Genomic DNA, 72,089 nt, shown 5'->3' with positions numbered 1-72,089 from the left:
GGTTTGAAGGTTCTTTCCAGGGGGTGCATGCGTGTTTTATGTTTTTTGGATTCAACATTATGCACATGTAACAGAGCCTTTGTATCAACTTTTGAGAAAGAACCAAAAGTTTCAATGGGAAGAAATGCATACACATCCCATGAGGAAATTAAAGAAGTTGTTGCTTATGTCACCAACTTTGAGGAAAGTAAACTATGATTGTGGAAGACATGTGATTGTGAAAGTAGAGACTAGCCCCACATGAATTGGATGGGCGACTGGCCAAGATGATGAAGATGGTAAGCGATATGTAGTGAGATTTGGAGCAAAAGTCCTAAGTGCTTGTCAACGAAATTATCCATAGGTGAAAAGGGAATTATGGGGAGCAGTTACAGTGTTGAGATGTAATAAAGAGTATTTGATAGGTGCAAATGTAATAGTGGAGACTGATTGTCTACCTCTTCTTGGAATAAACACAAGCTGCTCAACTCCTGACATTGCTATGTTGAGATGGATTGCCTACATAAAGTCCTTAAATCTAGAATTTAAGCATATTGTAGGAAAAGATAATCCGGTCGCAGATATGCTTACAAGATCAAGGTATGAAAATGAAGAAGACATGGTTGTCGAGGGCGATGATGTAGGCACAAGATTCTATAATATCTCTCATGCCAAGGGTGATCATGTTTTCCTACCAAATGCACTCAAGTCATTTACAGAGGACCTATATCAAGGTAATTGGTTGCTCATTGGACATTATCTGAGCACTCTAACAAGGCAAGAAGGGTGGACGGATCAAGAGTTCAAAAGAATACGCAAAAATGCCTATGGATACTTGTGGAAGCATCCAAAAGAAAGAAATGGAATGCCGTTGAGAGTCGTGAATGATAAGGACAAAATGAGCTTATGAAAAAGTTTCATGAGAGTCTTTCTGCTGGACATACAGGGATGTGGGCCACCTTTACTATAATGAAAGAGAGGTATTGGTGGAAAGGTATGTATAAAGAGGTTTCTCACTTTGTGGAGTCTTGTGAAACCTGTCAAATGTATCAAAATGTACGTCATCGTGATGGCTTGCACTCTACTTACCCATTGGCCATGCGTTATAAGTGGGTGGTAGATTTGGTTATAATGCCATTGGGTTTATGGAAAATGAGATACATAGTGCGAGAAGACTTAACTAATCAGGTTGAAGGTCGTGCTCTAAGAACAAAAAGCACAGAAGGGATATGTAAGCTCCTCTTCGATGATGTAATTAGCCGTTATGGCTGTGTTGGAAAAATAACAACGGATAGGGGTGAGTTGGATGCTGACAAAGCAAGGGATTTTTTCTCTAGATTGGGCATTAAACTCGCTCTCACTACTGCATACAATCCTGAAGGGAATGGTAAATCAGAATGTGGACATCCTCCTATCATTGAAGCTTTGGATAAGGCTTGCAAAGGTAAAATGGGAGAGTGGCCTAGGTTATTGCCTTATGCTTTATGGGCTGATCGTACAACTCATAGCTCAATTACTGGTTATATGTCTTTTGAGTTGATGTATGGTCAGAAACCTATAATGCCAATTGAGGATGTAATTCCCACATGGAATGTATTCCCTTGGGAAGATTGAATGAGTAGGGAAGACCTTCTTGCTTTGCGCATACAACAATTAGAAAGAAGGCCTCAAGATATTGAGATTGCAATAGAACGATTAAAAGATGCAAGGTTGAAGAATAAGGACAGATTTGATAAAAGGCACAGGCTTAGACCTAAAGCTATTGAGGAAGGTGATTGGGTGTTGGTGTATGATAGTAGTCTTGAAAACCAATATTCAGCGATACGAAAGCTTTCAAAGAGATGGTTTGGCCCTTACATGGTTAAGCATGTACATAGAAATGCAACTTATACCTTGCATGAGTTGGATGGTACAGAAATGAAGATTCCCATTGCAGGGAAAAGAATTAAATTGTTCAAAAGAAGAGGCGATACAGATCCCTTTGTTTCACAAGAATGTCAAAATGAAGGCTCTGATGAACATGTTATGGATGAGGATGAAGAAAGAGATGATGATGCACTGGACTTTGCTTCAAGTGATGATGAAATCGATATGTATGCTGACTTAAATGAGGATTGAACTTGCAAAAGCTATGTGTGGCACATGCTGGAGAATGTGCACGTTTAGAGGGGGTGGATGTTGTACCGTCCCACGTGCATAATGTGAAACTAAATTATCTACCTCACTCTCAATGCTTTTGCTATGTGGGACCAAATTCTATTATGTACATAGTGTGATATATGCGTCAATAGATGCCACGGTTGCAGCTTTGTATATACCTTGCAGGGACAGCGAGGCCCTCGATGTGGCACTATGAAATGCTTTTTCACATAAATATATGCCTATTTTTCTTTAGGAATGTATGAATGTCAAGTGTATCAAAGTGGCACGCTCGTTTTGCCTAGAAAGTTCAATGCGGGCGATATCGACCAAAAATAGCAGGTTTCATGCGCGGATGGAAGAGATGCATCCAAATTGCTTGGCAAGATGAAATTTAAGCCCAATTTAAGATTTTCCCACAATGAGGCTCAAGATGAAATTTAAGCCCAATGGGATTTTCCCAACTCGTTTGGACTTTTTACGGGCAAAAAAGGGCATTTTTGGGCTAAAAATGACCACAAATGGTCAAAAAACACCTGAAATTGGTCAAAAATGGCTAAACAATCCACATCACTCACGGTGCCGTGACTATGAGAAGTGAGGGATCATTTTAGAACATCAATATCAGCACTACAACCTCCTCTGTGAAGGGTTACAAAGCCTACACCTAAGGTATGCTAGTGCAGTCCCGTGTTGTTCCAACCCTGTATTCGAGGCTGTGAGGCCACCAATTAGGGTTTCCCCTTTTCAGATAGCCACTTGGGAATGAATAATGAAGTTTTGAAGCTTCCATGAAATGGCTACGACGGAGAATTGAAGCGTTTGTGTAGGGTTTTTATGAGGGTGAAAGAGCACTGCAATTGTGTAATTGGCAGTGAGGCTACACCAAATCATCACACACACAAGAGTTTTGAGTTGATCTTGGTTCTTTTTCAAAGAGAATCTTTCATGGCTAGATTTTTGTTCTTTTTTAGTGTGTACCAACAATGCCTCTTATGTGGTTCAAGGAGTTGGAAAGATTACTGTTGCAAATGGCAGCTCTTTCACACTTCTTGATACACTTTATGTACCTAGGATCAAGAAGAATCTTTTGTTTGTCTCTGTACTTGCTAGACTTGTACTTGTAGTCAAATTTGTGGATGACAGATGTACAGTTCATGATCTCAATTTTGGTGATGAAATTGTTGATTCTTGCCTTTTGTGCCTTGGGCTATATAAGCTCATTTTGCATGACAAGTATGGACAAAATTTTGCAAATGTAGTTGCTTATTCAAGGGCTATTTCAGATGCAAAATTGTGGCATGCACGCTTTGGACATTTGAATTTTTCCAGTTTGCTGCATTTGCAAAAATCTGATATGGTTGCTTCTTTGTCGCCTCTTGAAGCACCTGTCAAACATGTATGTGAAGGCTATATTTTGGGTAACATGCAGCATGCTAAGTTTCCAAAGGATGGGTCAGTTCGTGGTACATGCAGATTACAACTTGTGCCCAGTGATGTTTGTGGGCCTATGCAAACTCCGTCCTTGGGAAATTACTTGTACTTCGTGCCTTTCATTGATGACTATTCCATGCATGCATGGGTATATCTGTTGAAAGCTAATTTTGAAGTGTTCATGCGCTTCAAGCAATTTCTTTCTATGACTAAAAATGTCTCGAAATGTACTATTTGTACCCTCCGTTCCGAGGGGGGGAGTATATGTCTCATGAATTTAATGCATTTCTGGCTAGTTGTGTGATAAAACACCAATGTACAATGCCGTATACGCCTTAGTAAAATGGTGTTGCTAAGAGGAAAAACAGGTCTCTTACCAAAAAGGCAAGATGTATGGTCAAGAGTCAAGCTTTATCACATTTATTTTGGCTTGAGGCTGTCATGTGTGCCACTTATGTACTCAACAGGTGTCCTATGAAAGCCTTCCAGTCTATGATTCCATATGAAGCATGGAATGATAGAAAGCCATCTATTGAGCACATTCGTGTTTTTGGTTGTTTGGCTTATGATTTAGTGCCATACGTGCAACGCAAAAAAATGGATGATAAGGTTGTCAAATGTGTTTTTTTTGGTTATGGTGTTGAAAGCAAAGGTTACAAGTTGTACCATCCACCAAGAAAGTGTATTTTGGTCTCCCGTGATGTTGTGTTTGTGGAAGATTTTGTTCAACTTTGTTGTCATGTACTAGAGACAATCATGTAAACTCACTGGACATTTATGAAACTTTCTTGCCTCTTTTTAGTGGTGTAAGTACAAATGTAAATTCCAATGAGGCAAATGTACCTCATACTCCCTCTATAATACGATAATTTGTAAAGGGGTTCTTGCTTATTTTGGTGAGTTCAATTTTGCTAGTGGGGAGAGCTTCATGTTGCCTACAAATAACCGCCTCATTAATATCATTGCCTACTTCTATGCATTCAAAAGAGAAATATTAATGAGGGTCAAATCCTTGACTCGTTTTATCTAGCGACCACCTTCTACAATAGAAGATTTATAGAGAGAGTGTGTAAGAGAGAGAGAGCATGGCCATTGGTCTACTTCTTTATTGGTCACACTCATTCCTGTTGTTCCCCTTGTTGCACCATCGCTATCCCCCCCCCCAAACGCTGCCTCCCACCCCCGCCAGCCCTCGCTGCCCCCTCGCTATCCCTGCTTGTCCATGCACTGCCCCCCTGTTTCGCGCTGCCCCTGCCCGCGCGTTGTCACTTGTCCCGCCGTCATCCCCTCCCCCATCGCCCCCGCCCACTACTGCCTCTGCTCCCGTAATTTCCGCCTTTGCCACCCCCAACCCTTCCCCCCCCCCCCCCCCCCCCCCCCCCCCCCCCCCCCCCCACCCGCCTGCTTTCCTTCTTCCCGGTAGCTTCCTACAATTCGGCACCTGCAACACTAATTTTTTGGGGCAATGCTCGGCGCACCCAGTTACAGAATCTCCCCACCGCCCTTTCTTACACCACAGCAGTAGACACAGATGGAGGCTCCAGCTCTGCCACAGAGAGACTCAATCGAAGCCACCTCGCCCGACCCCGCTGAGCCCACTATTCGATTTGCTCTTTCGCTGACAGAGCAAGCGAGCCTACCATAGAGGTAGAGCGATTTCAGGCGACTTCATTCATCTGTAAGATTCTCGGCACTCGACCTAGCAGAGGAGAGATGCGTGACCTTCTCGAGGCCTGCCTTCTCATAGAGGTGGGCAAGATCTTGGACGTACAGATTCTCGGACGAGGTTACTATCAGACCAAGTTTGAGACCTCCCAGATGGCGTCCAAGGTCATCGCCATGAGTCCACTGACCATCCCAGTAGCACGTTGTCGTGCCATGGCACGTTCATAATGTGAAATTAAATTATCTACATCGCTCTTAATGTTTATGATGTGTGGGACCAAATGCTATTATGTACATAGTGTGATATATGCGAAAATAGATGCCACGGTTCCAACTCTATATATACCTTGCGGGGACAGCGAGGCCCTCAACGTGGCACCATGGAATGCTTTTATACATAAATATATGCTTAATTTTCTTTGGTAATGTACAAATGTCAAGTGTTTCGAAGTGGAACGCTCGTTTTGCCTAGAAAGTTCAATGCGGGCAATCTCGACCAAAAATAGCAGGTTTCGTGCGTTGGCATGAAAGACGTGTCCAAAGTGATTACCAAGTGGGAAAATGAGGTTCAACATGAAATTTGAGCCCAATGGGAATTTTCCACAATTTTAGGGATTTTTCCCAGCTCGTTTGGACTTTTTATGGACAAAAAGTGACATTTTTGGGCTAAAAATAACCTAAAAATGGTCAAAAATAGCCTTAAAAATGCCCAAAATAGCTCAAAATGCCACATCCACGATGCTGGAGTTTTTTCTCAAGTTGTGTGGGAATTTTTAGATCCAAGAATGAGCTCATTTGGGCACATGAGCAAGAAGATAGAGCCATTCCTCTCCAGTGCTGCTTCCACTACATGGTTGAGGCTGTGAGGCCTCCAATTAGGGTTTCCCCTCCTCAAATAACTACTTGGGCTTCTCCAATGAAGTACTGAAGCTTCCATGAAATGGTCACGACAAAGAATCGAAGCGTAAATTTAGGGTTTTTAGCAGGTTGAATGAGCACTGCATCTGTGCAACTGGGAGCAAGGCTACACCTAATCTTCACACACACATGAGTTCTGAGTTAGTATTGGTTCCTTTTCAAAGTGTATCTTTCATGGCTGGATTTTTTTTCTTTTTTAGTGTGTTTTTGGCTTCAAATCATCTACGCCTTGCTGGATTTTGCAACGAATCCTCACAGTCAGAGGCCCGACGCTTTCCTAGTCGCACTACACACTTCTTGACATGTTTTTGGTGAACCCGAAGCGAAGTAGGCGAGGGTGAGGGTTCAAAAGCTTCATTGAAGGTCTAAAAAGAAAGGTTTAAATCTATGGAGCAACAAGAGAAACAGGGGGTTCGGTTTGATCCAGTCACAATGCAAATGTTTTAAGCTTTTGCAGTGTTTATGCACCAGCAGCAAGCTGCAGAAAGGAGGGAGCTCTCCTCAACCAAATTGCTTCAATCTGTGGTGAAGAAATTGGACCAATTTAAAGTCAAAGATGTAACAAAGTATCTTTGTGGATATGTAAAGGAGATGGAGCTTCATCAAGTGCCTGAAGCAGAGATGGTGCAAAGTTTTGAACTTGCTGTGGTTCCCGAGATCAGAGAGCATGTAAGGGGAATTAGAAATGAGCATGGGGCAACTTGGGAAGCATTCAAATTATCCATGAAGGAAGAGTATTTCATGGAGGACTCCGAAAGTGTAACAAAGAGGACTTTCTTAGAGTGGGTAGTTCGGCCAAAAGAGGGGCTCTCGCCTACCGAATTGCTAAGGGAATTCGAACACCGTTATGATCATCTTTTGAGAACTGAAAAGGCTACCCTAAACTCGGAGAAGAGAGAGTTCTTTTTGCAAGCCTCAGGTAAAGAGATTCAAGAGAAGTTAGAGCTACTACTTGAGGATAAGGACGCGGAACAGGGTTTGAAGACTGATTGGAATGAGGTCAAAGACGCCATTTCACTACTAGCTAAGCGACAACGATGAAGAGACAAGATGATAGTCAACCCTACTCAATCCCCAAGTGTTTCTGAGAGTCCTATAAAGCCTGTGATTGTGGTTCCAAAGAGTGAAAAATCCATCCTAGATGATATTGTCAAAGGAATGCAAGAGCTCAAGTTAAAACTTACAAGGCTAGAAGAAAAGGGGCAACCATCAGGTCAATCTACAGGGCAAAGACCGCAAACCAGAGAAAGCTTTGCCAATAGATGCATATGGTGCGATAGTACATACCATGGAAGGAGGGATTGTGAAAGTTTTAAAGACGCTTTGACAAAGGAGCTTGTTTTCTTTAAAGATGGAAAAATTCACTTAAGTGAAACAGGTAAGATCTTGGGAACAAACTTTGGCAAAGGCGGGATGAAGAAACTAGTTGAGGACATGGCTACTAGCCATGCCATCTCAATGGTTGAGGCAGCCGCCTATGGGTTGAAGGTGGATCCTATTAGAAGAAAAGTATCAATCAAGTTTGGAGAAGAGGAATCTGATGGCATTGGAGAGCTATGGCCATGCGCTATAGATTCTGCTATGAAGGGTAAAATGACTACAGAGGTTTTACATGAAGCTGAAGATTGCATTCGGCTTGAAACAGGTTGGAATGACCCTGTGGACTCTTTGTCAGTGCATGCATATATTGCCAAATGTCAAGCAAATGAGGCCATTGTTGAAGAGAAACGTAGGCGTGAGAATGGGGATGAAGGGCCTTCAAAGCGGGCAACGAGGAGTGGAGGTAGAAATGACACAGTGCCTCCTAGACACCTTCCCCGCAACAGATGCCTGTCCCTGAAGTGCCTATGCAAGAGGCCTCTAAAGACAAGAAGAAGGATGCAGCAAGATCCAAAGCAAAGGGTCCGGCCTACAAACTCCAATCCGATATAGAGGCAGCAACGGATCTCAAAAAGGGTTTGGAAGAGAGGATTCTAAACAGTAAGGTGGAATTTACCTTGGGTGAGGTCCTTGGTATAGCAAAGTGGGAATTCCACGAAGAAGTAATTGATATCATAAAGAGGAAGCGGCAGTCTCTTACTGAATCTATCCATGTGCAGGGTGAAGAAGAGACTTTAAATGCACAGGGTGTACAGGTCTATGGCAAACAAGGTGATGAAACTATTGTTGGATGCTACAAGTCTAGGGGAGGAGTAAAACACGTTCGCTTCTTGGATGATGAAGATGAAGTGGAAACCACTCACAAGAGCTACTACTTGAATAGTCACTGGGCAAGAGCAACTACTGAGATGTTGGTAAAAGTGGGAGACTTAGAAGAGCCATACATTGTGTTGATAGATCATGGGTCGGAAAGTAACCCGATGTCAAAGAGTCTTTATCAAAAAGGAAAATGGAGAATTGATATAAATCGTGGTTGGATGATTCGTGCAGCAAAAAACTCATCAGGGGAGCTGTACGGAGCTTGTACAAATGTAAAGGTGACTATTGGGGATGTGAAAGATGACCAAAATTTCTTTGTACAGGAGATGTCTACAAATCCTCTTATCCTTGGGCAGCCATACATCACTGCTACTTGCATGGAAACCAAGGTGATGGATGATGGGTCAGCATATGCAAGAATAAGGAGCAAAGATGGAAAGCGTGCAGTACAGTTCCTTACTGTTTGTGTAGACCATGAAAGGAACCGTGAAAGTCTTAGAGTGCAACCCTTGCCAAAGACAAAAAAAGAGTTCAAGGACTACAGGGATATGAGGGGTTTTGGCCATGTACCATTGTAGAGCGGGATTGCAGTGGTACAAGAAGAGAAAGGTTCTTGCATGATGTATATGCAAAGGATACATTTTCTACAGGTTTTGTAGAATTATCAGACTATGGATCTATTGCTTTTACAGAGTGTGAGGACTTAAAGCGGGGTGAACGACAACATGTAAATAGTGTACAAAGAGGTTTGAAGATGGATGGTTTTCTAGAAGATGATGAATGCATTGCAGGTGTGTTTGATGAGTTTTCTTTTGTGGATACTATGCAAGATTTGGTGTCTTTAGTGGATCGCAATTTGCATATGGGAAGTGAGGTCGTGAAAGTATGCTCAATAGAAATGTACAAAGTCATTGAGGATTTCAAAAACTCTCAAAGTGTTGATGTATGAGTGGAGACTAAGTATAAGTCCGTGGCAAAGAAAGTGAAACCAGTGGCATTACCTCTACCAAAAGACTGCACAAATAAGATGGAACAAGCTGCTTTGCAACCTAGCCTTCATAACCCAAGCAAGATTGGACATAAGTTCACAAAGGATTCTTTGAAAGAGTTAAAGGTTGGTTGCGAGGACAGTTTGACAAAAGCTGAAAAGATATGCTTTGAAAACATGCTTGCCAAACATGGAAAAGCTTTTGCATTTGAGCCTTATGAGATAGGGTGTGTTCATTATCCCTCATGTACCTTGGAACTTGAGACCTATTCCTGTTCCAAAGGCTCATTTTCCAAAACTCATTGAGTTGCTTAATGAAAAGATCAAGATGGGTATCTTGGAGCCTTCTTGTGCTCCATATTCAAACATGTGGTTCACTGTTCCAAAGACAAATGGTTCTTTACGCTTTATTCAAGATATGCAACTTGTAAACAAGGTGACAATCAGAAATATGGCTATAGGGCCAATTGTTGATGAGTTTGCAGAGGCATTTGTAGGGAGGGCAATATATTCTATGGGAGATTTGTACTCAGGGTATGATCAGTGCCAACTAGCAATGTAAAGCAGGGACTTGACTACCATGAGGACACCCTTGGGTTTAGTAAGGATGTGCATCTTACCTCAGGGGGCAACGTATTCAGTTGCACACATGATGAATGGTATGAACAAAGTCCTACGTGACTTCATACCTCAAACTACAATGCCTTTCCTTGATGATGTGCCAATCAAAGGATGTGATGAAAGTGATAAAGATGTGGCTCTAGAATCGAGGGGGTTCCAAAAGTATGTGGCAAACCATATCAATGATTGTGATAATATCTTGTCAAGGTTGGAAGAGGTGAACCTTACCTTGTCTGGCCAAAAGTCAGTGTTTGCTGTGAATGAAGTTCTTATTGTGGGACATATGTGCGGGCCATATGGTAGAAGGCATTGTCCTGCAAAGATTGATGTAATCCAGAGAATGAAAGAGAAATGTATAAATGTCACTGACGTTCGAAGGTTCTTGGGTGCATGCGTGTTTTATGTTATTTGGATTCCGCATTATGCACATGTAGCAGAACCTTTGTATCAACTTTTGAGAAAGAACAAAAAGTTTCAATGGGAAGAAGTGCATACACATGCCATGAGGAAATTAAAGAAGTTGCTACATATGTCTCCAACTTTGAGGAAAGCAAACTATGAATGTGGAAGATATGTAATTGTGACAGTGGATACTAGCCCCACAGGAATTGGATGGGCGATTGGGCAAGATGATAATGATGGCAAGCGATATGTGGTGAGGTTTGGAGCAAAAGTCCTAACACTACAAGAGGTTGTGTGCTCTTGTGACGCTGTTAGCGACGGAAATACACTAGATTTTTATAACCCCCGACGTCGCTAAAACCGTCGCTAATAGCGTCGCTACGAGAGCGTCGCTATAGGCGTCGCTATATGCGTGGCTATAAGAATCGCTATATAGAGACGCTCATAGCAACGGTCATAGCGACGTTTACACAGAAGTCTATAGCAACGCTCCAGAGCCATAAATAGCGACGGTTATAGCAACGCCCGAGAGAATTTTTTTTTGGTGACAGGGCATTGAATGCCCTGCCACCCATCAAGCATATTGTACTTGATTCACTTTTTGAAAAAAGTGCAAGGGTAGATAATAGATCCAAAATAGTCACCCACAAGACGCATTGTTTGCAAAATTGACAAGCGTAAAATTGACAATTGTACACATCATAGGCAAAATGAATTGATTGGAAAATGTAATAATGACAATTGTACAACATCATAGGCATAAAGAATTGATTGGCAAAATGAACTGCGGTGACAAATGTAATAATATACATGGTTCAAAAAGACGTATAAAAACCGTCTCATGATACATAAGCTATGAGAAACCCTAAACTAATGCTATCTAGCTACGGCTAAACTGACGTCGTCTAGTCAAACGTCTCATCGCGTCCAAGCGGCGTATCTGTCGGATTCTGCAAAAAAAAGACAATAAGACAGCTTTCAGTAAGTATAAACATATAACGACATTTATAAAACAATACACAAAATAGAAAAGAGTAAACCCTAATACTAACCATGCCGCCCCGAGAACTGAGAATGTCCATCAGGGCGTTTAAGCCCTTCCTGCCTGCGTACTCGCGCTCGTACGGTGTGGGATCACGTCCTGTCATCGACCACTATAAAAACATACAAAGATTTCATTATGTTAGAATTAAAAAACTCATAAACCCTAAACTATCGAACATAAAGAGCAATGCGAAAACACTTACAAAATCGGCCTCAAATGATGCCCATCCACCGCTCCCCAAGTGGTGCGAGCTCCCTGCCTCTACTCGCGCTCTGGCTGCATCCTTTTGTTGCTTCCACTTGTCAGGATTCTCGCGCGCTGCTTTCTTCTCATTCTTCCAATCTTCTTTGGCCAGCCAATCTGGCCTGTTCCACCCATGCTTCATTGCTTTTTGCACTTCGGAACGCTTGTGTTTTCAGTATTCGCGCATTCGAATCTTCATCAGGTCTTCATTGAAGCGTTGATCCCGTGTTGGAACGGGAAACTCATCATAAAGTATGCTGATGACTCTGTTTTTTAAATCACTTGGTACTTCACTCCATTTTTTTAGTATGTAATGTCTAAACAGCTGAGAGCAAAGACCACACATGCGCGAGATCACCTTCTTGCCGTCATCATCCATGATGATGCCGCCGCTGAAGTCGACGGAGTAAGGCAAGCCCTCTGGTCGGTGACGCGTGAACCTGGGTGTCCCGGCAGGGGTCTCTAGCGGCGTGTCAATGGGGGTACGGATGTCAGGTGTCTCCACCGGCGTCTGGGCCCCGAAGCGAGGAGTGTCGAGTGGGGTGGCTCCTGGCAAAGTAGGTAGAGGTGTGTAGCTACTAGGAACAGTCAGCCGCGCAAAACCTGGCGTAGATGGCGATGCTGTGGCTGGTGTGGGGGCGGGAAAAGAAGGGGAGGGTAAAGAGCCTCGTCGAACACGAGGCGGTGTGGAGGCATCGGCGGCGGAATCCCCACAACAACCGCCACCGCCACCACTAGAGCGCCGGTGTCTAGACGAGTGTGAAGATCGTCTCGCCGACGTCGAAGCTTCGGAGCGCACCGAATGCTCTGAAAGAGAGGGAGATGCGGATGGAGTAGGAACGCGCGATGATGCGCCAGAGCGATGATGCTCCACGTACCACTGTCTCTGCTGTAGTGACAAAGAAGAAAGAAACTCCTCATCATCCATACCTGCATTAAACACACGAATATTTAAACTTAATATTGAATGAATAGAGTAGACAATGACGCAAAGATCGTTAAATACAATGACGTAATGACGCATATAAATACAATGACGCAATGAATTGAGTGATAGAAGAGGCAAGTCGAAAACTCAGAATTTTCAATCAAAAGATGTGAGCGCGAGTAGAAAAGAGCGTTATACACCATGGAAGGTACTTAGAGAGCCAGAGCTTTTACAACACGGAGCAAAATTGTTCAAATACAATATTTGTGGCTTTAAGAGATCTCTCTCTCATCCTCGCATAAGTCAACATAACTTCCTATATCTATATAGAGCTCTCCGTTTAAACACATATCCTCTGTTTCATTTTGTAGCTCCTCTGCATGCACCCCATATAGAGTAGTAGCATCTTGATGCTCATCTGGCACCACCGCAGCGGCTTTTGATTGAGCATCTTCTCTGATCTCCTCCATTGATGCCGTTGTGATTGGCACATGGTAGCCTTCATAGGTCCTTACACTACGAGGGGCTACCTCTATGACGTACCACCAGTTTGATGTAGACTTTGTAGGATGAAATATTACCTGCGAGAGCCACATAACTTACATGAGAGCTTTCAAGCACATAACTTGTAAAAGGGGGATGTTAACTATTTACATACTTACTTGTTCACAATGCTCGGGTAGTACGAAAGTGTCTCTTAGGTCAGTCCATTTCTTAGTAGAATCCACCTCAAGAAAACTAGACTCTCCTCTACGCACAGTAGCGTTGCGACCCTCCATGATTATCTTGAACCATTGCACGTCGAACAAGTCGACAAAAAATCCTCTGTAATCGATCCTCAAAATCTCTTGTAGCGTGCCAAAGTAAGTGAGTTCCGCCACCACAGGATCTGCATCAGAGGAACGTCGTCGACTAAACTGTTCAAATTTTGCCATGATTCCACAATCTTGAGTAAAACGCTTTTTGTCGATCCGTTCCACCCTAAAATGTCGACCTTTACACCGTGCTGCTGTGTATGACTTATACTACAACGAACAAAGATTATGAGTGGCCCTTCCAACGTTTAGAAATAAAGTCACTAGCTAGTCGTACATTGCAAACTTACCTTGGTCGCGCAACCCCGAGAGTACTCCCACTCTTCCTCAGTCACTTCGTCACCGCATTGTTGTGCGCTTTTCAATTGGTTGTGCAACCATCTTAAGCTCATGAATGTTGGTAGGCTCTCCAGAACCGTCGGATAGTGCATCGGTGGTCGTCTTCCCCGTCTCCACTCGATTCGTGCCCTTTGTCGCTCTTGCTTTGTATCCTCATATTGTGAAATCCTTTTGCATCACTGGATTGTGAAGCATGCAAAATCGGTTGATTTTAGCCTCTAGATCTTCCGTCATCTTCTTCTCAACACCAAGATTGCACATGACAATCCCAGATATGCGCTCATCATCTATGGTTCTCCATAGCGTGTCCCGGGCTTTATCAAATCCGTCTAGCCACTCTCCAATGTACACTAGGGACTCTGATACCAACCAACCTTCTGCCATGCTACCCTCCGGACGTGCCTTTTGACGCACATATCCCTTAAGCGTTTTGATGAAACGTTCTAAGAAGAACACCCATCTGGAATGAACTGTGCCAGCTATTTCCACCTCATCAACTATGTGAACAAGAAGATGCACCTGAATGGTTAGCATGGTAGTAGGAAAATGTTTCTCAAACATGCACACAAGCTCCGCAGCATTTAGTTTGGCAAATGGTATGGAGTCTACGTTGATCTCCTTTTGTGAGATCCATTGCACCAGCTTTGCAAGTTTGTAGATTGTGTTACGGATGTCGAGAGACAAACATCCCTCAATGGCAACCGGTAAAATAAATTGTAAAGTATGTGCAACAATGATATTAAAGTCCACATTTTATGAAATGATATTAAAGTCCACTATGAACATACCTGACACATTTTATGCCAATCGTGTGACTTCAAACCGGTAGCTTTCCTTCTTTAGTAAAACACGTTCGGAGCGAGTGCATTACGCCAGTGGGGGTCCGCAAAGATCGAATGGTCTCTTTTACTTTGCGTTCTTGGGCTCCTGTGAAAATCCATGGTGCTTTAGGGAGTTTTATCGATCCATCAGACGCTGTTTGCGGCCAATATTTCTCCATACGATCCAAATTTCTAAGGTCAACTCTGGCTCCCAAAGTATCTTTCTTGCCGGTCAGATGGTCCCATAGTAGATTACCCACATTCTTGAATATGTGCATTGGATCGAGCAAGTGATTGATCATGAGTCGGGGCCAGTATGGTAACTCGTACCATAGAGATAGTCTCTTCATCCCTGGAGGCAATCCGTCATCGCACATCTCCTTCTGCTCTAACCGTGCTTGTGCAGACATCCTTGGTGGCTCTCTTCCCAAAAAGCCATCGCGTAACACATGATTCTCTGGAAGATACGCTTGATGACCTTCGTAGATGAGCTTCTTCAGTGAGGGCGCCCTACGTGCATTCAGTCTAGGTCCACATGTGACACATGCTCTGTATCCGCTCGTTTGAAGCCCTGCATGTATCCACATGATAATAGATCAACTATGGGAAAAAACAAGATTTACAGTGTCTGAGTGAGGAGTGTCAATAGATCACCTGAGCATTCTGTTAGCCCGGGATAGTCATGCATGGTCCACATTAGAATGCCTCTGATCAAAGCATTCCGTCGTCTTGTGTGTCGGCTCATATCCACCACCTCTATGCCAATCCACAATTGTTGTAGCTCTTCCAATAGTGGACGAAGATACACATCCATATTCTCCACTTTATATCGCCCTGGCACAATCAAGCTTAGCCATAGGTGCCCCTTCTTCATAGTCAACCACGGGGGAATGTTTTAGTTGACGATGACCACGGGCCATACACTGTAAGATGTTGATCTTTGACCAAATGGATTTATGCCATCCATAACCAGGCCTAAGTGCAAATTTCGAGCTTCCCTGGCAAAATCCGACCATGTTCCATCTATATGTTTCCAGGCTGCGCAATCTGCAGGAATTCGTAGCACACCATGCGAAGATTTATTCTCCTCATGCCATGATGCTAGGGCGGCCATGGACTTACATTCGAAGAAATGCTTGATGCGAGGAAGTAGAGGAAAATGTCGCAAAACCGTTTGTGGAATTTTTGTCCCGTGGAGATCTACTCGATATCTTTCGGAATCACATTTCGGACACTTCTCCATGTCTATGTATTCCCCTCTGAAAAGAATACAGTCATTAGGACAAGCGTGGATAGAATTGTAATCCATCCCCAAGTTTCGCAAAATCTTTCTTGCTTCATCTCGGGAATCTGGCATCACATTTTCAGTTGGTAGTATGTGCTCTTTAAGCAATCTACACAACATAAAAATACGATACAGTCGTGTAAAAATCTATCAGATCATTATACATTTAGAGTTTTATTAACGTAAACTAATTGTAATAGATCACCTGAAAAGCGTTGTGACGCTAGTGTCACTCCATCCAAACTTTGCGTGCATGTTGAGAAGAACCAGGAGTGCTTTCAATCTAGACATACGTGCTCCATTATACAATGGCGTATCGGCTTCACTTTTCATATCATCATAGATAAGCCTTTCTGAATCCATTATTGTCTCGATCATTTCATCAATCTCGGGCTCAAACATTGCCTCGTTGGGAATGTGCTCTGCATGATCATCCCCCGAGCTCTCAGAGGCTACATCTTGTGGCCTCACATATGCTGCTTGACCAAAGCGCCTGCGAACACGTCTATTGGGTTGCAAGATTGCTGCTTGTCGGCCAGCGTCAGAGTCCGATGAGTTATAATTGTCAACAACTCGATCTATAATAGATGGATCGAACTCGCCAAATTTGCGAACGTGCTGCAAAGAAACACGTCTTGTCCGTCTCACAGCATGCTTGCATTGATTACAAGGACATAAGACCCTTGTTGAGAGATAGGTGTTTCGGTTGGACGGTCCCACATCCTCGTCACTACTCATAATGAGGATAAAAATCTTATAACCTGGACAACAAATTTAATATTCTATTGGCATTCTTCGTCTTATCTCTCTCTCTCTGTCTCTCTCTCTCTCTCTTTACCTCACATTCTCTAGTCATGTCCAATCCCCGCACACCTCGGTCTAGAGGTGCACGGAGATCAGAACCACCGGGTTATAATCTCGTCTTTATTGGTCAATACCTATATTTGTGGGTACAAGAAATCTACAGACCCACGTCTACATGATACTGCATGTAGTGGACAAAACCCCTTTGCCTCTTCTCTAGCTGTAGCACTTCACAGCATCTTAACATCTTTTCATAGTAGATCTTTTCACTGTTCGTCTAACTCTAAACACTAAACCGTAAGTAATTCTTGCGTGGACTCGATCTAACGTAAATAAGCGTAAATCTAAATAAACGTAAATCTAACTAAAAATAAACCTAAATCTAATTTAACGTAAGTCTACATCTAACCTAATCTTTAACGTCTTTTGGGATAGTTTCCTACGACGTTAAAACTCTCTTCTTCTTGTGTGTGTGTGTGTGTGTGTGTGTGTGTGGGTAAACCTAAATAAACCTAAGTCTAATCTAATATAACATAAATCTAAATCTAACGTAAATTATGTTATATTAAAAACAAAGAACTAAACTAACAGGGATTATAAGAACCTTAAAACTGATTTAACACATAATTTTTCACATAACTCGGCAAGAGTTGGCATTCTCATCACTAAAGATGTGAGAGTTAACTTCCGGCGGTGACGCTGCCTCATCTCCATCCACATCTGATGACAGCAATTGGCCCTTTGGACCGTTCTTGCTCTTGTTACTAACTTTGAAGTTGCTGTTGAATGACTAGAGGTTGTCTAGATGGTCATTGTCGGGGATGTAGTGGCTCTTGCCACCCTGAAGATCCACCTTCTTCCCTATCTTCTGAGGACATTTCACCAGTACTTTTGGATTGACGGAGACCACCATGAGTGAAGGCACCAATACCCTATATTCCATTGAGGGATTTCTTCACCCGCTTCATGTAGGCATCGCAGTTTATGGAGACCTAAATCTAATCTAATATAACATAAATCTAAGTCTAGTGTAAATAAATGTAAATCTAACTAAAAAAAAACCTAAATCTAATCTAATTTAACTTAAATAAACCTAAATCTAATTTAACGTAAGTCTACATCTAACCTGATCTTTAACGTCTTTTAGGATAGTTTCCTACGACGTTATAACTCTCTTCTTCTTGTGTGTGTGCGCGTGTGTGGATGTGTGTGCCAATAAAAAGAGATAAACCCTAAACCTTTCTATCATCCATGCCAAGTATGATAGATTGGTTATGCCATTTCCCTCTTGAATAATAGGTCTTGAGTTCAACTCCTCGTCGGCTAGATCTTTAGGTCTTTTAATTTTAATTAGTTTCCTACGATGTTAAATTAGTTTCTCTCTCTTTCTCTCTCAATGTGTGTGCGTGTTTTTGTTTATGCATGTTTTCTCTCTCTTTTCCTCTCTCAATGTGTGCGTATTTTGTTTATGCATGTTCTCTCTCTCTTTTCCTCTCTCAATGTGTGCGTTTTTTATTTATGCATGCTCTCTCTCTCCTTTTCTCTCTCAATGTGTGTGTGCATTCTTTGTTTATGTATGTGTGTGTGCGTTTTTGTTTATGTTTGTACTCTTCTCTCTCTCTCTCTCTCTCTCTCTCTCTCTCTCTCTCTCTCTCTCTCAAAAACACTATGTGTGTGTGTGTGTGTGTGAGAGAGAGAGAGAGAGGGAGAGAGAAAGAGGGGAAGGGAACATGAGAGTGGAGAGGGAAGGAGCATACCTGGCTCTCCTTCCTCTCCTCGTGTGTGTGTGTGTGTGTGTGTGTGTGTGTGTGTGTGGAGAAGAAAGAGAGAGAGAGAGAGAGAGAGAGAGAGAGAGAGAGAGGGAGAGGGAGATCGTTACCTGCTCCTTGCTTGAGGGCGCCGAAAAACTCAGATCTGAGATCTGAGTTTTTGGGCGCTCTCTGTTATTTTTTTAGCCCAGCCGGCGTCGCTATGAGCGTCGCAAATTTACTTGTAAATTTGCGACGCTCATAGCGACGCCGAGAATTTTTTTCTTGAGCGTCTCTATGTGAGCGTCGCTAATATGAATAGCCTCTTGTAGTGTAAGTGCTCGTCAACGCAACTATCCACATGTAAAAAGAGAGTTATGGGGAGTAGTCACAACTTTGAAATGTGACAAAGAGTATTTGATAGGAGCAAATGTAATAGTGGAGACTCATTGTCTACCCCTTCCTGGAATGATAACAAGTTGCTCAACTCCCGACATTGCTTTGTTGAGATGGATTGCTTACATAAAGTCCTTGAATCCAGAATTTAAGCATATTGCAAGGAAAGATACTCTAGTTGTGCAGATATGCTTTCAAGAGCAAGGAATGAAAAAGAAGAAGACATGGTTGTCGAGGGCGATGATGTAGGCACACAGTTCTATAGTATCTCTCATGCCAAGGGCGATCATGTTTGTCTGTCAAATGCACTTGAGTCATTTACAGAGGACCTATATCAAGGTGACTGGTTGCTCATTGGACGCTATTTGAGCACTTTGACAAGGCAAGAGGGGGTGACAGATCAAGAGTTCAAAAGAATACGGAGAAAGGCCTATAGATACTTTTTGAAAGATGGGTACTTATGGAAGTGTCCAAAACAAAGAAATGGAATGCCGATGAGAGTTGTGAATGATAAGGACGCTCAAAATGAGCTTATGAAAAAGTTTCATGAGAGTCTTTATTGTGGACACAGAGGTGTATGGGCCACCTTTACTAAAATGAAAGAGAGGTATTGGTGGAAAGGTATGTATAAAGATGTATCTCACTTTGTGGAGTCCTGTGAAACCTGTCAAATGTATTCAAATGTACGTCATTGTGATGGGTTGCACCCTACTTACCCATTGGCCATGCATTACAAGTGGGTAGTAGATCTGGTTACAATGCGATTGGGCTTATGGCAAATGAGATACATAGTGCTTTCACGAGAAGACTTAACCAATAAAGTTGAAGGTCGTGCTCTAAGAACAAAAAGCACATAAGGGGTATGTAAGTTCCTCTTGGATGATGTAATTAGCCGTTATGGATGTGTTGGGAAAATAACAGCGGACAGGGGTGAGTTGGATGCTGACAAAGCAAGGGAGTTTTTCTCTAGGTTGGGCATTAAACTTTCTCTCACTACTGCATATAATCCCGAGGGAAATGGTAAATCGGAGCGTGGGCATCCTCCTATCATTAAAGCTTTAGCCAAGGCCTGCAAAGGTAAAATGGGAGAGTGGCCTAGGTTGTTGCCTTATGCTTTATGGGCTGATCGTACAACTCATAGCTCAGTTACTGGTTATATGCCTTTTGAGTTGATGTATGGTCAGAAACCTATAATGCCAATTGAGGATGTAATTCTCACATGGAATGTATTTCCTTGGGAAGATGGAATGAGTAGGGAAGACCTTCTTGCTTTGCACATACAACAGTTAGAAAGAAGGCCCCAAGATATTGAGATTGCAGTAGCACGATTGAAAGATGCAAGGTTAAAGAATAAGGACAGATTTGATAAGAGGCATAGGCTCGACCTAAAGCTATTGAGGAAGGTGATTGGGTATTGGTGTATGAAAAAAGTCTTGGCAAACAACATTCAACAATAAGAAATCTTTCAAAGAGATGGTTTGGTCCTTATGTGGTTCAGCATGTACATGGGAATGCAACTTATACCTTGCATGAATTAGATGGGACAAAAATGAAGATTCCCATTGTAGGGAAAAGAATCAAGTTATTCAAAACAAGAGGTGATACAGATCCCTTTGATTCACAGGAAGGTCAAAATGAAGGCTCTGATGAAAATTCTATGGATGTGGATGAAGAACAAGAGGATGATGCATTAGATTTTGTTGCAAGAGATGATGAAATCGACATGTATGTTGACTTAAATGAAGACTGAACATGCAAAAGATATTTGTGGCACATACCGGAGGATGTGCAGGTTTAGATGGGGTGGATGTCGTGCCATGGCATGTTCATAATGTGAAATTAAATTATCTACCTCACTCTTAATGTTTATGATGTGTGGGACCAAATGCTATTATGTACATAGTGTGATATATGCGAAAATAGATGCCACGGTCGCAACTCTGTATACCTTGCGGGGATAGCGAGGCCCTCGACGTGGCACCATGGAATGCTTTAATACATAAATATATGCTTAATTTTATTTGGTAATGTACAAATTTCAAGTGTTTCGAAGTGGCACGCTCGTTTTGCCTAGAAAGTTCAATGCGGGCAATCTCGACCAAAAATAGCAGGTTTCGTGCACTAGCGTGAAAGACGTGTCCAAAGTGCTTACCAAGTAGTAAAATGAGGTTCAACATGAAATTTGAGCCCAATGGGATTTTTCCAAAATTTTAGGGATTTTTCCCAGCTCGTTTGGACTTTTTACGAACAAAAAGTGATATTTTTGGGCTAAAAATGGCCTAAAAATGGTCAAAAATAGCCTTAAAAATGCCCAAAATAGCTCAAAATTCCACATCAACGATGCTGGAGTTGTTTCTCAAGTTGTGTGGAAATTTTTAGAGCCAAGAATGATCTCATTTGGGCACATGAGCAAGGAGATACAGCCATTCCTCTAGAGGGTGCTAGTGATGTCCCGTGCTACTTCCACTACATGGTTGAGGCTGTGAGGCCTCTAATTAGGGTTTCCCCTCCTCAAATAACTACTTGGGCTTATCCAATGAAGTACTGAAGCTTCCATGAAATGGTCATGACGAAGAATCGAAGCGTAAATTTAGGGTTTTTAACAGGTTGAATGAGCACTGCATCTATGCAATTGGGAGCGGGGCTACACCTAATCTTCACACACACAAGAGTTTTGAGTTAGTATTGGTTATTTTTCAAAGTGGAGCTTTCATAGATGGAGTTTTGTTCTTTTTTAGTGTGTTCTTGGCTTCAAATCATCTACGCCTTGCTTGATTTTGCAACGAATCCTCACAGTCAGAGGCCCGGCGCTTTCCTAGTCGCACTGCGCACTTCTTGACAACGTGCTCATGTTCGACAGTGGAGACATGGTTGCGACCCTACTTCGAATGTTCTAGTAGAGGAGGCAAACATTTCCATCTCGGACTGCTTTCCGGGTTTGCGGAGGGATTACTTACCACTTTTATCAAGGATTGGCTCAACCATTGGGACTGTCCCAGAGACACCTCGTACAGCAGCCTCAATAGCTGCGAAGGCGGCTAGCATTCCCTCCGTTCGATTTTTGGTCAGAGACACTAACATGCTCTCGAAGGTTATTCTTTTGCCTCGGGTGAGTGGGGGTTGGTTTAGACAGAGTGTGGAGTATTCGGGCCTCCCGAACCAATGCTTCATTTGTCGATAGATGGGCCATATAGTGAAGGCCTGTCCACGGAGGAGGCCTCAACCTACACCATAGCCTCACAGCCTCAGCTTGCAAGGGCTGGATAGCAGCCATAGAAAGAGACAGAGCGCACACATGCAGAGCCACCCTGTGAGCCTGGGGCTCCAGCAGAAGAGGGATAGCAACAGGCCCATGGTAGAGGACGACAAGGGCCACAGTGTCAGCTTCGCACTCAGAGTGGTCATCAGGTGCCTACTCAACAGCAGTGGGTTCCCATAGGGAACCCTTTTGGTCCTCTTGAGCAGGAGGAGGTCCGTGCTCTAGTCCCCACCCCAGCTTCACCCTCGACAGCCCCTTCCCCCCCAAAGTTCCCCCCTCTTCCTCATCCTCCCCCCACCTCCTGCTCCCGCCGCCTCTTCCCCCCACCCCTCTGCCTCTGTCGCCCCCTGATCTCCCCCCCCTCCTTCTCTGGCGACTAGGAGATCTCTTGGTAGTGCCTTTTCCACGAGTCGCCTAGCGAGAGAGGGTCATAATTTCTTACGGCCCCCTCTGCAGGTACAGACATCTTCCCTTGCAGCTATCCCTTGTGGTACCCGTTGTCGAGAATTCTCAAGCATTGATGATGATGATTTTGATTTTCATAACAATTTTAGGCTTTTGGTTCTACGCTTTCAGTCTTTCATTGTACTTCATCTTATTTTTATTTTTATTTTTGTTTGTACCCAGTCATTGGAATAGATACACAAGGATGGTATCAGTTTGTTCTCATACGTAATTTTACATTTTTAAAACGGTTAATATAACATTTCATTTCCTTTTATCTCTCTCTTTTCCCCCCTCAACCAAACTGCGCACCCTACCTTTGTATTCGATTACCCCCAGCCTCGCAAGTCGATGGCCTCTTGTCCTCCACACACAATCACTCGTCAATTCCGATGATATACGCATATACACTCACACAAACACATACACACACATATACTGTAAGTATTCTATATGGTCTTTCATAGCTTGAAGTTAATGTTCGTGGCTACGCGGTGTGATATTTGAGTGTTTATAGTTAAGGTGGTGATAAGCGCTGCTATGTCTCTTGGTATTATAGTGTTTGTTGTATCCTTTCAAAGATGCCCATCGTAAATAGTTCCTACAAAATTTTTCATGAGAAATTCTCTTTGGCTCAGAGTACTCATAGCAATGTTTGTTGATTGAGTTCGGGCTTGCCAAAAACAACTTTTCTAACTAAAGACAATAAGGGCATACCTAAAGCTTTTTTGTTTTTAGGTCAAAACTCAAAGGTTTTAAGGTACTCACACTAAAACTTATAAAACTTTGCCGATTTACGTGAAGGAAAGCATGGAATCTAGCCGATGTTTAGCTATTTTAACTACTTTCAATAACACTGGTGAAATTTTACTAATTTTCTTGCGACAAAAATCAATGATTTAAACACTTACTCACATATACAGTCCACCTCACCGATATCTGACACCCATCTGTACGACTTGAATTTTGGTTTGTTTGAACTTGCATAACATTACTCACATGATGAATTTTGTTGTTGACCTTTGTTTTCAAGAAATTGTTTAGCATTTGCCGATTTGGATACTTGTCACTTCTGCAAACCACCTACAGGTACGTAATTTCTCGTTGTTTTCCATGGTATTTTAATTCTCCTTAATGAATCCATTCCTATATATATCTACGGCTATCATATTTCTTAAGATCTCATGTAGTACGCAACATATCTCGTTTGTCTATACTACAATGATATCCCTTAACGTACTCCTACAATAATACTCACTTTCTCTACTTGCTTGGAAGTTTATTTTGTTGCTGCATATATATAAGGACACGACGTCAAGCAATTTGCATAAGGATAATACCATTCGACAATTTGAAAGCAAAACGATCTTTTACTTCCTTGCATTTTCTTATGGCATATAAAATTAAGAATCCCTAAAGTTCATGTTTTTGCTTACACAGCATGTAATTTCTATTTGAGAGGATTGGAATTAAGCTATGCAGCTACCCATATGAGTTGCGGTATTTTGAGTTAGTGAACAAAAATTTGTAAGTACTCTGCTACTCAAATACACTCCAATGTGATGTCACATAGGTAGTACATGTTTTGTCTGATCCATTGGTCACATACACACAAATCCGCCAATTTAGGCAGTGTGTAAATGCTCATCTTGTTGTAGACTTGTAGATTTAAGCAACACCAGTTATCTGTGCAGATCCGTCGATTTAGGCAGCATACTGAAAATTTACGGATTCACAATGATAAATGCAGATTCGCCGATTTAGGTAGCATTAGTGCAGATTAGCCGATATAAACAGTACGTCTTATTGGTGTAGATTCGCCGATTTAGGCAATACCAATCACAAAATCATGCTGTAGTGGTTGGCCACCACTGCAACTGGTACGATTTTGTTACCCGGGTATAGAAAATGAAAGATATTTTGGATTTGGATTTGGAATTGGTCTATGATAATTTTTCTGTCGTGTTTGTATTTATGAAAGTGAACTTGAGATTGATGAGAATTAATTTGATGAGTATGACCAATGATATCCCGAATCATCAGGATATGACATATACTGCTTATTGTAGTGGTATGGGACACTAGAATCTGTAGTATGTGGATGACGGCAGGCATAATAAGCAATATTGTCTTATTTTATGGATTTTTCTTTTACTATTTGATACAGATTTTTAATCTTTGTTTTTGACAAGTATTGTTTGCAGATTTTTATCTTCGCAACTGAGGACAGTTGCTTTTCAACGGAGAGGTATGTTATGGAATTGATATCTTAATATTTACTGTAGCTGACAGGTGGAAAAGACTGGACCGAGCAAAGCTTATGCGAATGTAAATATATATATATTGTTCAATTTATTATTCAAGTGCTCTTTTATGAGCTTTGGCCATTTATGACCGGCCGATCAGTTTATACTCATTTTGACCATTCAAGAAATCTATAAATTAAATACGTACAAAAGGGAAATGGTCACTCTTGCATGGGGGGAGATTACACCCAGTGCTTGTGTCTTCTTCTCTTCTCTCCTTCCTCCTTTCTCACCATGCTCGCGTAGCACTCCGCTCTAGGAAGTGCGCCTGCATGTGTTCTTTCGCTCTCTCCCGCTCTCTGTCTCTCTATGTTCGTATTGTGCTCGATTGTGGATTTGTGCGAGTCGACAGATACGTAGATTTATTCGTTTATGTCTTGCTATGCACTATTTTGAGTATTTGACAGGGCTCTCTAAGCTCCCGTCAAGCAGTTTATCGATTAGCATTAGTTCCTATTTGCTTCATAGTTGAGTGGTGGAAGGTATTGCAGCCAATAAAAGGGACCTGGTGACTTCAAGAGGATTGGGGTGGCCTGGGCGAGCAAGTGAGCAGGTGAGCAAGGTGGTGGGGGCATCTAAGCAGTGATAGAGAAGGCAAGTAGGAGGTTCTCAAGGGCGGTTGCAAAGAATAGAGGGGTCGACCAGTGATTGCATAAGAAGGGCCGACAGAGAAAGTGCCCGGCTTGCAGGAGCGCGATCTGGTTGCACATGGGCTGCATATTATAAGTGCAAGGGCAGCTAATTAATTCAAAGGGGAAGCATGAGCCGTTGAAGTCGAGGGGCCCGGGGCTTCCATGACAAGCAGAATTCGAAGAGCTGGTGTGTAATAGGGGAGCGGCCATGAACAGGGCTTCGCGAAAGATCTGAAAACCGAGCTCACAAGGTGCGTGCAAGATAGCTGTGTTGTGCATGCAAGGCAGCTCGAGCTGGCCGGAAAGATCGAGAGGGAGTCTTGTTACAGGAAAGAGGGCCCGGGCTAATCTGGTTGACGAAAAGGCAAGGGGACATCACTAACCAGTCGCGGGCTCATTGACAGGGAGGGTTGCCAATATATTAGCAAGCAGATGAGAAGGTGCGTCTTGCAGTTATAGGTGGCTCGAGACTGCTCGTCATCAAAAAAGCATCCACGGCATCGGCATTTAGCCTAAAGTTCTTTCGACTTGAGTTTCGACTTGAGTTCAATGATTCCATGTAGATATGATCTTGTTTTGGTCTCAATATACTGCTCCAAGTTTTAGCTCCGATGTTTTTGTGTAAAGCAAGGTCAATAGAGATATATAGCCCGTGGTTTTGAAAGAGAGAAAGTGAGAGACGGTGCACTCACCATGACAATCAAATTGAAGGGAAGTTGAGGAAAGTCTTGTTTGCGCTATGCTAGAGCAGGAGGACAATGCTTTAGCGTATGCTTGTATGAGAGTGAGGTAGAGGGGTGTTGTGTCTGGGTGTGTTTTCCCGAGCCCCATCAACGTATAGCGCACCAACCATGTGGTAATATACTCAGTGTAAGGCACCAGCTTTTCGATTTCCTTATCAAGCATGCACCTCACGGTCTCTTCAATACTTTTTAAATTTTTTTGTTTGTCCCCATCCACGTTCAATGTTTACAGTAACTGAGCCTCTTTGAGTTAGGTTCCATTCCCCATTTAGCTTGGATTTGCAATGTGTGTGCGTGTGAGAGAGAGAGAGAGAGAGAGAGAGAGAGAGAGAGAGAGTGGATGTAATAACATATTTACCACCCAATAATTGTTTTCCAAAAAGTATTAACATAGATTTACTCCATATCTTGGCAAGGATTACCTTAGATAGAAAGAGAGTGATATGGACAGAGACAGTTATATAGCAAGGACGAGAAGATTCTTTGTTGGTGTTTGTATGTCACCCAATATTATCCAAAGATAGAGTGAGAAAAAGGGGGTTTTATAAAGGGAGTCAACACTGAGGTGCCAAATTGTTGAGAGAGAGAGAGAGAGAGAGAGAGAGAAAGAGAGGCCCACCCCCAACCCTGGGAGTATGCGCATTTGGTGGGGGATAGCGCACCAAGTGGACATATTGCCTGCCAATGATTAAAATTATGAATTTCAAGTTCTCACTTCTTAAATGATTTATTAAAAACCCCGGGAGTATGCGCACTTGGTGGGGGATAGCTCACCAAGTGGACATATCCCCCCCCCCCCCCCCCAATGATTAAAATTATGAATTTCAAGTTCTCAATTCTTAAATGATCTATTAACTTGAGATTTTATCAATCATTGCAAAATTTGGTGTTTAGCAGAATATACTTTATCCAATAGTACATAGTATCCATGACCATGCGAGCCATAATATCCATGATTAGTACTGTAATACATCAGGTGACAAGTTATCTTGCAGTGTTTATTTTTTAGGATAAAAATTTGTACATCTATCATGGTACCCGTTCCATTTTTGAAAGAAATGGATGGGGTATACACCCAACTTTTATTGAAAAAACATCAAGTCATATAAATTACAGAAGAGATAAAAAGACGCCATCATGTTGTTGCTGAAATGGTATGTCTGTTCGCCATTATTTCTTTTCATTTGTGTGTCCTCATTTGCTGATTACTCTCCTACATTCAAACCATTTTCTTCAGAGATATTTGTCATATTATTACATGAATTATGTACATCATGTTCTACTTCTTGTTCATTCAGTACATTTGTCAAAGGTCTGACCTTGAATCTGATACTAGGAAAGTTACCTTTTAAAAGAAACTATGTGATTAATGTTTTGATGCGGGTTTTTTTTAATCCATCAGAAGTAAACATAAAGCTCAGGCGTTGTAAATCAATAAATGTTGTAACTACACATGAAGCATTATAAATGATGGGTAAGACCTGTGATACACAAACTTTGTATGCTAACTGTGTAGGGCAATTGCTGGCTGCTTGTATAAACGATACTTGGTGTCCTGGTGATGTGTTTTGTTATGCCTATAGTTAGGGAAGATAGAATGGAAGGTTTTTTCTAGTTTATCTTCAATTCTTCAATTACCTTAAGTTGAGACGGTGTACAACTCAGATTTAGTAATTGGCATAATTTTGCCCAACTCTTGTTGAACTCGGCTTTAACTAAATGCAAATGTACGGGAACAAGAGGGATATGGTTGAGGCCTTTTGATACATTATCCCTTAATGTGTGGTGTCTTATGGAAGTTGGCTGAGTAGTAAGAACATGCTCATCAAGATGGCCAAAAAATTGTAGGAACCGTTTTTGGGTATGGAAAACACAACGTTTACTAAGATCAAAAGGCTCAACAAATGTGTCAAAGGGTTTATATAAATACTAGCAAATGTCAAAGGGTTTATATAAATATTGGCCAATAACGTTCGTGTATTTCCATCCAAATTTAATGTGAAAGTGCTCGAGATTATCTTTTACTTCAATATTCTTTAACAGAAATGGTGTGAGGGTGTACAAACTCCATAAATTTATTAGTGAAAGTTAGGTGAATGAACCAATGTCTACTTTTTTTAACTTGTTTAAACCATTGAAAATCATTAGTTCTCGTTATCAAATATCGTACCTTGTCATCTGTACTGTATTCTAGCATTCCTGGAGTTTCATCAAAGTCCTCAGATCCGTGGAATTGTCGAGGTTGTTTTGATGATGATGCCGTATTGCTTGGTGTGCCAACAATACACTTTAGTTGTTCCCTACTTCTAGAGGGTTTGAAAGTTGTGCCGATGGTCAAGCCAATTGGGTGATGCTGAACTCAAGAGAGAAATGGAGTCCCTGGTGTATATAATACTAAACCTTTTGCTGCATCAATCAGATGTTCATGAAGAGCATAAAAAACCACTACCGCTTGTCGAACTTCAATGGGAAATGATGTTACCTATCCAATAAAAGCATATACTTGTGCGGGTCAAGAGGAATAAGGGAAGAACCTTGGGAGATTTTGAAATACAAACCCAAAAAGGTGATCACACCATATGATCGTTGCTAGGTAGCTTGAACCGGGGTTCTTCTTACAAGTACACTTGATGAATGGTTTGTATGTGTTCCAACAATTCTTCAAGAACTTTCGAATGTTTTCGTTGAGTGATAGTCCATTTGTACGGGCAACCATGAAAGTGTTAGAGCAATTTTTACTGTCAATTTCCGACAGTTTTATCTGCTTTAGTGTAAAAGGTTTATCCTGTGATAGTAGACGCTTTGATTGAAGTGCGGATGGTTTCCATTTTTACTTGGTGAGCCCAAGGCTCTTTTTGCCATTCCTGAACGCGGAAGCCACCACGTGGCACTAGATAAAAATTTATTAAAAAAAATCAGTGCCATGAAAAGCTCTAAAAAAAACTCCGCGCGAAAAGCTCAGAAGCAGATTCAACAAACCTGCGCCCTCGGCCATCCTTCAATCATAGCACCTTTGTGCGCAACAACCTTACACAGCTCATTTCTGCAGCACAATTACTAGTTATGGATAGCATTATGCCACTCCAAGATTATATACTCTGATGCAGAAGGTCCATGCCTAATTCTCAAGACACACCAATTCTTTTCCGCACAATTTGCTTGTGCAGCAGTAAGCCGGGCAAAACCGGAAAGGAGTACCGAAGACCTTTCAAACCCTGGTTATATTTCGTAGATCATCAAGCTGGAGGGTACTTCGAATGCTTGCCGACGTGATGAGCATTCTCAAAGATCATATATTTCGTGCGATCAGCCAATGGCAGAGGTCTGTTCTAGTGCTACTGAAACAAAAGATAATCAAATTTCAATCGATGATTAGTTGGCCTAATCTGGAGTTGAACCACCAAAACTCATTGTCTTCGTAGGCTCATCAACACATTTTTATGCTGATGCTATCAGGTTGTTGGCGATGCAGACAGAAGAGGCCGAAGAAATGGAAAGAATAAATGTCGAAGTGGACACGGATCCTATGAGCAAAGTTCCATGTACGTAGCAGCTATCGGATCAAGTTCAGATGGTTGCAAATATAGACATCAATTTGCTATCGATACATAACGCAAGTTAGTCAACAAGGAGACAAGAAGGTATTATTGCTGCCCAAAGCAGCTTACAACTCTCAGAGAGAGAGAGAGAGAGAGAGAGAGAGAGAGAGAGAGAGAGAGAGAGAGAGAGAGAGAGAGAAGGTAATATCGATCATAGGACATAGATCATAGAGTTACATCTACATGTTTTGTGTATGGTAGGGAGGACATATATTCACAACAGTGCACGTTCCAATTGCACAATCGCGACTCTAGTTCAACAACATTGCAAGGTCCTTTATCTGCATCCAATTTTCCATGAGCATGCGTTTTCTTGGCGCAACACATAAACGCTACGGGGCAGGGCACGGCTTCCGTTTCTTATAATTTTTTGGAGAGACCACAGTGCGAGCTCTCCACCATACTTTTGTATGGCACCTTTGTATGACGTGCACAATATACTTTGCACTTTAAGTGTGACGTTTCATTGCAAGATGATATGTTTAACTATTCACATTGCTTTTTTGTAGCTTGACTCACATATCGACCTATAGATTGAACAATCAAAAGGAAGGAGTACAACATTGCAGGTTCGTAAAGCACCTCATTTATTGTTGCAGTTCATTCATGCTTTATCTACTTGTTTTAGAATTTTTTGCATTACTTCCTTTGCTTTGGTTTATTTGGATCGCACTTTCAGAACTATACACTCAATGCCGATCAACATCTGCACGTGAGTTACACCCAAATTTTTGCATACGGTTGCTTGCCAAATGTATGTGATGTATTACAGTAGTAAATACACAGGTAGTGAATGCATGTGGTGTATCAGAGTAGTGATTTCACCTTGTACATCTTTACTTTAGCTCTGAATACTTTATGCCATACTAGGTGTTAAAATAATTGATGCCATACTATATATGTCCTCGTTTCTCTCGTACTAGGTGTCGATATAAAATTCTCAATATCTAGAAGATTACAATCCAAGCATCAATAAGCTAAAGAGAAAATTGCAACAAGCTTGAAACTAGCTTACCGTCCATATGCTAGGTCATGGTTCTGCTTCTCGAGCACGACAATCAACCGAGCAAAAAACAACGGACATTGAATACACCATCTACTCCATCACATGCCACTAAAACGGACGAAAGTACATAGGTGTCACAAAAAATTTTGAAAGACGAAAGGCAGAGCACACTCGACAACCACCTTCAAAAATGTGATCTGAAGTTGTTCGCTACCAGCCATTTGATGAAAACTTTGTTTTTGACATACCTTCCGTCTCCAAGAATTTACATGTAGCACGTACACCAGAAAAAACATTCATCGGTACACATAATAGTACAAGTTCATTTGGATATAATATTCTTCGATCTCATCCCCCTCACTGCAAGAAATACATATTCCCAACCAAGGGAGTAACGGAGGCTTGTTGCCCCTTGAAAGTTGCATCAACCACTACTATATCTCCCATCTCAAAAGCTTGAATGCCCAACTTGGTGGCCAACTATATTGATATGAAGTTGAGAGTAGAGCCAGGGTTAAACAAGATAAAGGCATCATGCTCTCTTACCTTTCCCCAAGCATAGCAAAGTGATGATCCTTTGCAATGAGCATCCTCTTTTGGAGCTTCGATGGTAAAAGCCCTAGGAGTCTCATTGCGAGCATTCTTCTTGGGGCAAGAACGATAGCCATGTCCTTGCTCCCCACACTTGAAACACTTATGGTCCTTGCAAAAAGCTTCAAGTGTTACCATATACATGTGGTAGTGATGTGTGTGAACACACTAGGACCGCCGGGGCATTTTTTCCCTCTTTAGGAGGTTTTTTCCCCCGTGCATTGTATATACGCCCATCACTCTAGGGCTATCTATCTTTCCATTGCACACTAAGTAACACACTCTCTATTGTGTGCCTTGAGCTCCCTTCATCTTCTCCAAGCTGTGTGTGTTTCTCTGCAACCCTAATTCCAACAATTGGTATCAGAGCAGGTCACGTCCTCCCGGGCTTAGTCGCCAGCTGCTCCAGCACACGCCTGCTCACTTTCTCCGATTTCAGTGAGCTTTGGCGAGCGTTCGCAGGTCGACAAATATTTTGGGAGAACTTGAAGAGCTTGGTCTGCTCAGAATTTTGATTTGGGCTCATTTCGGCCTCCGTTTCCACTACGAGCAGTACTGCACAGGCTATTTCGTCATTTTGTGCAGATTTTTTGTCAGTGCCGTTTTCTGCATAACAGGTGCCTTATAGTCTTCTACGGTTTGTGCTATATAGCACAAGTTGTTCCCGCTCCATTTCTCCTATTTTCGGGCAGTTTTCACATCAGGTGCAGCATTTACCATGGCTGACAACAACAACACAGATGTGTTCAAGATGTTTGCTGCTGAGGACAGGTTGGATGGGGACAACTACCCTATGTGGGCTTATATGATGCAACATGTTCTTGTGTCAAAAGGTGTCTGGAACATTGTGCAGGGCATTGATGTACGTCCTGGTTCTGAAGATGTAGGCGATATTGAGGATGTTGCAGGTCTTGCTGCAAGGATTGCAGCTGTTAGAGTTGTTTTGCCTACGGCAGAACAAGCTCGTTGGGATGTTAAGGATGCGCAGGCTCATGCATTGATTGCGTTGTCTGTGAAGCGCACCATTGACTGCGTAAAGAGCTAGAGTCGAAGATTATGCATGAGGAAGATGATATGGACACTTTCCTTGCTAGTGTCAAGGATATCAATGAGCAACTCATTTCTGCAGGTGAAGTCATTTCTGACAGTTCCCTTGTGCAGACTGTTCTTGATGCCTTACCAGATTCCTACCAGACTTTTGCTAGTACTTGGAGACTGATGACCCAAGGAAATCCTGAAGTTGTCAAGTTTGATGCATTATGCACATTGCTGTTGCAAGAGTCACTTTCTAGAAAAAACAGGAATAGGCAGCGTGCAGTTGAACAGGATTTTATTGCTTCTCAAAGAAAGGGTGGTAACAGTAATGCAGCCACTTCTTATGGTTCTGCTGCGAGTGGCAAAAATTCTGTTCCTAATGCTTCTGCTGGCAGCACTTCGTCTGGCAATTCTGGTGATAAGGGCAAAAAGAAGATGCGTTGCCATTATTGTAAAGCCAATGATCACTTGATCAAGTCGTGTCCTAAGTTGAAGGCCAAAGAGGCTAAGAAGAAAGAGGGTGGTTCCACTGCAAATGCTGGGTCCACTACAAATGCAGCCATTGTTGAGCCTTCTGTGAAAGGAGATTGTGATGTTGATGTTGATGCAGAATGGGCTTTTAGCGTAGAGTGCACTTACAATCCTGCTGTCCATGATGCATGCTTGTCAGTTGCTGCAGATTCACATGTGTGGTATTTCGACAGTGGTGCTACAAAGCACATTACCTCACATCGTGAATTGTTTACCTCTCTCGAGTCTGTCCCTCATGGGAATTCAGTCACTTGTGCCAACAACGCCTCTTATCCAGTTCAAGGAGTTGGAAAGATTGTGCTCACTGATGCTAATGGCAGTTCCTTCACACTTGTTGATGCACTTTATGTACCTAGGATCAAGAAGAATCTCTTGTCTGTATCCGCACTTGCTAGACTTGGACTTGTAGTCAAATTTGTGGATGACAGATGTACAGTTCATGATCTCAGTTTTGGTGATGAAATTGTTGCATTTGGGCTTTTGTGCCGTGGGCTGTATAAGCTCACTTTGTATGACAAGTGTGGACAAAATTTTGAAAATGCTGTTGTAGATTCAAGGGCTATTTCAGATGCAAAACTTTGGCATGCACGTTTTGGTCATCTGAATTTTGCCAGTTTGCTGCGTTTGCAGAAATCTGATATGGTTGCTTCTTTGCCGCCTCTTGAAGCACCTATCAAACATGTTTGTGAAGGCTGTATTCTGGGTAAAATGCAGCGTTCTAAGTTTCCAAAGGATGGTTCAGTTAGGGCCACATGCAGGTTGCAGCTTGTGCATAGTGATGTTTGTGGGCCCATGCAAACTCCGTCCTTGGGCAATTACCTGTACTTCGTGACTTTCATTGATGATTACTCCAGACATGCGTGGGTATTTCCGCTTAAAGCGAAGTCCGAAGTTTTTATGTGCTTCAAACAATTTTTGGCTATGGCTGAAAATGTCTCAAAATGTACTATGGGCACCCTCCGTTCCGATCGAGGGGGGGAGTATATGTCTCCTGAATTTAATGCATTTCTGGCTAGTCGTGGGATAAAACACCAATGTAGAGTGCCTTATACACCTCAGCAAAATGGTGTTGCTGAGAGGAAAAACAGGTCACTAACGGAAATGGCACGATGTATGGTCAAAAGTCAAGCTTTGCCGCATTCTTTTTGGCTTGAGGCCATCATGTGTGCCACTTATGTACTTAACAGGTGTCCTACGAAAGCTTTGCAGTCTATTACTCCATATGAAGCATGGCATGATAGAAAACCTTCTATTGAGTACATGCGTGTTTTTGGCTGTTTGGCATATGCTTTGGTGCCACAAGTGCAGCGCAGAAAATTGGATAATAAGGCTGTCAAATGTATTTTTATTGGTTATAGTGCTGAAAGCAAAGGTTACAGGTTGTATCATCCGCAAACAAAACGTATTCTAGTTTCATGGGATGTAGTGTTTGTGGAAGATTCTGTTCAACCCTTGCTGTCATGTACTAGAGACAGTAATGTAAGCTCACAGGACATTTATGACACTTTGTTGCCTCTTTTCAGTGGTGGAAATACGAATGTAAGTTCCAATGAGGCAAATGTACAGCTTGTGGGGGTTTCTGAAAATGTTTTAGAACAGCCTATTACTGATGCAGATGTACATGATGTACTTGATGAGGAAAGGGCTGAAAATGAGCAGGCTAGAGGTATGCCAAAATGGCTAGTGCACACTTTGCATGACAGTAAATTGGATGCACCTTTATCTAGTCGTACTCGTTCAGGCTCTCGCCATGCATCTTATGCATCAGATTGTTATGCTTTGGCTGTGTCTAGTTTACATGATGTTGAGGAGCCTCTGTCTTTTGATGAAGCACAGAATTCAGAAAATTGGATTGCTGCCATGAAATCAGAATATGATGCACTTATAGAGAATGACACATGGAATTTATGTGATTTGCCTCCTGGCAAAAAGGCCATTGGTACGAAGTGGGTTTACAAGTTGAAACGCAAGCCGGATGGTGAGATCGATCACCATAAGGCTCGACTTGTTGCAAAGGGTTATGCACAACAAAAAGGCATAGATTATGAAGATACTTTTGCTCCCACTTGTCGTATGACTACTGTGCGTTTTCTATGTGCATTGGCAGCTCATTTTGGTTGGGATGTACATCAATCAGACATTGTTACTGCTTTCTTGAATGGTGACATATTTGAGGAAGTTTATGTAACGCACCCTCGCGGTTTTGTCATAAAAGGACAAGAGGACAAAGTGTGCAAATGTAAGAAGGCTTTGTATGGGTTGAAGCAATCTCCTCGTGCTTGGTATGAGAAAGCTGACACTCATTTGGTTAAACGAGGCTTTCGTAACAGTCCAACAGAAAGCACATTGTATGTAAAGCGTGAGGATGATGTATTTCTCATTGTGGTTCTTTATGTTGATGATTTGCTGATCACTGGACCAAATGAGAGACATATTGCTGAATTTAAGGCTAATTTGAATGCTACTTTCAAGATGAAAGATTTGGGGCTGTTGCATCATTACTTGGGTATACAGTTTAAGCAGTGTGATGGTGGTATTGCCTTGTGTCAGAAAAGTTACATAGAGACATTGCTATGTAAGTTTGGACTTGAGGATTGCAAACCTATTGCCACTCCCATGGAAACAGGTTTGAAGTTGAGTCTACATGATGCTGGCGATCCTGCTGATGTCACTCTTTACCAAACTGCTGTTGGTTGCCTCATTTATGTATGCAACACGAGGCCAGATATTCAGTTTGCAGTCTCGCAGGTCAGCAGATTTATGCATAGCCCAGGGTCTAAGCATTGGCAGGCTGTCAAGAGGATTTTCCGCTACCTTAGTGGCACTTTACATCTTGGCTTGTTTTATCCCAAGGGGGGATCATTGCCGCCAGACTTTTGCCGCCAGACTTACATGCTTTTTCGGACTCAGATTGGGCTGGTTGTTTTGACACGCGAGTGTCCACAAGTGGTTTTTGTTTCATGCTTGGCAGTTCATGTATATCATGGTTGAGCAAGAAGCAACCTACTGTGGCCACTTCGAGTTGTGAGGCTGAGTACAGGGCAGTCTTCACAGCTACGGTTGAGTGTGTATGGCCCAGACGCCTTATGGCTGACTTGGGTGTTGGACAGGACACTGCCAACACTATCTACACTGACAGTCAGAGCGCATTGGCAGTTGCGAGGAACCCAGTTTTTCATGCTCGCACAAAGCACATTGAGGTGCATTACCACTATGTCAGGGAGAGGCTCTCAGCAGGAGAGATCAGCTTGGCTTATGTGCCAACACAGGACAACCTTGCAGATCTTTTCACAAAGGCATTGTCTCGTGAGAAGCTTGAAGCTTTCCGCAAAGCTTTGGGCTTACTCCCCTTTGTGGACTGATCCTGTCCTCAGGGCATGGCACTTCCCTTTACTCATGTGCCAGCTCTCGTTCACCGCATCACTCCAGGGGGGATTTGTTACCATATACATGTGGTAGTGATGTGTGTGAACACACTAGGACCGCCGGGGCATTTTTTCCCTCTTTAGGAGGTTTTTTTCCCCGTGCATTGTATATACGCCCATCACAATAGGGCTATCTATCTTTCCATTGCACACTAAGTAACACACTCTCTATTGTGTGCCTTGAGCTCCCTTCGTCTTCTCCAAGCTGTGTGTGTTTCTCTGCAACCCTAATTCCAACATCAAGCTCTTCAGGAGAGAGTTTGTTTTTACCTTTGTAAACTCCCTTCTCCTTGGACCGATTGTTGTTGTTGTTGGAATTGGCTTGGGAAGTATTTTGAACATTGGTTTTTCCCTTTGCATCATTTTTATCTTTGTTTTCCATGGGCTTGACATTACGTCTAGCCCCTTGATGGAAATTGATGCGTGAAGCAACCATGGTGTGATGGATTACTTTGCTAATAGTACCAGGCCATTGAGAGTTGATGTATTCGGCCATCTCTTCAGGTAATCCCGCACATAATTGTTGCCTTTGCTCCAGAAAGTCTATCTTTTGAAAGACAGTAGCCTTGAGATGTAAATCCCAAAACTTTTCTACATATTTGTGGATAGACTCATGGGAGAGGAGCTTCAAGCTGCGCCATTTGGTAAGCAATTTGTCCTTTGCATCGCTTGCAAGGAATTGCTTCATGATGGAAACTCGTAGAGTTTTCCATGTTTTTGGTGCTTCACCATTTCCACGAAGGCTAGCCCACCATTGACGAGCTGATTTTTCAAAGTGCATAGCTATATGGCGTAGCTTGGAGGACTCTCTAAAGCCCCCATCTCCAAAGTCCGCATCAAATTGCTGGATGAAGGCCAACACTTTGTCAGTAGCATCGAAGGTGCCATCATAGGTGAGAAAAGAGATACTCTTTCCTCCCTCCTTGAACTTCTTTAGCTTTTGTGACCTTCGCCATGCAGGAAATGATTTGCGATGTCCACCCCTCTTGTATTCTCTAGGAGAATAGCCATAACTTTCATCGGAAGAGGAGGAAGGTGAAGAAGAAGAAGAAGAGGGTGACCTCTTCCTAGCCCTTTTCTTCCTTTGTTTCCTCTCTTGCCTTTCAGAATGATGAGGAGAAGGACTATGTGTTGATCTTTTCCTCTTGTTAGAAGTGGGCGATCGTCTAGACCGCCCTCTTCGTGGAGCCACATCTTTAGAGGAACTTAAACTTTCATTGTTTTCTTGCTCTTTGGATTCCTCCTATCGAATGGGAGAGAGTCTTCTTTTGGGGGTCTCTTCAAGAGGCCTTCTAAGCTCTTTCTCCTCTCGGAGAGGAAGGGAAATTCCATAAGCACGAAGTTGTTGAGTAACTTCGGCTTGCAAAGCAGGGTTGCCCATAGCTTGCTACAACCTAGTGATGAGATAATTCACAAACATGGGAGCATCATCATTAGCACCTTCATGTGCAAAATCAAAGCTATCAATGTTCATTCTACTCTCTTGATTATTGTCATCCATGTTAACAAAATTTATGTATGTACTTAGTGTATGCTTTGGCAATTGAAAACCTTAGTTGCCCTTCCTCTTAGCCTTTCAAAATCGGCTCTTCAGTATCTACACCCACGGCTTGAAGTGGTTAATTATAGAGAGTAGAAGAGTAGGTCTATCATAGCAGAGTTGCCAAGGGCTAGCTCCTTTCGGACTTGTTATGGCTCAATAATGGTAAAGCCGTAGGCAAGTCTAAAAAGACTCCATTATTAAGTCCAAAGCTCCCGAGGTGTGCACCAGCCCCCACATAGTGGGCTCAACAAAACCGATAATAGATCCCAGTTCCACTTACCCTATTATAATTAACAACATCAACCATTTATAGGCTACTTAAGGACCTCTCTTCTTAAGCAAGAAAAGAGAAACCTAATGCTCTGATACCAATGTAATGGAATTGGCCTATTTAACTTGAGAGTAGCGGAAATTAATGAGAGTACTTTTGAGAAATAACTTTGTGAGCATAACGGGTGAATATAATTGAAAATAGCAACATAATCATAGCAATTAGTTAACTTGGCATGATCAATACTTTTGCAAGAGAGAGAATTTAGAGAACATGACAATAGTTGAGGACCGGATTTATGTGGAGCCGGTCCCCCCTCCAATAGGCATTTGTATTATGATTTCTCCCATTAAGAGAGACTTGTTACAATACAGTCTTTGTGTTCCTTGTGACCTAGTTGATGCAATGAAGATGGAAAACTTAATGCATCACAAACATAATATAAACTTGAAGAAATCTTTAGCTATCCCAAGACTCAGTCCCAAGACCTCAAACACCTTCGAAGGTGGAGAGAGCTAGCAGGGAATGAGGGTAGGGAAGAGGAAGAAGAAACATTTCGTAGGAGAAAGAATTAGTTTCTCACTTATCAAAACTCTTGTTGCTAGCATACATAATAGCATAGTAATGAAGAAGAAGGAGATGGAAAGCTTAATCATTTAAGCATGGCGCATGGTTGGATTTTTACTCCATAGCCAAGAGTGTTGGTGTAGGCTCTCAACCTCTACTTGCTTGGAGAGGGAGCTCTTGCACTTTGCATAGCACACAATGAGAGTGTTTGTGAGTGTGTGTGGGCGAGTATACCCCCTAAGAAACCCCCTAGCTTTCTTGGGTCGACCCCCCCTTGTAGCTCATGCTTGAAGCTCATTGGACCCCTCCAGGCCTAACCAATCATAAGCAGGAGGCATTACAAGCAGTAGGGGTAGCCTTGAGACAAGTGTCCCCCTTTCCCCTTTGAGAGAGAGGGCTAGATAAATGCTAAATCAATTAATTAAATCTCCTCAATTACTATTGGACCCCTTGGGTGGCCAACCAGTAGGCTTCACGCATCTCATGAAGGTAACATAGGTAGGGGCCTGACATGTGTCCATGCTGCCTCTTCAAGCTTGGGCCTTCCTTGTATGTGTGAGTGTGTGTTCTCTCTCTATCCCCTAGGAAAAGGGCTCGCCCTCCCTTTTGTAGGGATACTTTTGACTTTTGGTGCTCAAGCACCTTAGTCATCAAGCATGACAATGCTCTTGAACTAGGGGTGTTCCCACAATCATTTCACGCATGCATGTCAAAGCACCTCGAGCACCTTAATCAAGTAGCAAGTCAATCACCTCAAGTATGTAACAGGTCAATCACCTCAAGCACTTTAATCAAGCACCTCAAGCATGACAAGCACCTCAAGCACGACAAGCACCTTGAACACGACAAGCACCTCGAGCTTGGGCCGAGTTCCCGCCTCAAGCTCAACCCTAGATTACCTAAGGTCAAAGGACTTTTACACACATTATTGGAGTTCTTCAATGAAGCTAACCCTAAGTTCTTATGCTCCATTAGTTAGCCTTTCTCTTTGATAGACCATCTCTCATTTGGTCCCCTTTACCATTGGCCCCGTGTTGAGATAGATCTATAAGCACATATCTATATCTTAATACTTGTTCCCGTTTATTCTCCCACATTAAGTGATCAATTTAATATGAGAAAATCATTTGGGTTGGTTATATATTAGATTGTATGACATTACCTCTCTCTTGAAATCATATTCGTCCTCGACTATGAGGTAGAAGAGATAAAGCCTTAGTCATTAGTCAATCTTACTTAGCAGGTGGAGGATCCCTTTTTACCCTACGACATCTTTCCAAGATGGATGACTAATCCATTTGGTGCTTGGGAGACATAGCTGCCGCAAGCATTTTTGCTCTTTAGTCCATTTCCTTCTCCCAAAGTAGAGTGACACATTCTACTTGGTGTTTGAGAGACGTCTTCATCACAAACATGATTCTAAGCATGCATACTAATTAAATTTGTGCACAATTAAAAGAAAATACTAGTCTTATAAGACAAAAACATGAGTCATTTAAAAGAAATTTGTACATTTGCTTACTCTAATGTAGCATTGTAAGCATTGACAAGGTGCATAATATCCTTAAGCTATACTCCTTGCATCCATCTAGCATCTTCAAAAGGATAATTTTTGAACTTAATAAGATATCGTCGGATAATCTTACCATGTCGTAGTACCTTGTCTTCTTGCCGAAGGACAGCTTCGGGTTGTAGCACCTCTTCTTGGTCTTCAACTTCGGGAGGGTCTTCAATGATTGGTTCATTTGGTGGCTCTCCTTTGTAGGGCTTAAGTAGGCTTACATGAAAGGCATTATGTATGAGCCAATGGTTGGGCAACTTGAGTTGATAAGCCGTCTCATTGATGGGCTTCAAGATTTGGAAAGGACCATAGTATCTTTTTGCTAGTTTAAAATAATACTTTTGATGGCTCGTAGGATTTTTTCTTGTCTTTTGCCTTAATCGAGCCTTAGGAAACTTGAGTAAGACCCAATCATTTTCTTTGAATATTAAGGCTCTTCTGTGCTTATCGGCAACAGCTTTTTGCCTTTGTTGAGAGATGGATATAGCCTCCCTAATCTTTTGGAAAGATTCTTGTAGGTCACGGCTATACTCATCGACGGCGAAGATCTTCCCATGTACTTTGAGTAGCAAGGGACTTTTAGGTCTTCCCTCAATGATCTCAAAAGGTTCTTTTCCCGTAGAAGTATGTACAGTATTATTGTAAGCATACTCTACAAGAGGTAAGTACTTTTCCCATTGTGAGCGTTGATCTACTTCGGTAACATACGTCTTGAGTAGATCGAGTATTGTGAGATTGGCTATCTCACTTTGGCCATCCGTTTGTGGGTGATAGGCCGAAGAGAAATTCAATCTTGTTCCTAGATTTTCAAAGAGACCTTTCAAGAAATTACTGGTGCTTGAAAATCTGAGATATGAAGAGAGTTGAAAATCTGAGATATGAAGAGAGTTGCCATTTGATGTGCCTTAATAGTCTTTTTGACAGGAATAAAATGTGCTTGCTTGCTAAACCTATCGACTATTGTCCATATTCCTGTATTCCCATGGATAGACTTGGGTAATCCAAAGATGAAATCCATGGATATACTCTCCCATGGTGAATTTGGAATAGGCAATGGCTGGAGTAATCCAAGTGGCTTCCCTCTATCATACTTGGTCTTTTGGCATACTACACATTTTGATACATACTCTTGTATGTCCACTTTCATGGTAGGACAATAGAAGTACGTCTCTACTCCTCGGAGAGTAGGTTGAATACCTCTATGCCCCGCATATGGAGGAGCATGGGATTCATACATAACTTTCTCACGAAGGGAATGGTTAACACATAGCCTATTGCCGTGGAGAAGATAACCATCCTGCAAGGTGAATGGTTCCTCTTTCTTCCCCAAAGCAAGGGCTGACATTATATCTCTAAAGTCAGGGTCAGTAGCATACTCATCTATCATAAAGGATAGATCATTGTGAGTAGCTATAGACACCGCATTAACTTTTGGTTGTCATGAAAGTGCATCAGAAACTTGATTGTGCTTACCAGCTATGTGAGCAATATGGAAATTAAATTGCGAAAGAAAATTTGCCCACCTCATTTTTTTCGGAAAGCTTGGTTTGCGTCATGAAATACTTGAGACTTTGGTGGTCGGTTCGTAGGATAAATGGAGTCCCCAATAGGTAGTGCTTCCATGTGTCTAGGGCATGTAGAATAGCTAAAAGTTCTTTCTCATAAATGCCCAAGACTCATTCATCAATATTGAGCCTTCAGCTCTCATATGCTATGGCATGCCCTTCTTGAAGCAAAACTGCTCCAAGGCAATCACCACAAGCATCACATTGGAACTCAAATGTCTTTGAGAGATCCGGAAGCACAAGGACTGGTTGGGAAGTAAGTTTCTCTTTGAGCTTTTTGAAAGCATTTTGCTCCTTAGCAGTCCATACAAACTTAACGTTCTTCTTAGTTAAGTCGTGTAGTGGTCCTGCTACTTGAGAGAATTTTGCTATGAAGCGTCTATAGTATGCGCACATACCAACAAAGCTTCTTAGCTCATGTAAATTTTTTGTGTTAGGCCATGCTTTTATTACCTCTAAATTTGATGGATCCATTTGGATACCATCTTTAAAGATAATATGACCTAGGTATTGAATCTCTTGAAGGAAGAATTCGCTTTTCTTTTGGTTGAGATAAATCTTGTTCTCCCTCAATGCTTGAAAAATCACTTGGAGATGTTGCTTATGTTCCTCCAAAGACTTGGAGTAGATGATGATATCATCAAAGAACACTCCAGTGAATTTACGATATGGTCTAAAAATTTTCTCCATCAAACGATTGAACGTAGCTGGTGCATTAGTCAAGCCAAAAGGCATGACTAGATATTCATAAAGACCAAACGTTGTGCGAAACGCCGTCTTTAAGATATCTTCATCCACTATCCTTATTTGATGATAGCCACTCTTAAGGTCAATCCTACTGAAGTAGGTAGAGCCTTGTAGCTTATCAAACTGATATTCTACCCGAGGTACGGGAAATCTATTTTTGATAGTGATATGGTTTAGTGCTCGATAGTCCACACACATACGGTATGTAACATCTTTATTTTGCACTAAAAGGACTGGAGAACAAAAGGGAGAGGAACTAGGCCTCCCCATCCCTTTGTCTACCAGTTCTTGTACTTGCCTCATGATCTCCTCATGAGCTTGTGAGACTCGATAAGGAGGCTTGTTAGGTGGTGAGCTTCCAGGAAAGAGCTCAATACAATGGTCATCATCCCCTCGTTTTGGAGGTAAGTCCATAGGGATATCATCGATGAACACATCTTGGAATCCTTTTAGAAAATTAGACAAGTCTAACTCTTCTTGATTCCTACCATTTACATTTGATGAAACATTAGTATCTTTTAGAGACTCTTTGAAAAAGATCATGTACGCAGAAATTGAGCTCTTCATTGACTTATCAAAATCAAGAGGATTTACAAGTGGAATAGTGCGACCACGCTCACTAGCATCTATATACATGTTCTTTCCCCTGTAGGTGAAGTAAATTCTCCTTTCAGGGAACTTCATGTTTGCACCCATGCGATCAAACCATGGTGCCCCTAGGATAACATCCTGATGTTGGAGAGGAGAGATGAAGAAGTCTTCTTTGTCGACATAGCTTTGGACATGAAGCCTCAACTTCCCAATCAAGGGAGTAATGGAGGCTTCTTGTCCCTTGAAAGCTGCATCAGCCACTACTATATCTCCCATCTCTTGCTTGAATGCCCAACTTGCTGGCCAACTCTATTGATATGAAGTTGAGAGTAGAGCGAGGGTCAAACAAGATAAAGGCATCATGCTCTCTTACCTTTCCCCAAGCATTAGAAAATTTCGGAGGTCATTTGGAGGGCCTTGTAAGAAATTGTATTTCTCTCTCTAGAAACTTTTTTTAAAGTGCACTTGCACCTTGTGAGTACGTCCAAAAGGACAACCAGACACTCTAAAAAGTAGATTTATATTCCCAATCGTCCTTGAAAACGGTCACTTTTTTATTTAATGCGAGCGTCTTTTTCAGGAGGCAGGTGCGGCGCATTTAATGCAGCTTACGTTATCACTGAAAGTTGAAAAGTCACAAACTATAAAATAGTGATAGATTTTGAGGATTTTGACACCACCAATGCATCCGGAATGCCAAAATACCCTAAAAACGAATGTCTACTTGTCTCGTTCCGACATCCGGAGAGGCAAAAAATGTCAAAACCCCCCCAAAAATGAACTTTTTACTTAAGGCGCGCGAGGAGGCATTCTAAAATTTTAGAATGCCCCTCTGCGCGCCGTTAGTACAAAGCTCTTTTTAGTGATTTTTGGACACTTATCTTTCCAAAAAGCCTCTTTTTAAAGGTTTTTGGATATTTTCCTCTCAAAAAGCTCCCTAAAAAGAGGAAAAAAGGGCCTTTTTACTAACGGCGCGCGAAGAGGCATTCCAAAATTTTGGAATGCCCCCTCGCGCGCCGTTAGTAAAAAGCTCCTTTTAGTGATTTTTGGACACTTATCTTTCCAAAAAGCCCCTTTTTAGAGGTTTTTGGACATTTTCCTCTCAAAAAGCTCCCTAAAAAGAGGAAAAAAGGGCCTTTTTACTAACTGCGCGCGAGGAGGCATTCCAAAATTTTGGAATGCCTCCTCGCGCGCCGTTAGTACAAAGCTCCTTTTAGTGATTTTTGGACACTTATCTTTCCAAAAAGCCCCTTTTTAGAGGTTTTTGGACATTTTCCTCTCAAAAAGCTCACTAAAAAGAGGAAAAAAGGGCCTTTTTACTAACGGCGCGTGAGGAGGCATTCCAAAATTTTGGAATGCCCCCTCGCGCGCCGTTAGTAAAATGTTCTTTTAGGGGTTTTTGACATTTTTGGCCTCTTTGGATGTCTGAGCGAGGCAATTGGACATTCATTTCTAGGAGATATGTGCGTTCCGAACGCATTGACAGTATCAAAAGTTTCAAAATCTTCCACCACTTGATAGTTTTGTGACTTTTTGAGTTCTAGTGATGACGTAGCGCGTATCAAATGCACCACATCTACCTTCTGAAAAAGGTGCTCGCATTAAATAAAAGGGAGTGCTCGTCTTCAAGGACCACTAGATTATTAAATGAGGAGAGGGACACCTTTTATATTTTTGTTAATATCAATCTATTTTTCTACGTAACGTAGGCTCTTCTCTCATTGGAGGAGCTTATTTTCCTCTCTCTACCAAAAGGCCCTCCAAAAGACCTCCGAAATCTCCTAATGCATAGGAAAGTGATGATCCTTTGCAATGAGCATCCTCTTTTGGAGCTTCGATGGTAAAAGCCCTAGGAGTTTCATTGCGAGCATTCTTCTTGGGGCAAGAACGATAGCCATGTCCTTGCTCCCCACACTTGAAACACTTATGGTCCTTGCAAAAAGCTTCAAGCTCTTCAGGAGAGAGTTTGTTTTTACCTTTGTAAACTCCCTTCTCCTTGCACCGATTGTTGTTGTTGTTGGAATTGGCTTGGGAAGTATTTTGAACATTGGTTTTTCCCTTTGCATCATTTTTATCTTTGTTTTCCATGGGCTTGACATTACGTCTAGCCCCTTGATGGAAATTGATGCGTGAAGCAACCATGGTGTGATGGATTACTTTGCTAATAGTACCAGGCCGTTGAGAGTTGATGTATTCGGCCATCTCTTCAGGTAATCCCACACATAATTGCTGCCTTTGCTCCGCAAAGTCTATCTTTTAAAAGACAGTAGCCTTGAGATGTAAATCCCAAAACTTGTCTACATATTTGTGGATAGACTCATGGGAGAGGAGCTTCAAGCTGCACCATTGGGTAAGCACTTTGTCCTTTGCATCGCTTGCAAGGAATTGCTTCATAATGGAAACTCGTAGAGTTTTCCATGTAATTGGTGCTTCACCATTTCCACGAAGGCTAGCCCACCATTGACGAGCTGATTTTTCAAAGTGCATAGCTATATGGCGTAGCTTGGAGGACTCTGTGAAGCCCTCATCTCCAAAGGCCGCATCAAATTGCTGGATGAAGGCTAACACTTTGTCAGTAGCACCGAAGGTGCCATCATAGGTGAGAAAAGAGATACTCTTTCCTCCCTCCTTGAACTTCTTTAGCTCTTGTGACCTTCGCCATGCAGGAAATGATTTCCGATGTTCTCCCCTCTTGTATTCTCTAGGAGAATAGCCATAACTTTCATCGGAAGAGGAGGAAGGTGAAGAAGAAGGAGAAGAGGGTGACCTCTTCCTAGCCGTTTTCTTCCTTTGTTTCCTCTCTTGCCTTTCAGAATGATGAGGAGAAGGACTATGTGTTGATCTTTTCCTCTTGTTAGAAGTGGGCGATCGTCTAGACCGCCCTCTTCGTGGAGCCACATCTTCAGAGGAACTTAAACTTTCATTGTTTTCTTGCTCTTTGGATTCCTCCTCTCGAATGGGAGAGAGTCTTCTTTTGGGGGTCTCTTCAAGAGGCCTCCTAAGCTCTTTCTCCTCTCGGAGAGGAAGGGAAATTCCATAAGCACGAAGTTGTTGAGTAACTTCGGCTTGCAAAGCAGGGTTGCCCATAGCTTGCTACAACCTAGTGATGAGATATTCACAAACATGGGACCATCATCATTAGCACCTTCATGTGCAAAATCAAAGCTATGAATGTTCATTCTACTCTCTTGATTGTTTTCATCCATGTTAACAAAATTTATGTATGTACTTAGTGTATGCTTTGGCAATTCAAAACCTTAGTTGCCACTCCTCTTAGCCTTTCAAAATCGGCTCTTAAGTATCTACACCCACGGCTCGAAGTGGTTAATTATAGAGAGTAGTGGAGTAGGTCTATCATAGCAGAGTTGCCAAGGGCTAGCTCCTTTCGGACTTCTTATGGCTCAATAATGGTAAATCCGTAGGCAAGTTTAAAAAGACTCCATTATTAAGTCCAAAGCTCCCGAGGTGTGCACCATCCCCCACATAGTGGGCTCAACAAAACCGATAATAGATCCCAGTTCCACTTACCCTATTATAATTAACAACATCAACCATTTATAGGTTACTTAAGGACCTCTCTTCTTAAGCAAGAAAAGAGAAACCTAATGCTCTGATACCAATGTAATGGAATTGGCCTATTTAACTTGAGAGTAGCGGAAATTAATGAGAGTACTTTTGAGAAATAACTTTGTGAGCATAACGGGTGAACATAATTGAAAATAGCAACATAATCATCGCAATTAGTTAACTTGGCATGATCAATACTTTTGCAAGAGAGAGAATTTAGAGAACATGACAACAGTTGAGGACCGGATTTATGTGGATCAGGTCCCCCCTCCAATAGGCATTTGTATTATGATTTCTCCCATTAAGAGAGACTTGTTACAATACAGTCTTTGTGTTCATTGTGACCTAGGTGATACAATGAAGATGGAAAACTTCATGCATCACAAACATAACATAAACTTGAAGAAAGCTTTAGCTATCCCAAGCCTCAGTCCCAAGACCTCAAACACCTTCGAAGGTGGAGAGAGCTAGCAGGGAATGAGGGTAGGGAAGAGGAAGAAGAAACATTTCATAGGAGAAAGAATTAGTTCCTCACTTATCATAACTCTTGTTGCTAGCATACATAATATCATAGTAATGAAGAAGAAGGAGATGGAAAGCTTAATCATTGAAGCATGGCTCTTGGTTGGATTTGCACTCCATAGCCAAGAGTGTTGGTGTAAGCTCTCAATCTCTACCTTCTTGGAGAGGGAGCTCTTGCACTTTGCATAGCACACAATGAGAGTGTTTGTGAGTGTGTGTGGGTGAGTATGCCCCCTAAGCAACCCCCTAGCTTGCTTGGGTTGACCCCCCCTTGTAGCTCATGGTTGAAGCTCATTGGACCCCTCCAGGCGTAGCGAATCATAAGCAGGAGGCATTACAAGCAGAAGGGGTAGCGTTGATACAAGTGTCCCCCTTTCCCCTTTGAGAGAGAGGGCTTGATAAATCCTAAATCAATTAATTAAATCTCCTCAATTACTATTGGATCCCTTGGGTGGCTAACCAATAGGCTTCAGGCATCTCATGAAGGTAACATAGGTAGGGGCCTGACATGTGTCCCTGCTGCCTCTTCAAGCTTGGGCCTTCCTTGTGTGTGTGAGTATGTGTTCTCTCTCTATCCCCTAGGAAAAGGGCTCGCCCCCCCTCTTGTAGGGATACTTTTGACTTTTGGTGCTCAAGCGCCTTAGTCATCAAGCATGACAATGCACTTGAACTAGGGGTGTTCCCACAAGCATCTCATGCAAGCATGTCAAAGCACCTCGAGCACCTTAATCAAGTAGCAAGTCAAGCACCTCAAGCATGTAGCAAGTCAAGCACCTCAAGCACTTTAATCAAGCACCTCAAGCATGACAAGCACCTCGAGCTTGGGCCGGGTTCCTGCCTCAAGCTCAGCCCTAGCTTACCTAAGGTCAAAGGACTTTTACACACATTATTGGAGGTCTTCAATGAAGTTAACCCTAAGGTCTTATGCTCCATTAGTTAGCCTTGCTCTTTGATAGACCATCTCTCATTTGGGCCCCTTTACCATTGGCCCCATGTTGAGATAGATCTATAAGCACATATCTATATCTTAACACTTGTTCCCGTTTATTCTCCCACATTAAGTGATCAATTTAATATGAGAAAATCATTTGGGTTGGTTAGATATTAGATTTTATGACACTGTATTCTATAGATGTTACATAGCGAGGCCCACCAAGCAAGACTAGTTCTACCACATCAGGTGGTAAACTACAAAGCAGAGCTAAAGAATCAATTGTGAATGGAGCACATTGATTTTGTATCTCAAAATCCCAGAGTTTGTTTTCAAGATGAATAGCGGCTAGCTCAATTTGTCTGAAAGGGACTAGTGGAATGACTTTAGAAAAATGCATGGGCATAGGCCTTTCAATTTTTTTGACAAGAAATCAGTTAGGCCTAGGGCCTCGTTTTCTTCTTGATCTAAGAGCTCTAGATTTGCACTAGTACATGTTTGTAAGAAATCAACAGAGTTGTATGTGGGCACAAGAAGGAAAGAGATAAAACTGTTGGAGCTTATATGTTTTCCTCCGCTTGCCATATTTTTTGTGTGCGGTAAAAGATAGTATCGATGTCTTAGTGCTTTTCAAGATCAAAACTACGACAGCGCTGCCTTGCAAGGGCTGTAACCTCTGCATTGTAGTACTATTTTTCCCGTGTCTCTTTTTTTTAACTTCCATACTATTTTTAGAAAGTACCTCGTTAATTTAAGAGTAACCAGCGTGAGTCTCAAAAAGGGTGCTTTTGTTCTAGGCTTGCTCCTCGCCAACTCCCGCTTGTCGAAACAACCTCCATGCAGATATTTTCTCATGGACACCTGAAGCTGGGTTCGTTGCGGGACCGAGGCAGCGCTAATGCATATATTTCCAATTAAGGTGTAGCCTATGCTTGATGCTAGTTCACGATATGGCTTCTGTGTGGTGCTTACCCTCCTTATCATGATGATGCTTTCCCTCCACAGCTACACCACTTGAATCGCTGCTGAACGAGGCGCTTCCAACCTCTTGCTTCTCCTCCCAGCGCTTGCCTCGTGCTCCCTCAGTGCATGCTTCTAGTCTATCGTATGTGCGGCTCATCCATGTACTCCTTTAACTCTCCGTACCCAGCCCCCGTGCCTGACGTGCCGTTCACTACTGAGTCATGAAAAATCTAGCTAACAACATGAGGGTTTATGGTCTACTATTTTATTAAATATGTACATTCTTGCCTTCAAACCACCGTCATCGTGGCCGCAGCTTTTGTCGTATTCATTGATGGTATCAGCTGACTCTTTGCTTGCATCTTGTGCTGGCAAGCCACCAGCATAGTCAGCAGGGAGCTCATCTTCACCCTTCAGAGGGCCCACCAGTTGTTCAAGAAGCGAGGCCATTAATTAAGTCCTGTATACACAAAATAACAAACTGAAGCTGCCTAATTATCTCCTATCATTTTTAATTTCGCGGGAGGCGTAAACCTTCCTCTATCATGGAGGAATCTTTTCGTTCCACTCCGACGCGATCTGCAAAGGATTGATCGAATGGAGCCAAAACACAAGCGACAAGAGAGGCGGCTCTGCCTGTTACTCGCGCGCCCTCCTGAGAGGAGGAGGTAGCATTGCTTGTGGGCCCTCCGGTAGATATTGACGCTGCTTTGAACAACATGCTTTAAATATGCTCGCGCTCTGTTTATAGTTGTTGCTAAAAGCCCTATTGGCTACACTTTAAAGAAATTTATTAAACAAGAATATTCCCTCCCCACAGCACCCCGTCGAGACGTTCTCCCCCTCTTGCGCGCTACCTCCTATCTCTGCACAACCGCCCCACTATAGCCATGCGTCCTCCCTCATGCTACCCAACAAGGCAACCCTGCAGAGGTCGCGTGTGCGAGAGATGCAAACAAGCTTTGCGCGCGCGCGCACACACACACACACACACACACACACACAGAGAGAGTGAGAGAGAGAGAGAGACGCGAACGACCTCTTTGATAGCAAGTCGAGAGGGGAGAGAGAGACGCGAACAACCTCTCTGATAGCAATCCCTGAGAGAGAGAGAGAGAGAGAGAGAGAGAGAGAGAGAGAGAGAGAGAGAGAGAGAGATCCCAAGCAGACAACCAATTGCACGAGAAGAAAGAGAGAGAGAGAGAGAGAGAGAGAGAGAGAGAGAGAGAGCGCTTTCATGCAGACTGGCACTATGAACGAAAATCTTCGACGCTATTCAAGAAGATCTACCAAGATTCTCCTCCTCATTTCCTTTCCAAAATGTGTATCACCTATCACCTTTGAAAACCAAAGCCCTCGCTATCACGGGACATATTCTTTTTTTAGGCAGCGAATCGTGTGCAGGTCCGATGCATGGGCGCATCAAAAAGCAAGACCTTCTCAGCCAACTGAGTTGGCGCATGTGTCAAAGCCAAAGTCGGGTGACGTTTCTGCCATATTTCTCGTTTGTAAAAACCTTGCTAAAAGCACCGATGTGTGGAAAGTGCATTGCACTTTACATCTAAGCGGAGTTCAAACCTCAGCACATATATCTTATCCCTACACCGGCTATATTGCATATCCAAACTTATAAAAGGAACGCCCCCTTGTATTGTTCCAGTGTAGTTGTGTATGCCATTTAAGTTCGAATTTCCCCTTCTACTTGGTGTTATCTCCCCCTTCCCTCCTCGTCACTATATGGCACGGCTCTGTGTCAGAGGGAATCTTGGGCCCAAATTTGGGAGCACGAGGCGGCTTTAATCCGTCGTCGGATCACACAGTGAACTAGGGGTGAACTAAGGGTGAACTAACGGTGATCTAGGGGCGGGTAAGCTTGAGGTGGGTGAACTGGGGGTGAACCACGGGTGATCTAGGGACACCTAGCCTAGAGTATGATCATGTGCCATGCCAACATGGGTAGCGACGCGCACTAGCGTGGTGGTAGGGCATTCGTGTGGCAACCGAGACGTCCCAGGTTCAACCCACACCTCGCAAGGCGGATGAACTAGGGGGGTGAACTAGGAGTGAACTCGGGGCACCATTTTTGCCTCGAGTTCACCCCTAGTTCACCCCTAGTTCACTGCGTGATTCGATGGCCGGGATCAAAGCCGCCTTGCGCCCCCAAATTTGGGCCCTAGATCCCCCCTCGCCTGAGCCGTGCCATATAGTGACGAGCCCCTTCCCTTCTCTCTCACACCTCTCTCCCTTCTCTACCTCCATCTCCCTATCTACTCTCTCTTTCTCTCCTCTCTCACTCTATCTTCTATATAATACTCAAGTTCAAATGGTATCAGAGCTTCAAAACTTGAGCTCCTAAGTACTCTAAGAGCCTTCTCTCAAAGCAACGGCCTATTTTCACGCCCATCTCTCACTTCCAAGGTTTAATCGGCTAGCATGACTAACGCCTCGTCACCTATGGTTTCAACCACCAAGTCAAGGTATTTCACCATTGAAAAGCTCAATGGGAACAATTATAATGTGTGAAAGCTGAGAATGGAGCTATATTTGAAGCAACTTGGCCTCTGGATGATATTTTCTGGAGATGAAATAAGACCAAGTGAAGAAGAGTACACCTCCGACACAGAGCTACACTCGGCATGGGATTCAACGGACATTACGTCTCAAATGGAAATTATACTTCATTGTGAGGATAGGCAAGTCCAAATGGTGCGGACTCTATCCACCTCTAAAGCTATTTGGGAGTTCTTCAACAACAGTTATGAGCACACTGATCTTGTTTACCAAGTCTCCCTGATCAAGAGGCTTGTAAACAATACTATGCAAGAAGGCCAATCTGCAGTCAAGTTCCTTGATAATTGGCAGCCATTGTTAGATGAAGTACTCATCTCTGGAATGGAGATTTCAAAGAAATCTCAATGTATGCTTATATTGGCAGCTTTACCCGCAAGCTGGAGAGCCTTTGTTACTACTCAAGCCCTGTCCCAAATGCAATTGCAAGGCCTTGTATCCAAAATCCATTAGGAAGAAGCTTTAAGAGACTAGTCTAATGGCTCTACTCCAGTGGATCTAGCCACTCATATCAATTTCAAAAAAGGTGGTCCTAACCACCATTACAACAATTCAAGGCAATTGCATAAAGGTAGTTCTAACCGCCCTAGAAATGCGCCTTATGGTCAAGGTCAATGCCATAACTGCAAGACGTTCGGACACATTGCCAAGGAGACAGGTCCAAAACCAAGCATCATGATAGTAATCAAGGAGTATTCAACAAACATAAAGCAAATGGAGGCTATCATCACAAAGCTCATTCTCATTTCACCAATATTTCAAGCTATGATGGTGATACACACCCTACTTCTATACAGCTTTTTGCTGCAAGCTTCAGCTCCTCTAAGTCTTATCACAACTCTTCTATCTGTTATCTAGACACTGGAGCTACACATCACATGACATATCATTTTGATTGGCTTGCACATTACACTCCTCTTCAACACCCACTTGAAGTCCTCATGGGGGATAGCAACATTCAACATGCTAAAGGATACGGCATTGTTGCCATTACCCTTTCCAAATGGCACTATAACTCACTTAGACAAGGTATACTATGTACCTGGTCTAAAGAAAAATCTCATCTCAGTAGGAGAGCTCACCTCCAAGGGCATTATAGTTTCTTTCACGCATGATAAGTGCATCCTACATACTATTGATACAAATCACAAGCCTTTCTCTATATCTTGCCCCAAGGAAGGCTGCTTGTATCCTCTCGGCTCCAGCAAGGTCCAAGCCAAAGCACTTTCACCAATCATCAATTCTTCTAAGCAAAAAGAGACACTTACTTGGCACTACAGGCTAGGTCATGTCTCGCAACAAGTGCTCAAAGATATGCAGCAGAAGGAGCTAGTGGTAGGTTTGCCAACCACAATTACACCAATTACATTTTGCGAAGCATGCATATTCACTACAAGAGGTTGTGTGCTCTTGTGACGCTGTTAGCGACGGAAATACACTGGGTTTTTATAACCCCCGGCGTCGCTAAAACCGTCGCTACGAGAGTCGCTACGAGCGTCGCTATAAGCGTCGCTATAAGCGTCGCTATGAGCGTCGCTATAAGCGTCGCTATATAGCGACGCTTATAGCGACGCTCATAGCGACGCTCATAGCGACGTTTACACTGCAGACTATAGCGACGCTCATAGCGACGCTACAGAGCCATAAATAGCGACGGTTATAGCGACGCCCGAGAGAATTTTTTTTTGGTGGCAGGGCATTGAACGCCCTGCCACCCATCAACCATATTGTACTTGATTCACTTTTTTAAAAAAGTGCAAGGGTAGATAATAGACCCAAAATAGTCACCCACAAGACGCATTGTTTGCAAAATTGACAATTGTACACATCATAGGCAAAATGAATTGATTGGCAAATGTAATAATGACAATTGTACAACATCATAGGCATAAAGAATTGATTGGCAAAAGGAACTGCGGTGACAAATGTAATAATATACATGGTTCAAAAAGACGTATAAAATCTGTCTCATGATACATAAGCTATGAGAAACCCTAAACTAATGCTATCTAGCTACGGTTAAACTGACGTCGTCTAGTCAGACGTCTCATCGCGTCCAAGCGGCGTATCTGTCGGATTCTGCAAAAAAAGACAATAAGACAGCTTTCTGTAAGTATAAACATATAATGACATTTATAAAACAATACAAAAAATAAAAAAGAGTAAACCCTAATACTAACCATGCCGCCGCGAGAACTGAGAATGTCCATCAGGGCATTTAAGCCCTTCCTGCCTGCGTACTCGCGCTCGTACGGTGTGGGATCACGTCTTGTCATCGACCACTATCAAAACATACAAAGATTTCATTATGTTAGAATTAAAAAACTCATAAACCCTAAACTATCGAACATAAAGAGCAATGTGAAAACACTTACAAAATCGGCCTCAAATGATGCCCATCCACCGCTCCCCAAGTGGTGCGAGCTCCCTGCCTCTACTCGCGCTCTGGCTGCATCCTTTTGTTGCTTCCACTTGTCGGGATTCTCGCGCGCTGCTTTCTTCGCATTCTTCCAATCTTCTTTGGCCAGCCAATCTGGCCTGTTCCACCCATTCTTGATTGCTTTTTGCACTTCAGAACGCTTGTGTTTGCAGTATTCGCGCATTTGAATCTTCATCAGGTCTTCATTGAAGCGCTGATCCCGTGTTGGAACGGGAAACTCATCATGAAGTATGCTGATGACTTTGTTTTTTAAATCACTTGGTACTTCACTCCATTTGTTTAGTATGTAGTGTCTAAACAGCTGAGAGCAAAGACCACGCATGCGCGAGATCACCTTCTTGCCGTCATCATCCATGATGATGCCACCGCTGAAGTCGATGGAGTAAGACAAGCCCTATGGCCGGTGACGCGTGAACCTGGGTGTCCCGGCAGGGGTCTCTAGCGGCGTGTCGATGGGGGTACGGACGTCAGGTGTCTCCACCGGCGTCTGGGCCCCGAAGCGAGGAGTGTCGAGTGGGGTGGCTCCAGGCGGAGTAGGTAGAGGTGTGTAGCTTCTAGGAACAGTTAGCCGTGCAAAACCTGGCGTAGATGGCGATGTTGTGGCTGGTGTGGGGGCGGGCAAACAAGGGGAGGGTAAAGAGCCTCGTTGAACACGAGGCGGTGTGGAGGCATCGGTGGCGGAATCCCCACAACAACCGCCACCGCCACCACTAGAGCGCCGGTGTCTAGACGAGTGTGAAGCTCGTCTCGTCGACGCCGAAGCTTCGGAGCGCGCCGAATGCTCCGAAAGAGAGGGAGATGCGGATGGAGTAGGAACGCGCGATGATGCGCCAGAGCGATGACGCTCCACGTACCACTGTCTCTGCTGCGGTGACAAAGAAGAAAGAAACTCCTCATCATCCATACCTGCATTAAACACACGAATATTTTAACTTAATATTGAATGAATAGAGTAGACAATGACGCAAAGACCATTAAATACAATGACGTAATGACGCATATAAATACAATGATGCAATGAATTGAGTGATAGAAGAGGCAAGTCGAAAACTCAGAATTTTCAATCAAAAGATGTGAGCGCGAGTAGAAAAGAGCGTTATACACCATGGAAGGTACTTAGAGAGCCAGAGCTTTTACAACACGGAGCAAAATTGTTCAAATACAATATTTGTGGCTTTAAGAGATCTCTCTCTCATCCTCGCATAACTCAGCATAACTTCCTATATCTATATAGAGCTCTCCGTTTAAACACATATCCTCTATTTCATTTTGTAGCTCCTCTGCATGCACCCCATATAGAGTAGTAGCATCTTGATGCTCGTCTGGCACCACCGCAGCGGCTTTTGATTGAGCATCTTCTCTGATCTCCTCCATTGATGCCGTTTTGATTGGCACATGGTAGCCTTCATACGTCCTTGCACTACGAGGGGCTACCTCTATGACGTACCACCAGTTTGATGTAGACTTTGTAGGATGAAATATTACCTGCCAGAGACACATAACTTACATGAGAGCTTTCAAGCACATAACTTGTAAAAGGGGGATGTTAACTATTTACATACTTGTTCACAATGCTCGGGTAGTACGAAAGTGTTTCTTAGGTCAGTCCATTTCTTAGTAGAATCCACCTCAAAAAAACCAGACTCTCCTCTACGCACAGTAGCGTTGCGACTCTCCATGATTATCTTGAACCATTGCACGTCGAACAAGACAAAAAATCCTCTGTAATCGATCCTCAAAATCTCTTGCAGCGTGCCGAAGTAAGTGAGTTCCGCCACCACAGGATCTGCATCAGAGGAACGTCGTCGACTAGACTGTTCAAATTTTGCCATGATTCCACAATCTTGAGTAAAACGCTTTTTGTCGATTCGTTCCACCCTAAAATGTCGACCTTTACACCATGCTGCTGTGTATGACTTATACTACAACAAACAAAGATTATGAGTGTCCGTTCAAACGTTTATAAATAAAGTCACTTGCTAGTCGTACATTGCTCACTTACCTTGGTCGCACAACCCCGAGAGTACTCCCACTCTTCCTCAGTCACTTCGTCACCGCATTGTTGTGCGCTTTTCAATTGGTTGTGCAACCATCTTAAGCTCATGAAGGTTGGTAGGCTCTCGAGAACCGCTGGATAGTGCATCGGTGGTCGTCTTCCCCATCTCCACTCGATTCGTGCCCTTTGTCGCTCTTGCTTTGCATCCTCATATTGTGAAATCCACTTTTGCATCACTGGATTGTGAAGCATGTAGAATGGGTTGATTTTAGCCTCTAGATCTTCCGTCATCTTCTTCTCAACACCGAGATTGCACATGACAATCCCAGATATGCGCTCATCATCTATGGTTCGCCATAGCGTGTCCCGGGCTTTATCAAATCCGTCTAGCCACTCTCCAATGTACACTAGGGACTCTGATACCAACCAACCTTTTGCCATGCTACCCTCCGGACGTGCCTTTTGACGCACATATCCCTTAAGCGTTTTCATGAAACGTTCTAATAAGAACATCCATTTGGAATGAACTGTGCCAGCTATTTCCACCTCATCAACTATGTGAACAAGAAGATGCACCTGAATGGTTAGCATTGTAGTAGGAAAACATGCACACAAGCTCCGCAGCATTTAGTTTGGCGAATGGTATGGAGTCTACGTTGATCTCCTTTTGTGAGATCCATTGCACCAGCTTTGCAAGTTTGTAGATTGTGTTACGGATGTCGAGAGACAAACATCCCTCAATGGCAACCGGTAAAATAAACTGTAAAGTATGTGCAGCAATGATATTAAAGTCCACATTTTATGCAATGATATTAAAGTCCACTATGAACGTACCTGACACATTTTATGCCAATCGTGTGACTTCAAACCGGTAAGCTTTCCTTCTTTAGTAAAACACGTTCGGAGCGAGTGCATTACGCCAGTGGGGGTCCGCAAAGATCGAATGGTCTCTTTTACTTTGCGTTCTTGGGCTCCTGTGAAAATCAATGGTGCTTTAGGGAGTTTTATCGATCCATCAGACGCTGTTTGCGACCAATATTTCTCCATACGATCCACATTTCTAAGGTCAACTCTGGCTCTCAAAGTATCTTTCTTGCCGGTCAGATGGTCCCATAGTAGATTACCCACATTCTTGAATATGTGCATTGGATCGAGCAAGTGATTGATCATGAGTCGGGGCCAGTATGGTAACTCGTACCATAGAGATAGTCTCTTCATCCCTGGAGGCAATCCGTCATCGCACATCTCCTTCTGCTCTAAGCATTCTTGTGCAGACATCCTTGGTGGCTCTCTTCCCAAAAATCCGTCGCATAACACATGATTCTCTGGAAGATACGCTTGATGACCTTCGTAGATTTGCTTCTTCACTGAGGGTGCCCTACGTGCATTCAGTCTAGGTCCACATGTGACACATGCTCTGAAGCAGAGGGAAATGTCGCAAAACCGTTTGTGGAATTTTTGTCCCGTGGAGATCTACTCGATATCTTTCGGAATCACATTTCGGACACTTCTCCATGTCTATGTATTCCCCTCTGAAAAGAATACAGTCATTAGGACAAGCGTGGATAGAATTGTAATCCATCCCCAAGTTTCGCAAAATCTTTCTTGCTTCATCTCGGGAATCTGGCATCACATTTTCAGTTGGTAGTATGTGCTCTTTAAGCAATCTACACAACATAAAAATACGATACAGTCGTGTAAAAATCTATCAGATCATTATACATTTAGAGTTTTATTAACGTAAACTAATTGTAATAGATCACCTGAAAAGCGTTGTGACGCTAGTGTCACTCCATCCAAACTTTGCGTGCATGTTGAGAAGAACCAGGAGTGCTTTCAATCTAGACATACGTGCTCCATTATACAATGGCGTATCGGCTTCACTTTTCATATCATCATAGATAAGCCTTTCTGAATCCATGTTCGTCTCGATCATTTCATCAATCTCGGGCTCAAACATTGCCTCGTTGGGAATGTGCTCTGCATGATCATCCCCCGAGCTCTCAGAGGCTACATCTTGTGGCCTCACATATGCTGCTTGACCAAAGCGCCTGCGAACACGTCTATTGGGTTGCAAGATTGCTGCTTGTTGGCCAGCGTCAGAGTCTGACGAGTTATAATTGGCAACAACTTGATCTATAATAGATGGATCGAACTCGCCAAATTCGCGAACGTGCTGCAAAGAAACACGTCTTGTCCGTCGCACAGCATGCTTGCATTGATTACAAGGACATAAGACCCTCGTTGAGAGATAGGTGTTTCGGTTGGACGGTCCCACATCCTCGTCACTACTCATAATGAGGATAAAAAACTTATAACCTGGACAACAAATTTAATATTCTATTGGCATTCTTCGTCTTATCTCTCTCTCTCTCTCTCTCTCTCTCTCTCTTTACCTCACATTCTCTAGTCATGTCCAATCCCCGCACACCTCGGTCTAGAGGTGCACGGAGATCAGAACCACCGGGTTATAATCTCGTCTTTATTGGTCAATACCTATATTTGTGGGTACAAGAAATCTACACACCCATGTCTACATGATACTGCATGTAGTGGACAAAACCCCTTTGCCTCTTCTCTAGCTGTAGCACTTCACAGCATCTTAACATCTTTTCATAGTAGATCTTTTCACTGTTCGTCTAACTCTAAACCCTAAACCGTAAGTAATTCTTGCGTGGACTCGATCTAATGTAAATAAGCGTAAATCTAAATAAACGTAAATCTAACTAAAAATAAACCTAAATCTAATTTAACGTAAGTCTACATCTAACCTAATCTTTAACATCTTTTGGGATAGTTTCCTACGACGTTAAAACTCTCTTCTTCTTGTGTGTGTGTGTGTGTGTGTGTGTGTGTGTGGGTAAACCTAAATAAACCTAAGTCTAATCTAATATAACATAAATCTAAATCTAACGTAAATTATGTTATATTAAAAAAAAAGATCTAAACTAACAGGGATTATAAGAACCTTAAAACTGATTTAACACATAATTTTTCACATAACTCGGCAAGAGTTGGCATTCTCATCACTAAAGATGTGAGAGTTAACTTTCGGCGGTGACGCTGCCTCATCTCTATCCACATCTGAGGACAGCAATTGGCCCTTTAGACCATTCTTGCTCTTGTTACTAACTTTGAAGTTGCTGTTGAATGACTAGAGGTTGTCTAGATGGTCATTGTGTTGGGGATGTAGTGACTCTTGCCGCCCTGAAGATCCACCTTCTTCCCTATCTTCTGAAGACATTTCACCAGTACTTTTGGATCAACGGAGCCCACCATGAGTGAAGGCAGCAATACCCTATATTCCATTGAGGGCTTTCTTCACCCGCTTCATGCAGGCATCACAGTCTATGGAGACCTAAATCTAATCTAATATAACGTAAATCTAAATCTAGCGTAAATAAACGTAAATCTAGTTAAAAATAAACCTAAATCTAATTTAATGTAAGTCTACATATAACCTAATCTTTAACGTCTTTTAAGATAGTTTCCTACGACGTTATAACTCTCTTCTTCTTGTGTGTGTGCACGTGTGTGGATGTGTGTGCCAATAAAAAGAGATAAATGGTATAACCTTTCTATCACCCATGCCAAGTATGATAGATTGATTATGCCATTTCCCTCTTGAATAATAGGTCTTGAGTTCAACTCCTCGTCGGCTAGATCTTTAGGTCTTTTAATTTTAATTAGTTTCCTACGACGTTAAATTAGTTTCTCTCTCTTTCTCTCTCAATGTGTTTGCGTTTTTTTGGATCGTATGCATGTTTTCTCTCTCTTTTCCTCTCTCAATGTGTGCGTTTTTTGTTTATGCATGTTCTCTCTCTCTTTTCCTCTCTCAATGCATGCGGTTTTTGTTTATGCATGCTCTCTCTCTCTTTTCCTCTCTCAATGTGTGTGTGCATTCTTTGTTTATGTATGTGTGTGTGTGTTTTTGTTTTTGTTTGTACTCTCTCTCTCTCTCTCTCTCTCTCTCTCTCTCTCTCTCTCAAAAACACTATGTATGTGTGTATGTGTGTGAGAGAGAGAGAGAGAGAGGGAGAGAGAAAGAGGGGAAGGGAACATGAGAATGAGGAGAGGGAAGGAGCATACCTGGATCTCCTTCCTCTCCTTGTGTATGTGTGTGTGTGTGTGTGTGTGTGGAGAAGAAAAAGAGAGAGAGAGAGAGAGAGAGAGAGAGAGGGAGAACGTTACCTGCTCCTTGCTTGAGGGCGCCGAAAAACTCAAATCTGAGATCTGAGTTTTTGGGCGCGCTCGGTTACTTTTTTTAGCCCAGCCGGCGTCGCTATGAGCGTCGCAAATTTCTTTGTAAATTTGCGACGCTCATAGCGACGCCGGGAATTTTTTTTTTTGAGCGTCGCTAATATGAATAGCCTCTTGTAGTGATTGGGCAATGCTAAGCATTTCAAGTTTCCAAGGTCAAAATCTCATACATCTCAACCTCTTAAGCTCATCCACTCGGATTTGTGTGGCCCAATGCAGACACAATCACTCACCGGCAACAAATACTTCTAAATCTTCATTGACGACTATATAAGGTACACTCATGTCTATTTCTTGGCAAATAAAGCTGCAACATTTATCAATTTTTAGGCTTTCAAAGCTGCGGTGGAGACACAACTGGATCGCAAAATCAAGGCACTGAGGACAGATAATGGTGGTGAATACAAAAGCAATGAATTTCAACAATATTGTGTATCAATGGTATTCGATGAGAATTTACAATTCCTAATCACCCTCCGCAAAATGGAGTCGCCGAGCGTAATAATCGCACTTTAGTTGAAGCTACCCACTCAATGCTAGCCCTCGCTCGACTTCCTACTACATTCTGGGAAGAAGCCATAGCTACCGCCACCTACATTCAGAATCGAGACCTCTCATCCGTCAATCCACACAAAACTGCTTACTAGGTATGGTTTAGCCACCCGCCCAACATAACCCATCTCAAGATCTTTGGTTCCCCGGTATATCCTCTGCTCACCAGTCCTCAACCCAATTTTTTTCCTAAGAGCATCCACACTATCTTCTGTGGATACGGCAACACGCATGGCGTTAAGGCATATTTCCTTTACAATTCGACAACTAATAATTTTTTGTTTTCAAGGTCAGTGATATTCTACGAGTTTCTTCTATTCAATCATCCTCGTGAAGCTTCGTCCTCATCAACCACTGAGCCTCTTCTACCTACCCCAGATACACCATTCAATAAACCTCCTATGGCCAGTAATGTTGATAACCCATTGCCCCAGAGTGTGAATAATCACTGAAGCACTTTAATTCAAAATCTAATGACCACAAGACAAATAATGAAAGCTGCCAGAAATCAAAAGCTGGCGCAACCTGCTCTAGCGCTACCCAGCCTTAGTATTGGATTCCACTCCACCTGCACCTCATCAACTTGTGCCACTTGATTGCATTACCATATACACTCTTCAGCTCTCCCACACACTACAAGACGGATACACACACACCCACACCATTTCAGCCCTCTATCTCAGGCAATTTCAGTCTCCATGAACACCAATTGAAGCCCTATTTACCTCTTCCAGCAACTACAAACCATATCAGTCCCCTACCTCATTCAAATACGTCCCTAAGCAACCCTCATTTCAACCCCCCAGCTCCTTCATCATCTCCTCTAATCATGGAACACTCACCTATTGTACTCTCATCCTCATACTCAACCCCGCCTGCTTCTACTACTCGTAGAAACACCATCACTCCCATCACCATTTCCTCTTCTTCCTCAACCCTCAAGGAATCTAATCAACACTCTAATCGAACCTCCGAATCAGCTCCATTGGATGATGAAGGGATCTCGCCTCCCCTTCGCCCTCGACACTGCTCTCTTGAAGCCATCTACAAAGCAACATCCTTCTCCTCATTCTTGCTTCAAGAAGAAGAAGACCTCTCTATCAAAATACCCGACCCGCTTGAGGAGAACACGCTCTCACTTGAAGACACCATTGCCTCTCTCGAAGGCGAACAATGGATTGAAGCCATGAAGAAAGAGCTTCAAGCACACGAAGAAGCTCAAACTTGGACTATCACGCCAAGGCCCGACGACGCCAATGTCATCGGTTTCTGATGGATTCTTAAGAAGAAGCATCACCCCAACAGTTCTGTCAAACAGTACAAAGCCAGGCTTGTCGCGAAGGGCTATACGCAACAACATGGTACAGATTTCACTGATAGTTACTCTCCCGTCATCGGCATTGCATCATTTCTCATACTTGTTGCATTAGCTGCTTTCTTTGAGATTCCTTGTAATCACATTGACATTCACACTGCCTTTCTACATGGATGGCTAAATGAAATCATTTATAAGGCTCAACCGCCCTACTTCTATTGTGATGATCCCACTATCTATGTATGCAAGCTACATAAGCCTATATACGGTCTTAAGCAGTCTACACGACAATGGTTCAAGTACTTGCATGATTTTCTTATCAAATGGGGATGGGTTCAATGCACTTCTGACCCAAACTTATTCTATTGTACTCTCTTTCATGGATGGACAATCATTGGTGTCTATGTCGATGATGTTCCTATCATTGCTAGTGATGAGACATATGTCTCACATGTTGTGAAAATGTTCAAGGAAGAATTTCCAGTCCATGACAACGGCCCTATGACCTACTTCTTGGGCATAGAGGTCAACAGGGATCCAAATGTCAGATTCATCAAGCTCTCACAACGGAAATACATTGAAGACATATTGGGTGAGTATGGTCTTCTCTCTTCTAATGCACTCTCTACACCACTACTTGTCAAGCATAAACTATTCACATCTCTGCCACCATGTGATGATGATAATTATTCTATGTCAAGCTTTCCCTATGCTCGCTTAATTGGCTAGCAAAGGTACCTCATTTTATGCACAAGGCTTGACATTAGCTTTATAGGTCATGTATTATCTCGCCATATGAAGGCACCTCACAAATGCCATGGTCTTGGTGCCAAGAGATCACTGTGCTACTTACACCACACTCGCCATCATTCTCTCACCTATTATCGTCAGTACCACTCATCACCACTACAACTCAAAGGTTTTGTTCATACCAATTTTGGGTTGGGCAAGACCCGAATATGCATAGCATCTCTGGGCATGTATTTTCTCTTGCATGGTGCTATTTCTTGGCGAAGCAAGCGCCAGACTTCACTTTCTCTATCATCTACCGAGGCAAAGTATATAGCAGCATCCTTCGTTGCTCGAGAAGCATTGTGGCTTCACCAACTCCTACAAGAACTGCCGATTCCATGTGCTTTGATCCCATGGAATAGTATGGCCATCGATTTTAATATTAGTGCTTCATATGATGATTTGCTAGACGGTGTGTTGAATATTTTAACTTCAATTTATGATGCTCCAAGGATTTGAGCATTAGTGCTTGGTATAATGGTCTACTAGACATTGTGTTGAATATTTGAACTTCAATTTATGATGCTCATGTAGTGACATGACCAATATTGGAGAGTTTGATGCTCTGTCACTCGTAAAGAAACGCATATAATTTACAATGAATTATTATTGAAATTATTGATGGAGTAATTTACTTGAGTTTGTGCCTTGATGATCACTCTATAGAGTTGAATATGTCATCTTGCCACCCGAAAACGTATTCTTATGGAAATCATCTATGAATATCATCTCGAACATCGTCATTGTCATGCCATCATTGCTGTGGCCATTGTTATGAATATCCTCTTGGACATTATCAATCGTCATGCCATCATTGTTATGAATATCATCTCAGACATCGTCATTGTCATGCCATCGTTACTATGGTGATTGTTATGAGTATCTTCTCGGACATCATCTTGTGTCATTTATTTATGTGCATTACATACATTCTTATTTCGATATACATACATATGTGCTATCTGATCATCATGCCATCATTGTTATGGCCATTCTCATGAATATTAATTGTCTCGGAAATCGTCATCTTCATGCCAACATTGTTATGGCCATTGTTATGATTATCATCGCGAACATTATCAATCGTCATGCCATCATTGTTATGGCCATTGTTATGAATATCGGCTCAAACATTGTCATCATCATGCCATCATTACTATGGTCATTGTTATGAATATATTCTCAAACGTCATCTTGTGTCATGTATTTATGTGCACACATACATTCTTATTTTGATATACATACATATGTGCTATTTGATCATCATGCCATCATTGTTATGGTCATTGTCTTGAATATCATCTCGGACATCATCTTGTGTCATGTATTTATGTACACAAATACGTTGTTATTTTGTTATATATACATATCTACTATATATGATCATCATGCCATCACTGTTATGGCCATTTTCTTGAATATCATATGGAAATTCTCTCGTGTCATCTTATGTGCTATCTAATATCCATGCCATCATTGTTATGGACATTCTTATGAATATCGTCGTGGACATCGTCATTGTCATGCCATCATTGTTGTGGCCATTTCCTTGAATACCGTATGAACATCATCTTGTGTCTTATTATGTGCTATCTAATTGGCATGCCATCATTTTGTTATGGATCGACATTGTCTTGAATATCCTATGGAGATCATCTTGTTATATATACATATGTGCGGACATATATTCTTGTTTTGCTATACATGCATATGTGCTATCTAATCGTCATGTCATATATCATTGTTATGGCCATTTTCTTGAATATTGTATGGACATCATCTTGTGTCATGTAGTTATGTACTATCCATCGTTATGTTATTAAAAGGATAGCATTGAAAACCATCTCTTATGACATTTTGACTGTGATTATTTCATTGACATTGCTAAGATTTTCTTCATTGTATTTGAGTTTATGATATTTTCAGGTATGACCAAAATTTAAAATTATCAAGACATTATCTTGTGAAGAGATTATGGCAGAATACTTAAAAAGTTTATGAAGACATTCTTGGTGAGTAGACGTTGGCAGTCTACAGAAAGATATCTCTCAATTGTGCCTTTTAAAGCCATTGTTGTAATTGATAGGAGTGATGTAGCTCCGCATAAGCATTATTTGTAAATTTCATGATATTTTTAATATAATGGTGGGTGTATATAGAGCTGTGGGTTTTTTCCTTGAGCCCCCAAGGTTTTTTTTTCATCCACAGTTAGGGACACTTATTTGAGTGGGAGTGTTGAGCTCTATATATAGCACCCGGGTCTCCTCTATATATACATCATCCATGTGAGTATTCTATACACTTTGGGGTTTGTAGATCTGGAGTCGTCTCGCTCTCTCTCTACCTCTCTCATCTACCACCTCCATCTTTCTCCCCAATTCAACAGTGATGAGAAATAAAAGTCTAAATCCGAGCAATCTTGAGCATCAATAAAGCATAATGATAATAAAAAATATCTTAGTGCAATAATTAGTTGTGTAGGATCTTTTCTGGCAAGGGCTAAGAGTTTTAACCAATCATTAACAGAAGTTGTTTTTAAAGCTGAAAGCTCTTGTTCCTGTATTACCTTTTAGTGAAGAAGACTTTTATGGAAGTCAATCCCCTTAAAGCACGACAGTAGGCATTGTGTACCAATAGGAGGGATATAAATCCTTTTATCGTCAGAGTAACCAAAACGTGTAAGAGATACAATCCAGCCAACCTGAAAATGTTATAAGAGACAAAATTATAAATAGTGTAGAATGAAGGCAAGTTCAATATATGGTAGTTGTCCAACCAAGGACAACTCGGGAAATAAAGAGAGAGATTAAACTTGATATCCCCTCTTAGAGAACCATATATTGACACTTGACCAAAATAGACAAGACATAAAAGACAATAGACAATCTAGAAAGACAAAATAGTCAGAAGGTAAATTTATTTAATTTATGTTGGTACATCCGGTTCTGGTAGGAGACTAATTGAGCCTCAGAATCCATGAAGAATAGACCTATACCTACCACCATCCACCACAAGCAGCCAGTTAGCACATGGGCAACTTTGATGGGAAGAGAGGTATCCAAAGAGTCTATTCTTCTTGTTATTGTTGTCCCATAGCCTTAAACCCCTTCACTCTCCTTATATGCATTTCGAGGGAGTTTTTTCTTTCCTACTCTATCGGGCATGATCCTTTTTTAACGGTATTTTCTATAATAGGCTTGTTTGGTAGATTTTTCGCTATCATGTTTCAATTGGTACAATGGTTGTTTCCCATTTGATGAGAAAAAGTGGTTTTCATCCTTCCAAAAAGTCACGTTGTCAAGAAGTATGCAGTGCGACTAGGAAAGCACGTGGGCCTCTGACTGTGAGGATTCTTAGAAAAATCAACCAAGGCGTACACAATTTGAAGCCAAAAACACACTAAAAAAGAAAAAAACTCTAGCCATGAAAGCTCCACTATGAAAAAGAACCAATACTAACTCAAAACTCTTGTGTGTCTGAAGATTAGGTGTTGCCTCACTCCCAATTGCATAGATGCAATGCTCATTTGACCAGTTAAAAAACCTAAAATGATGCTTCAATTCCTTGTTGTGACCATTTCATGGAAGCTTCAGTACTTCATTGGAAAATCCCAAGTAGTTATTTGAGGAGGGGAAACCATAATTGGAGGCCTCACAGCCTCCACCATGTAGTGGAAGCAGCACAAGACTGCACCTGCACCCTGTAAAAGAATGGCTGTATCTCCTTGCTCATATGCCCAAATGAGCTCATTCTTGGCCCTAAAACTTCCCACACAACTTAGACAACGATGGGACTGTCATTGATGTGGCATTTTTAGCTACTTTGAGCTATTTCTAGGCTATTTTTGACCATTTTAAGGACATTTTTAGCCATTTTTGCCCAAAAATAATCCTTTTTGTCCGTAAAAAGCCCAAACGAGTTGGGAGAAATCCCTAAATTTGTGGGAAAATCCCATTGGGCTCAAATTTCATCTTGAACCTCATTTTCCCATTTGGTAAGCACTTTGGACACGTCGTTTACGCCAACGCACGAAGCCTGCTATTTTCGGTTGAGATTGTCCGCATTGACCTTTCTAGACAAAACGAGCGTGCCACTTCGATACACTTGACATTTGTACATTTCTAAAGAAAATTAGTCATATATTTATGTAAAAAAGTATGCGATAGTGCCACGTCTGGCACTCGTCTGCCCGACAAGGTATGTATTTTCGCATATATCACACTATGTACAGTATAGCATTTGGTCCCACATGACAAAAGCATTGCGAGTGAGGTAAATATTTTAGTTTCACATCATTAACATGCCACGACATGACATCCACCCCCTCTAAACCTGCACATCCTCAGGCATGTGCCACAAATATCTTTTGCAGGTTCAGTCTTCATTTAAGTCATCATACATATCAATTTCGTCATCACTTGCAATGAAATCTAACGCATCATCCTCTCGTTCTTCATCTACATCCATAAAATTCTCATCAGAGCCTTCATTCTGACTTTCCTTTGAATCAAAGGGATTTGTATCACCTCTTCTTTTGAATAACTTGATTCTTTTCCATGAGATGGGAACCTTTATTTTTGTCCCATCTAGTTCATGCAAGGTGTAAGTCGCATTCCCACGTACATGTTGAACCACATATGGACAAAACCATCTCTTTGAAACCTTTCTTATTTTTGAATGCTGGTTGTCAAGACTCCTGTCATACACCAACACCCAATCACCTTCCTCAATAGCTTTAGGTCTGAGTGTAAGCCTCTTATCAAATCTGTCTTTATTCTTTAACCTTGCATCTTTCAATCATGCTACTACATTCTGAATATCTTGATTCCTTCTTTCTAACTATTGTATGTGCTCATTCCATCTTTCCAAGGTAATACATTCCATGTAAGAATTACATCCTCAATTAACATTGTAGGTTTTTGACCATACATCAACTCAAAAGGCATATAACTAGTAACTGAGCTATGAGTTGTATGATCAGCCCATAAAGCATAAGACAATAACCAAGGCCACTCTCCCATTTTACCTTTGATTGCTTTAGCCAAAGCTTTAATGATAGGAGGATGCCCATGCTCCGATTTATCATTTCTCTCTGGATTATATATGCAATAGTGAGAGCAAGTTTAATGCCCAACCTAGAGAAAAACTCCCTTGCTTTGTCAGCATCCAACTCACCCATATCCGTTGTTATTTTTCCAACACAACCATAACGGCTAATTACATCATCCAAGAGAAACTTACATACCCCTTCTGTGCTTTTTGTTCTTAGAGCACGACCTTCAACTTGATTGGTTAAGTATTCTCATGCAAGCACTATGTATTTCATTTGCCATAAGCCCAATGGCATTGTAACCAGATCTACTACCCACTTGTAATGCATGCCCAATGGGTAAGTTGGATGAAACCCATCACGATGACATACATTTGAATACATTTGACAGGTTTCACAGGACTCCACAAAGTGAGATACATCTTTATACATACCTTTCCACCAATACCTCTCTTTCATTTTAGTAAAGGGGGCCCATACACCTCTATGTCCAACAGAAAGACTCTCATGAAACTTTTTCATAAGCTCATTTTGAGAGTCCTTATCATTCACGACTCTCATCGGCAATCCATTTCTTTGTTTTCGATGCTTGAATAAGTACCCATCTTTCAAAAAGTATCCATAGGCCTTTCTCTGTATTCTTTTGAACTCTTGCTCAGTCCACCCTTGTTGCCTTGCCAAAGTGCTCAGATAATGTCCAATGAGCAGCCAGTCACGTTGATATAGGTCCTCTATAAACGACTCAAGTGAATTTGACATATAAAGATGATTGCCCTTGGCATGAGAGATATTATAGAACTGTGTGCCTACATCATCGCCACGAGATTCCTCATATTTTAAAAGATTCTATTTTTGACTCTCTAGATTCTAGACAGAGTTGTCACATCAAAAGAGAATTAAAAAAAAAAACTTTCAAAATATGAGGAATCTCATGGCGTGCTATATATCATATGAGTGGGATGATCAGATCGTCCACAATATTCACAAAAAGAAGAAGAAGAGTCTCTAGATAAACGTGGTTGTTAAGAAGGGGTAGACAATCAGTCTCCACTATTACATTTGCTCCTATCAAATACTCTTTGTCACATTACATTTGCTCCTATCAAATACTCTTTGTCCACTATTACATTTGCTCCTATCAAATACTCTTTGTCACATTTCAAAGTTGTGACTACTCCACATAACTCTCTTTGTGGATAGTTGCGTTGACGAGAGCTTAGGACTTTTGCTTCAAATCTCACCACATATCGCTTGCCGCCATCATCATCTTGCCCAATCGCCCATCCAATTCCTGAGGGGCTAGTATCCACTCTCACAATTACATATCTTCCACATTCATAGTTTGCTTTCCTCAAAGTTGGAGATATAAGCAGCAATTTCTTTAATTTTCTCATGGCATGGGTATGCATTTCTTCCCATTGAAACTTTTGGTTCTTTCTCAAAAGTTGATACAAAGGTTCTGCCACATGCACATAATGTGGAATCCAGATAACATAGAACACACATGCACCCAAGAACCTTCAAACCTCAGTTACATTATACATGTCTCTTTCATTTTTTGAATTACATCAATCTTTGCAAGACAAGGCCTTCTACCATATGGCCCGCACATATGTCTCACAATAAGAACTTCATTCACACCAAACACATACTTGCGGCACCCACTCGAGTCCAGAGCCACATCTATATCGCTTATGTCACATCCTTTGATTAGCACATCATCAAGGAAAGGCATTGTAGTTTGCGGTATGAATTCACGTAGGACTTTGTTCATACCATTCATCATATGTGCAATTGAATTAGTTGCCCGTTGAGGTAAGGTGCACATCCTTACTAAACTCAAGGGTGTCCTCATGGTAGTCAAGTCCCTGCTTTCCATTTCTAGTTGGAATTGATCATACCCTGAGTACAAATCTCCCATAGAATATATTGCCCTTCCTGCAAATGTCTCTGCAAACTCATCGACAATTGGCCCTATACCCACATTTCTCATTGTCACCTTATTTACAGGTTGCATATCCTGAATAAAGTGTAAAGAACCATTTTTCTTCAGAACTCTGAACCACATGTTTGAATATGGAGCACAAGAAGGCTCCAAAATACCCATCTTGATCCTTTCATTAAGCAACTCAATGAGTTTTGGCAAATGAGCCTTTGGAACAAGAATCGGCCTCAAGTTCCAAGGTACATGAGGGATAGTGAAGATCACCATAGGAGAAGCAATGGATGGATCAACACCCTATCTCATAAGGCTCAAATGCAAAAGCTTTTACATGTTTGGCAAGCATGTCTTCAAAGAATACCTTTTCGTCTTTTGTCAAATTGTCCTCGTAACCAACCTTTAACTCCTTCAAAGAATCCTGTGTGAACTTGTGTCCAATCTTGCTTGGGTTACAAAGGCTAGGTTGCAAAGCAGCTTGTTTCATCTTATTTGTGCAATCTTTTGGTAGAGGTAATGCCACTGGTTTCACTTTTCTTGACACAGACTTATACTTAATCTCCACTCGTACATCAACACCTTGAGCATTTTTGAAATTCTCAATGACCTTGTACATTTCTATTGAGAATACTTTCACGACCTCACTTCCCATACGCAACTTGCAGTCCACTAAAGACTCCAAGTCTTGCATAGTATCCACAGACGAACACTCATCAAACACACCTGCAATGCATTCACCATCTCTAGCAAACCAATCATCTTCAAACCTCTTTGTACACTATTTACATATTGTCATTCACCCCGCTTTAAGTCCTCACACTCTGTAAAAGCAAGAGATCCATAGTCTTATAATCCTACATGTTGAGCTATATATAATGTCTCTATATATAGCACTCTGGTCCCCTCTATATAAACTCATATCATGTAGTCATTGGACACACTTTGGGGTTTGCAATCGTGGAGTCGTCTCTCTCTCTCTCTCTCTCTCTCTCTCTCTCTCTCTCTCTCTCTCTCTCTCTCTCTCTCTCTCTCTCTCTCTCTCTCTCTCTCTCTCCCCCTCGTCTCGTGTCTCGTCTCGAGTTCAACCTGGTATCAGAGCGTCACCTTAAAAAGATAAGTTGTATTATTTTCCTATTTATTATTGAGGTATGCAGTGGTAGACTCATGAGCATGGCATTCTTAACAAGAACACGCTGTGATAACGAGAAAGACACAGCCATGGACACTACAATGCTTCCTTGTAAGGAAGCATGTGCTAAAGATCGAAAGCATGTGCTAAGGAGATCGTAAGCGAGTCGTAAGCCCTCTCTTCCTCCATGTTGACGAAGTCTCCTATCCTGCTCCATGCTAACAAATATTTTAAGCGCAAGATTAGATGCAGCATAACCCTTTGAGGGATTGCAAGGAATCTCAAAGCTCCAACCGCCAAAGAAATCATGGTGGGTGCGGGTGCTGCAACTACAACCATGATGGCTAGCATGCCTTCTCTTCTAGCTACCTCCCCGCTTGATCAATTCCAGCTTTGGTGGTGCCTCACGATGGCTACAACGTTCCAGTTTTAGCAGTGCCCCAATCAACAACGCGTCAAAGAGTGGTATTTTTAAAAGTAATCTATTTTAACTTGCATTATTTTAAAAGAAAATACCACCTCTTGAGAGTTTGCAACAGCGAGGAGAATCACCCTACTTGCACCGGTAAGGAGAAAGAGTGCGCTCAGGGTTGCGCTATATCTATAGTTGTTGCTATTATTGGTTGGCTTTCGTCTGCCTCTATTTTTCTGTTGATTTGCATCAACAGGAAGGCTTTGACTTTTTAACGTAAAAGCGCTTATCATCAGTAGCCTGATTATCTATTGCAAGCATACATTGCTTTGTTTCATAAGCACTTGATGCAGTTAGAGTAGCAATCCATGGCGCAAGACCAGATTTGAGTAACAGTGCAAGCTATTATTATATCTATTGCAGCCCCTTCAGCACTGCGAGTGCAAAATATTAAAGCAGACTGCTGTC

This window comes from Adiantum capillus-veneris, chromosome 20, assembly GCF_014529385.1.
Source record: "Adiantum capillus-veneris isolate H3 chromosome 20, ASM1452938v2, whole genome shotgun sequence".
NCBI classification, from domain to species: Eukaryota; Viridiplantae; Streptophyta; class Polypodiopsida; order Polypodiales; family Pteridaceae; genus Adiantum; species Adiantum capillus-veneris.
Note: the sequence above shows the minus strand (reverse complement) of the source record.